Here is a 60948-nt window from a genome sequence, read left to right as displayed (position 1 = left end):
ACTTTGGAGACCAAATACTGTATATACTGCACACAGCCAAAACAAGGGTATTTGGATATTTCAAGGTTGCTACAAAGAAACAGATTTATTTAATTGTACTTCATGAAATAGATACCCAAGTCTGTAAGGATAAAAGAAATGAGTTGTTTTTTTTCCTTGGTTTTCTAAAAACGGGTAAAGATTTCTTTTGTAAGCATTCCTCATTAAAATGCTTGTGATTGAATTCGTGTGAAAAATGACACTTTTCTTTAGCAGAAGAAGCGTGAAATTCACAAGTACAGCACTAGAGTTTATACAAGCTGTACACTAGTTTGGACAGTTAATTTAGAACACTTTACATTTGACATTGATATATAGGAATATCATCATATCTAATGAGGTACTACTTAAGTAGAACACTAGAATTTGATACATATATTGAAATGTATCTCCTGACTTGACCCTGAAAGTGTATTTTGGAATTCTGTTGTGATGTATGGCACTTTATTTGAACAATTCATAAGATCAATCAGAAAACTACCAGTATAATGACCAAGACACGTTTTTCCTATATTATATGAAGTTATGATTTTTTTCTCTCCAAACTCCCTGCTATCTCCTTAAAACAGGAGATTATAACCTGACTTTATTTTCAGGTTCAAAGAAGAGATCCATACAAGCGGTGCCTTTTGTCATGCAGTACCAGATGATGCCTGTGGTTTGAAGCCAAAATTCACCAAGCTATGCGTTTCATTCCTGTTTTAATTTTCTTTAAAACTACAGTATATAGTCCCCTATACACAATAACGAGACATAATTAAAAGATTTTCTAATGTTAACATCAAACCTTGTGTTGTAACAGCACATGATCAGAAGAAGCACTCATCTTTTCAAACTGCTGGCACGATGTATGTATAGTCATGCAAACTAATTGCTGAATAAAGAATAACCATCACAGTGGTAACCCACTACTTGCATTTCAAAGGACAATGAAAAACCTCATTCCGTAATGGCCCACCTAGGCCTTCATGCTGAATGAAAATAGCTATGTTTCCTTATGGTGCCAGTCCTTACACCAGCATTTGGTTTTTCAATTACAATGGTGAGTCATCCCATCCGTCATTTCCAGTTTCCCCAAGACTGATTGAGACTGTACCATAATTGCCTCATGGCTTCCTAAAATAGTTTTTATTTTAAATGCTCGCCTTTAATCAAGTCACTTCAGTTAAATGGCACTGCTTAATTACTAGTTTGGATCAATGATAGACACTCCTTTTATTTTATTTTTTTAACATTTCTTAAATGTGCTCCCTCCCCCGCTCTTTTGTCCATTTAAATATAGATAAAAAAGGACTGAAGCTCTCGGAAGGAATGCGAAATGGCTGACAGAAAAGCAGACCGACCGTACCGTTACCAAAGTCACTCCCCTTTAGTAGAATTACTAATATTTTATTTTCAGACTGTGGTATCATTGCTGGACCCTGAATGGCATCATCTAATAAGTTCTGGATTATACTATAAACCTTAACCTGCAGTTATTTTCCTCAGTTCACTCAGTTCACTCCACATCTGTCTGGTAGAAAAAAACACTGAACACTTAAATTCCGGGTGGTACATGTTTTGGTGGTTGGAAGCATTTAATTATGACAAACCAAAAATCTTTAACACTTTTTTTTTTGTCGAACCTATGTTTCAGTAAATGACGTAATGAGCGTGAGGCAATTAAGGACATTAGCTATCGTGTTTGCACCAGTAACTCTAACTGAGATAAAAAGCTTCTAGGTAAAAAGCAAAGATGGGCCTGCTGCAACAGTTCTGATATTCTGCTGCATTTGTGGCAACCCCAGTCGGGATTCCATCACCATCTGTCAGACATACTCCTTGCCCCGAGTTACTCTGCACCTACTACAAATATGGTAAATATCTCTACCCCAAACAAGCGACTCTCTTCAATGCAGAATTCAATGCTATTTGATGTCATCTACAGTAGGATTATGCCATTGTAATTGGCTCCCACTTGCTCCAAGTTGCTCCAAAGTCCAAGGTGGAATTTTACAGGACATTTTAAAAGTTTTGAAAGGCTCAGACTGCAGAACTGAAATCGCACAGAATCCTATTCTTGACTGATCTTTCATCAGCTCTCTTTTATATGCTAGTGCTATTAAAAAATGGCTGAGTTTGATTACCACACATAATCTGTATGCGTATTGGTTCCAAGAAATAAATTAAAAAAGCTATATTTGTAGATGGTTTCCTTATCATATAGTTAACACATTTTCAAAGAGAAGGCAAGGATACTGTATGTACAGGGCTCCCACTTTCTTACACAAACACATACAATATATTGTATGTATAAAGAATTCCTGTCTATCATATAGTATATACAAACTATGTGTCACATGGGCTTATAGCTCACCCTGTTTATACAAATAGCATAGCACTCAGCTGAGCAATATGAAGTAGAACTTCTCTTGAGTACTTCAAATGTACTGTAATTCAGCAAGCAGATCTAATAGTTTAACTATTAGATCGTTCACCTTGTGTAGATGTAGTAAAAAAAATTGCTCTGTTTGGTGCATCTAGCCCCAAGGAGGTTGAAATAGGCTCCTTTGTTTTCTTTAGACATTTGTTGTGTTGTTTTCACAGATTGTGCACCCTCATTCAGTCCCACTGTTTTTTTTAACCCTGGCTTTACACAGATGTCTGTTGTAAAACCTTTGTTTAACAAGACTGTGCTTCACATGCAGATACAGGAAATTTCCAGATACACTGACATTTTAACAGCAATGTTAACAACAATACACTCACAAATTAACAAATTACTTTTCTGTTTTCTTCTCTGTTACACTGTTAGACACATGTGGTACATGTTCTGATAAGTCTTTATCAGCTGTGATAGAAAAGGAAATAGTGTTTTATGGGAAAGATTTTCTTTTTTAGTTTAATTCCAGGGCAAGCATAGCAGATATAATATGATCTATATACTGTAGCTTCAATCAATATACAGTATGAATCAATTAGATATTATTTACTGAAGAAGCCAAGTGGTCTAAATACCTTTCTCTTGTTTGTAACCTACTTATGTTCTTATTTTTATGTCGAATTTTAATTTTATCTTTAGTATAAATAGAAAGCTCTAACCATCTGTTTGGAATTAAGAATGTTAGTAAGTAGCACATTTTCAATTGCATAGGAGAACAATTATACATTAATTTTGCAATTAAATTCAAGTAAGATCAAGATGAGTTTTAGAGTGAAATTCATTTTAATTTAACATTCATAAAAATTATGTTAATCAATTTTTTTAGAGTCGACCATGCATAATATTTTGTAGACATGGCAGATATTGAGTTTTACCACCAAAAATGTGATAGAGAATGTAATAAATCAATTTACAATGTATTTATAAAAGAACTTAAGAATAGTGCACATTTATGGAAAATACTTTGCTTCCTTCACCTAAAAATATCTTTGCAAACCAAATAACTAAACTTTTCACAGTAAGATCCTTGTTATTTGTCAGTCTCTACCCAGCAGTTACCCTTTTGAGCTTGGAACAAAGAAAAAGTTGGACAGGAATGCTTTTGTTTGTTTAGCCCCACTATAAGAAAAGCTTTAGATTTCTCCTTGTAATTATCCTTAAAAATACTTGTATGGAAGTGTTTTCATTCTCAATATTTCCAAATGACTTTGCGTGTGCAGACTCAATGAGGTGGGCATAGTAACACGTTGTCACATTTTTCTATAACATAAAATTGAAGACTCACGTAATTGCTCCTGTGGCATCTCAGTGAAACTAAAAATAGGAAACTGCAGAAGATGGAATGAACTGCACCATTCAAGACAGGAATCAAGAGTTATGCACAAAATAAAGCCTTGTTTTATCATTTAGGGGATGAACACGTACAGTAAAATTATTTTTTACAAAGTTGCAGTGCAAACATACCTAAGTATTGGCCTTCTATGAGTTTAGTTAATGAAAACATTAAATACAACTTGCAAGGATGAAGGAGGAATCAATTAACCTACATTTGAAAATGTTGTACTCTTAACAATAAGACTTAATAAATTAGTGAATAATTTTGTTTCAGATGTAGAATCCAGAAATGTATGTTTGCAAAAGTATTTGGAAGTACTGTACTTTTTATCTATACCATAACCTTATTTAAGAGTAACTCTCTAGAAATCAAATTAATCTAGGTTTTAATCTTTGTTTTTCCTATACATGCTGTATATACGTTTAGGACAAACTTAATTGTCTTCTTTTTTGGAATGCTTCTACAATCATAAGAGAAAAAAGGATGATTGTATCTAGAGCTGAGGATGCACTACTAGCCTCTCTGGACTGAAACAAACAACTCCAACAAACTGTTACATCACAACAAATATTGTTAAATGTTTTGTCAACATATTTGCAACCCAGATTATTCATTTTAAACAAGGAGATCAGAACAAAAATATTTACAGAAAGAAAGATTTCTTCTCTATATGAAAAAAGGTCTTATGATGTTTAAATTCTAACAATAATTATTTTGCTGCTGATGCTACAGAACATTCCACATGGGAATATGGCTTTTTAAAACCATGTCACAAGCATAAACTATTGGATGTCAAGGAGCCTGAAATAATTTTGAAAACACGTTCTGTGGGCACTTCAATTTTTCCACCTTGTTGTGAAGTACTTACAGTACATTTTTGTAAGCCATGAATCTTATATGGTGTTTGTGCCCAAATACACTTGACAACTGTTTTATGTTTTATATAACTTTTCTGAGGCAAACAATCATGTGACGTTTATGCACGTGAGAAATGTTTGTGGACCTACTTTCTGAGTAACATCTTCCTTAAACTGCAGACGACAGTAATGTAAGTAAATTATACCCTGCAAACCTCAAGAGTTTCCTGAAAATCAGGGCTTTTTAGTGAAAAAATGTTGGCCTTTACAAAACTGGTTTTCCTCAACTTCTGCACACTTTTGGGGAAACCCCAACAGAAACAGAATAAATCGCAATAGTTTACATAAGACCTTTTAACTGTGATGGACTCTTGTCATCCAGGGCATTTCCTGCCTTATGCACCTTGCTTGCTGGCATAGGCTCTGACTTCCCCGGGACCATGTACTAGATAAAGCAGTTGGAAAATGTGAGGATAAATGAATGACCTATTAATCATATATGAGGCCACATAAGTAATATAGGTCTTAGATATAGTGAATATACAAGGCTGTGCTGTCTAACCCAGAGACACAGATACTTTCAATACATTTACCCGTAATAAGGAAGTGAAAACAAAATCTTACTTAAGATTTTGACTTTTAAATCAGACAGAAGGTGGAATTCATAATAGGCTTTTGATATTTATCGTTAGAGTTTTACTTAATATTTCTTTACTCGATAAAATATATCCCATGAAAGCAATATATGAGAACTACTCACATTCAGTATTCAATAAAGTTCTGAAGTGACAGGATATACCTTATTTGTATAAATGAATCTGTTCATATTTATAATATTTACATAAAACATTTAAATGCAGCTCCACCAGTTTTTCTCTCTCTCTTTTCCCCACGTTTGTTTCTGTTCCATTATAGTATTGAATGCAACATTTTTTTTTCGTAAAACCCAGCCCTTCTCACAGCTATCCCTTTCCTGGTTAAAACAATGACATCACTGTGCTGTCTCTCTGCATCTCTTCATTAGTCACAGAGCTTCACAGCTAGTGAGAGAAACGCACAATAAACTATCTAGGAAACCAAGAGTGGAAACTAAACAAGTAACTTTGGGCAGATTTGGTGTTTACATGTTCCCTCCACAAAATAATATTGGGCTCTACACAGTCATTGTATAATTTATACAAACTGAGCCAAGTCTGTAAAGCACATTAACACATCTTGCTATGATCTCTGCAGTACTGTGGGCTAAAGTGGTCTGAACTATGAAATTATGAAGAGAAAACAATGCAGGGAATGATTGAGGAAAATAAAAAGCATCTGTCTGAAATGGTCAAATAAAAACATTTTGCCAGTGCCCACAGTGGTCAAGTTCAAGTGTGATTGGCTGTTCGGGTCATCAGAAGTATAGGCCCAATCTAATTAGCACATACTGTAAACGTCAACATGCCTGCATGGAATTTTCTTGGAGTTTTTCCTGCTCAGATTTTAACATCGTCAATGGATACAGTATGCTGTGTTCTAGCCAATATGTATTGAATGAATATCTAATGAACTCAAAATGAGAGAGCAGAAAGATCACATTTGAATTGATCACATCATATATACAGTACTGTAACTATACAAAAGAAAATTGTGACCTTAAAGAGTTAAAAATACATGAAAGTAAGTTTTCCAATATCATATTCAATGTATTTGTTATTCAATATGTGTTCATTTGTATCTGTTCAGTGTGTCTATAAGAATATTATCCAATGTAATACTACCCAATAAGCCCCTAAAGCTTCTTTATAATTCTAAACTTTTTAGTCCCTAAAATTAAACCCTAGCCCAGTTCTGCTTAATGTTAATGCTTCATTCTGATTGAGTATATAACTCTGGCACCACCAAGTGTTAGTTTTAGGGAACATCAGTAAAATCAAGTATGACATCATGGTAAATATTTCCTGAAATTAAAAATTAGCTTCCAACTTTCTTATTGCTTTTAATACATATAATACCTATTTATATACCTATAGATTACCCATATCTTTATTTTTTCCTCTCAGTCACTGAAGTTGAACCTAATCATAATTTCACTGATTATTTTGATCAAATCGCATTTAGCTATATGACAGTACCTCTCTTTCTATCACACTTTGGAAAGAAATTGGCCAGTGCATGTGCTTTTGCTTAGAACCATTGATCGTGAATATCACAATCACACTCTGGCAAGTACTAGCAGTTTTAAATAAATGCTCTTGATCTTTTTCCCCACTTTTTATTTCAAAATCCCAAATAATGTGTCAGCTTTTCCATATACGAGTACAATACGAGTACGCAAGGATATTGTTACAAATGAAAACTTGAGAAATGTCATTATGAAATGTTACAAAAACATGAGAAATATCAGGAACTGACCAAGCAGATAAATCAATAAGTAAGATTATCACCCAACTTCTAAAGATTTCTGCCATGTTTTTACCATTCAGGTTGGTATATTTAGAGGCACATGTGTTCTGTGGCACAGCTTTGGTGAAAACAGTAATAATTCAGGCACACTAGGTTAAAAAAAATATTTAAAATGTCAATACAAAACATAAACTGCACACATCATAAACACACAACATGCAAGTTATGCTATGTACAAGTTTTAAAAAAGCATCCCAAAGGCCTACATTCTAAACACATAGAAAAAAAAACAATTCTTAAAAGTCACAGTTCTACAAAGAACAAAAGAAGAGATGAACTGCTTTCTAAACTAAATAGAATACAACTTGCAGTTACTGTAAATCTCTTTCTGCAAACCTAGATTCCACCCAATTTTAACACAACATCTATAGACATTTACAATGCAAATACATCATAGGACATACAACATACAGTACAACACATAGAACATTATTGAGAAACAAGCTCACTGTTCCTCAGGCTGTGAGAGGAGGTCACAAACTGGGCTGCCAGTTCAATTGAGTTCCCTTTGCCCTCTCCCAGTAGACTTGGGAGCTATTGTGATCCTGGCAGGTGTGGGGATTCGGGGATTTGATTTGGTATTTTAGGGAAGAGTGTTTGTCTAATCCCGTAGTATTTCTCACAGTGCAACAGAAAGTACATCTCTGTCTCTCGTTCTCCCTGCTGGCGGTGGGAGCATTGTCTGTCTTTCCTAGCCTGTTAATCCGGATCACGGTCACCGAGGGGCACTCCTGTCTCCCCAGATGACACTTTTTATTTTTAAGATAAACGCGAGATAAACAACTGTAACGCTTACGGCCAACAGGTACTGTGTAAGAGCCGGCTTACCAGAGCAGGTGACGTCACCGCCCTTCCCAGTAATAGCAGGACCACAGCCCCTGGGCTGTGGAGAGATCTCTCTTTGGCTCACCGGGCTGGGTCCCTGTTGAGTGATGCAGGAGTCCTGGGTTCGAGCCCCTGACAGTGCATGGCCAACCTAATGCGGCAAGGGCGCCCACCTGAACCCCCGTCGCATTACACAACATTTGTTTGAAACCACTCCACAAATTTTCTCACATGCACGTATTCTCCAATATCACCACAACAAAACCATAAAGTTTGTTTCCACAGACATGACACTATTATGCAATAAACCAATAAATTAATGAACTAGCAGAATCCCAATAAAAAAAACCCGGCAACCCGGCAAGCACAGCATGTCAATATCATACATTTTTGCCAACAAAACCGCAAAAGCAAAAACCAGCAAATATATATATATACCAAGTTTTTACCTTATTCTGGAGCATGATATATATCCAAAATAACCCAGACTAGTTTATCTCAAGAGCTAGAGACTAGTAAACGTTATTGATTACGTAGTAAATGTTTGAAGAACGACCGCCAGAAATAAGGCAATTTGATTGGTATAAACCGCTGTCATTCATTGTATTTTCAGCCATTCAGAGCCCTAAGGGGGTGAGACTTCCTCTAGAAGCTTCAGGCTGCATTTTTAGCTGTCAATCATTGACTCAGAAGGGGTAATCAATCAGTATTTTATCAGTTTCTCATCAGTGCTCCTTTTTTTCCACACCAGAAGGCAAATCTGAGGTTTTTTTCATTGCATAACAGCAGATAAAGGCTCTCTAATAAGTGGCTAGGCAGCCAGGTGTGTCCCAGTTTCTATGGCCAGACAGTGGTCACTGAGCCTATACTTCATCAGGGTCTGTTCCTTTTGCTGTTTCTTGGTCAAATATTATAAGACAGCATGTACTGTCTGTTTATGGTTCATGTTTCAGGAGCTTTCCAGTTTGTGTTGTTTTTGTGTTCTGATGTGTGTGGTGATTTGGTTGACTCTGATTTGGGGTGCTCTACAAGTGCTTTCCTGAGGCTGGCTAGTGTCAGTGTGGTTCAGGGCAGTGTGCTTCAGGACCAGCTGGCTCAGATGGCTCTTCTTTGGGCTCAGATCTCGGCTCAGCAGGGTCTTGTGGTAGAAGGAGTTTTGGTCACTGCTTTTTAGATGTAGCCAATACTTTATTGCTCTCCTCTGTATGATGATTAGTAATGGATAACAAGTGTATATCATATACTGTACTCTGCAAAACATCATCACTTATAAATCATACACTTTGGTTCTCTGTACCAAAATGATGATGATGTCTTGGCTCAAACCAGTGTGGAAACAAGAGGCAGGGTACAAAAATGAAACATCTGCATTTTGAGCTTTTACTAAAAAAATCTGTATTTGACATTTGAACATGGAGGACTAGATTCTCCAATTGGTCCAGCTCCCCTTCACTGTCGTTTTGTAAAACCAATAAAAGCTGTTGAAACTGAACAACACAAAGGTGTACTAACAGCTTAATCTAATACGTGGTCATGGGTGAGCTGGAGCCTATCCCAGCAAGCAACAGGCACAAGGTAGGATACACCTTAGACAAGATGTCAGTCCACGGCAGGGCACATACAGACATAAATAAAGACATCCTCACTCCAGTTTTTTTAGAAGCCAATTAACCTACTGTTTTCTCAGAAGCCAATTAACCTACCAGTATGTCTTTGGGCTGTGGGACGAAACCAGAGGGCCCAGGGGAAATCCACATCAACACATGGAGAATGTACAAACTTGATAACATACAGTAGCACCCCAGGTCCAGAATTCAACCCAGGGTTGTCCAGTACTGCGAGGCAACAATACTAACCACTGTACCCCCATGGCATCCCAATGGCAATCATAAACCAAATATTAAAAATCATTACTGTTATGAGCAAATAAATATCATGGAGATACTATCCAAATAAAAAGCAATATAAAAAAACAGAGCTGACTGGATGCACACAATATAATCCAAAATATATTTATTATTTCACAAACTGTCAACATTTCAACACAAATGCTTTCATTAGGACAAACATATTTGGTTCTCTAGGAATCCACTCTATAGATATTTCCCCAGCCCTTCATGTTTTTCTGAGCCACAGCTGTTAATGTGTTAGGTTTATGCTTTGTCAACTCTTTTAGATCCTGACTTTCTAGTGTTAAACTAAGCACTTGAGTATGACACATGCAGGAAACATGCATCTCAGGAAACACTTGTCAGAGGGTAATAAACTGCTGTAAACTGTAGGTATCCTTCCTGTACTTGACTGTTTCCAAAGCATTGAACATATGAACCCAAGATTAAATTAACTGTAATTCCTGCTAAACCTCTGGGTATGTTTATGTAACTTTCCACTCCAAACCAAAGTTACTATTTAGCAGATTAATACAAAATTTAAAGTTTTATTTTAAAATTAAACAATTGAATCCAAGTTCCTTTCTTACAAAGACATTAATAAAAAACCTCTTAAAATGAATTAGTTGAAAGGTATGAGCTCATATTTAAAGCTGTGTTTATTATTGTTCAGCATGTCATAATTTGCATACAAGTGTTGAACAGGTAATAGTTATGAAACTGGCTCACTTTTGCTTTTAAGTAAGGGATTACAGTTTACAATGTTTTAAATACCTGTAACATCTTTAAACCAATACAAACACAACAAAAATACATATTTTCATCCTTATTTTTAAATATAAAACAAAACGGAAACTCATGAATATAATAAAACAAAACATTCAAAGCGATAAATACAGGAACGTAACATCTGGTGAAAACAGCTTTTAGATAAAGATAAAGAGAAACAGTAATTTTTGCACAAAATACAGGCTAGTAACAGAATGCAGTAAAATAAAACATCCTTCTATAACTCACATCTCTCTACTGCATGCTTTTGAGTGTATCCAATTCTCAGAGCTTATATTTGGTATCCCAAACATCATGAAACTACACATATTCCACTTAAATATATTCTTTCAAGTTGTATAAATATAAGCAACTTTGTAAAGTACATTTTTTAAGGTAAATTGTATTTTGAAGCTGCAGTTTTATATGATCTATAGGTTTTCTCAAATCAGCCTTTGGGTTTATTTAAATAAGCTTCTTTTTAGTATATTAATGTTTTGTGAATGTCTAGCTTGGACTGAGTATCAAGCCATCAAGATGAAATGGGGTAATTTAGAGACAGGTAAAGGATGGTATTTATTGTGGTATTTACAGGTTTAGTACATAAAGATGCTTTTGAATTTTCAGATATTAAAGTCAATCAGTTCTTCACATTATTTTCTTGTCTTTTAAAACGAATGGTTTACTAACCCTTTAATGGTATTCTCTTGACTCTATAAACCAGGGGGTGTCCAGTACTGGTCCTAGATGGCCCATCTGTCTACAGCTTTTCAAGGTCTCTTCAAAGCAGCAGCTGTGAGGAGCTGGGAGAACCTCATTAAGGTAATAATGAGCCGATTGAGCTCAAGGAGAACAGCTGAGCTCAAACAACTGAACTGAGCTGGAATGAAAACCTGCAGACGCACAGACTCTCCTGAGCCAGGATTCCTCAACGATGTTATAGGCAGATCTCAGTAGTTGCCATTAAAAGCTATTTGTACTCTTTGTAGTTTTTGTTGCCAGTTATGTAAATTCCACTAACTATTAACATTGCATATTCCCACCTCAAATTGACAGACAGTTACGTTCATAGTTACAATATCCAAAGCCACTCTAATATATCTTTTACACCCAAAATGTAAGTCTCAAACTGTTCTTGAGTTTTTGGGAAGCTCTTCCCATTAGATTTCACACAATTTCTTGGACTTTGCAAACATAAATTAAAACAAAATTAATCCAGGTGCAGTAAAACAGCATTACGTGGGTGTAACCAAAATGTCCTTCTAAAGTGCCCTCTTCATGACTTTCCATTACTGGTTGCTTTCAAAGAACATGAAGTCCTAAAGACAAAAAAAAGACAGTATGTTCACACAAAAGATAAAAAATGCACATCTTCACTTAACATACTGTGATGTGCAGTGTCCCTCAGGATCCAGCACAAGCAAAAACATAATTGGATAAAATATGGATTGCTAATTGGTTAAGCATGCACTCAAGACTAGTCAATCTATGTCACAGTTTATTGCCAAAATAATTAATTTTATTCTGATGTACTTACAATCAGAAAACAGGCACCAATCAGTACTGCTTTCATTCTGACGTCAAGATCTAAAGGAAACTGAACTCCAAAGTTATCTGCGTCTGTGAAAGCTTCTCGAAGGAGCCCAGTCCACTGCTTACTGATCCTGCCAATTTTAGCTGTTTCATCTAAAGTCAAAACCTGCACCATAAAAGACAGTTAGGACAATGACACTCCATTCTAATTTTTAATTCGATGAGTGTGATTTACATGTTTACTAATGTACATTTACACATACAGATCCAAGTAGAAAACACCTTTCTTATTATACTGGCTTAATAGAATTATAAAGGTTCTAATAGAAATTCGGAAGGAAGGTTAAGTCCTAATCTCTCACTTCTGCTTGCCTGTGTACATAGGTTTCACACCCGGAACTTCCCTTAGCATGTAAACCTCCCGCTAGCCCTCCTACACCCCTGCGAAAACTCACCAGCTCAATACTCAGAGTATGGTATGGGTGGTCTCATTTTACAGCAAGGCTGCCAAAATGTTCCTCCTCCAGGAAAGCTACTCCAAATTTTCTTGCAAATCTAGTCTTTCTCGTCTATTACAATCTAGCCAAATTACTGAATCAAAATGTTAAGAACCTGGTGTCAAGATAATAGACTGTCTCAGTGGTTGGCAATGAGTGGCTTATTAATTCCACACTTTTAGTTCCAACACTTTTCAATGTATTTTAAATATATACAATGTATAAACAGATTTCACTGTTCAGGATGGGATGCTAATTATTATTGAATACATCATATTGAATATATTATTTCGGAAAACAATACCTCAAAGTCAATGTCTGGCAAGCAGTTCCAACCACAGAAAGGACCCGAAAGTTTCAGAACTGGCTCCTTTCTCTCATTCTGAATGGTGAATTTGGGAAAGAAAGGGTGCCAAGTTTGAACAACATATCCAACAGTATTTCCAGGAGGTGATTGAATTTCTAACTGTGGAGGGAAAAAAAGGCAGCAAATGAACAACTCTGATCTAATAAACAGTTAATCCTACTGAACAATATAATTAGAAAGAAGAAAAAAACGGCTGTCATAGTTCATTAAAACTTATTACAATATGTTAACATAAACTGACTTGATTAATTAGGCAAAGCAACTTTGTCATTATAGCCAGACCCATTTTTTTTACGATTTTGGCATTTTTACTATAATCACATCTTTCCTTGGCTGTTTTATATTTCTAACTTGGCAAGCACATGGGAAAGCTTTTGTTCTGATGAGACACATGGCATATAAATGAAATGCATACTGTACATTTAATTTGTTCTTCTCAATTTTCTACATACTGAAAAGACAAAAATCCTGCCATACAGAAAGAAATGACGAGATTTTAAGGATTCTTGTACCTCTTGAAGACAGCATGGACAACAGCAACGATCGCAGTTCAATGGTCTGGTCACACTTATTACTTCTTGTCCAAAGTTATCCAAAACATGTATAGTAAAAGACCGCAAGGGTCCACAGCACTGGCGAGTTAGGCAGTCATTTTCCTCCACTGCATAGAAGACATTCTGTCCCAACACATTTTTAATTTCATATTTGTTGTTGCTCTCAAAGCCTACAAGAGCTGAAACAAAAAGAGCACAAGGGGTTCTGTTTTCCCGGAATCCATTCATCCAGCAATTATTTTTGCTAAAAGGTTGCTGAAACCTTGAACCTGTTCCAGAAGCAAAGAGCGATGGTTGAGACCACATCCTAGATGGGACACCATGTTACAGAGCACATACACACAAGTACACAGAGACAAACTTAAAGACCTCAAGTATCCTAGTTAATAAGAACATTCAGATTCCAGACAGAATGTGTCCAGGTCTATGACCAAACCCAGGGACCTACTGTAGAACTGAGAGTAAGGGGTGCTAACTGGCACCATTGTCACCCATTTTCTAAATCAGAGTTTATAATTATTTCAATCTAAGCAATTTAGCTCAAAAACACTTTCAAGTACAGCCTTACTTCAACAGGCAATTTCTTAGTCTTTTCTTAGTCCAAATAACTATTAGGCGATGAAAGAAGACTGATTTAAACGTGTCTAAAAATTAATGTGCATGCAATGTGTAGACAAAAAAACAATGAACTCAGATGTTACAGACTCTATCATAAGCAGCATTGAATTTTCTAGCACAACCTCAGAAGTTAAGTACATGGAAAAAGAAACCAGGGTGTTGCTGTAAACCATGTTGGTGGACCAGCAGGCGAAACCCACCACTGAAAACCAGTGCCCCACTCTGGTGACTGGGGACACTGTGCTGTAGCAGGTGCAGCAGTATTAAACGTCTTAAAATGTCTTAAGCCCAGGGTCCTGAATAATGTCTGCTATGGGCTTGCACACACTGGCCTACCTAAAGTTTTCCTTTAATTCACTTTGTGAAACAATTTTGTTCTCTTCCGCCCTTGTAGTAGGGATGCTGGTGCACTCCTGCCAGGTGAGTGCTGCACTTCAGTGATGAAGTGATTCTCTGCCCACCTTGATATACAGTATGCATAACGTCTTTGAGATCCTTTGCAATGACAAGTGCTATATTGTATCCAATTAAGCCATACATCTCAAAAAGCTGGTTATTTCTGGCAATGGTCACAATAACCCAGAGCCTATCCCAGTTGGAGGGCAAACACAATGAATATAACAGTTGCATATTTTTATTTTATTTTTTGGCTTTAATTTAGACTGCTGAAAAGAGTGTAAATAGCACAGAAATTGCATTGTGCCATCATTCTCCCAATACAGACACACACATAGTTTTAGTGTCAATATATTCTGGTCACAATACCTTCCACAAGCTCCACTTTTTGCTGAACAAGCAACTGGTCAATCTGCGAGGAAAATGGAAAATCATTTTCAAAGACAGAGGTTTCATTCAGTACCTTTTGTTCAGATTTACCATTAGGTTCAAAGCTCAAATTTCAATACAGGATCACCATATAATTGTGTTTCTGCATAAAGGAGCTAAAACACTGGGTGAAAAGTAGACCTATATAACAGTAGAATAATATATCTATTACTTTTGCACAACAGCATACAGCATACAGTATATGAGCAAATCAATAAGTGATGATAAACATCACCTGAGTCAGGTATTCCAGTCCAGGGGGACAGCCTGGCATAGCTGGGGGTGCTGGCAACATTACGTATGCAGTCGTGGTAACGAATCCTGAGGGACAGAGAGAGGGGAATGCTGCAGATGCTTTTTGCTTTTGCCTTTGTAGTTGGCTGAAAGCATGAAATAGTTTGTGTTAGCTTACATGTCAGTATAACAGATGTCAACTTTATAACAACTATAACAGAACCATGTAATACGGGTTTCACACAATACAGCATATTTCAGCTCTTCGACTCAGTAGAGGCCAAACAATAGATTATTAAAATGCAAACATAACTGGAAATGTTCCAGGATGCCAGGGTTCACACTTGCAAAATCACATACGAACTCAAACACAAAGATTGCATGAAACTACACAGCAGGTAATTGAACCCACAGTGTAAATAATTTAGAGCTGAAATAAAATTTACTTTTGTAAAATAATATTGTCCATTTTCCACACATTTAGAAAGAACAATAAGTGTTTGTGGACTTCATGTTACAGTATATGCTTGCACTACTCAATTAGTGCTTATAAGCGACACCTTACCATGCTGTAATGGTGAATATCACATTTTTCCTCTACTTGATGCTCTTAGAGTAGCTGAGTAGTAATTGGTGTACTCTTTGAAGGGAGTATAGCATGGAATTTACATATAATCTTGTTTAAAACTCATTCTACTCTTTATATATTACAGGTCTGCCCACTGACTTGTTAATAGAAATTCCTTAATTAAAGAAATACAAATTAGTTATCACTTACTTGATAAAATGCAATACTTTTACTGCAAACTATTACAGCTAATAACAATTCAATTAAAAAGAGTAAATTTGTATTTTGTATTTGTTCAATATTTAATATTCACTATTTTTCATATATTCTCCTCTGAAAAGGACAACTAGCACCATCTGGTGTTGACATTTAGTTCTGCTAGCACTCACTCACCTAGCTGGTATCTGACACCTATTTACCTCAGCTTACTTATACATGAGCACATGTCAAAGCAATATTTAAATAACAATATTAGTTATAAATAACTCCGGCTGTTACATGTTACACACAGGTATAAAGTCTTCCAGCGACTGTGCATCGGGAATGGAGACTTAAATAACCACTGTACGAGTTCCAAACTAAAATCATATACTGTATGGTGAATGGCCAAGCTGTCAGGATTTCAGTTTGACATCACATCTAAATTCCCAGTGCCCATGCTAGGGCCTTGTTTTCTTTCATACATTCTGGTACAGATGGAAGAGCGCCTCCTACTGCTCTTCGAGAAAGGCTTGCAGCAGCATGCTGGTTTTCCTTGCAGATCTTTCATCACAAAAAGCCTTAGTCTTTCTTAGCTTGTCAGATCTGATGAGGTCAGGTAACAAGGGGGGAACACTGTATATGTAGTATCTTTGCTGAAAATCTTACCCTTTAGCTCCGACAGCTGTGTCTCATGTGTTTCTTTTTTTCATTTATTTGCAGTACCTGTAGTAATGTCCAGCATTGGTTAAAGAATTATGTGCATTGTTCCAGTATTTTCTACATAGTCCACATCTAGCCAGATTTGTTGCTATTTGTAATGCTCCATCCCAATGCTCAATTGCATTATTTCCTAGCAAAATCAACAACTATTTTCCAAGAGTCATTTAAGAAATTAATGAATTTGCTCTTTGTGGCAGAAACAACATACAGTACATAAAATAATCTGCTCCACCACCATGCAACACACTAGCAGCAATGATGTCATTACTGCCAGCCTAGCTACACCAGGTCAAACGCAAATCATCATTGGTCAGATGATTAAAAAACTTTGCAGCTGTACAGTTCAAACATAATGGTTCATAGCAACATAGGCACGTTGCCATATTATCTAAAAAACAGTCACTACTGATTTGGGGATAATCAATTGGAAACAATATTTTTTTAATGAAGGCAACGTGCCTATCGCGCTAACGAAGGGCTTTGGCCCCTGTGTAAAGTAACATTGAGAGCTATTATCATGACGAATCTAATTACCCCCAAATAGCATTGTTTTGTATCTTTATCTAAAAGAACAGTCTCAACAGGTGGTATTCCTTTCACATTTGATGGACATACTGTAACATTTCGTCATCTCGTCGCTAACCATCGTGTGCTCAGTGTGGCCTTTCCATATATTTTTATTTAACTACAGTACATGCTGTAAAAACATCACAACAATAAGGCTCAAACATTCAATATAACAACATTGAGTCATGAAAGTTTGTTTTAATATCGTGTTACAAAAATTGAAAATTTGCCTTGTCATTGTTCTTAATTGTAACATGATGTACTGTGTTACTGCTGCTACTACTACTAATAATAATAAACTTACTGTCTCGATCACATCAGTTATATTAATATGCTAGTTGGATTAATTTAAACCGTTAGTTTCACACGTTTATTGCGCACTAGAATTGCAGTCGAGATATTACATTTTACGGTTTTTTATATTTTCCACCGCGCACGATTGGTCATATAATGTCCAATGACTACGAGGTTATTTCATCGAATTTCCCGTTAGCCAATCCCTTAGATGCACCTGCGTGAATTCCTGTCACAGTGAAAGAAGCACATACAGTAAACGCGCTGGCCCACTTAAAGCACATTTCTCAGACATTTATTTCACTCTTTGGATTACATTTCTATACAATGCGTGAAATACAGCAATCTCCACCAAGAACTGTTCATGTACTGTATCATATTGGGAAAAGACGTGTTTAGCACCACCTACTTATATACTGTATATCTTCATGGTTTTAGTCATACATGAGAGCTTGAAAGGGTATGCATCAGATGCATCAATTTTTTAAATACTACAATATAGTAAACTACCCACTGAAATTTAGACAGTACATAAAAAACAAGCATACTCACCAATAAACACAAGGTAGTGGTGCAAAATTAAATCACAATGTCTTTTATTTTCTTTTAGCTGTTCATTCCAAAGAAAAACGCCACTACCTTGCAACAGTGTAACGGATCGACACCAGAGCCTTGAAGCCTCATTCTAAGGTCTAATAATAAGACATACAGGAAATGCAATCAATAACTGAAACATCGAGCACAAACCGCTAGAATAATCCAGATATTCCCCCCGTTTAAACCGCAATATAATTTGGTTTGATGCTCTGAGTATCTGTAGTAAGAAAATATAGCTATTTTCCTGCAGAAAAAATGAAAAGAACTTACATGAGCAATTCTAAAGATCGCTGTGGAATACACTGCTGTTGTTTTTTTTGTCAGAAACGTTTAATCCTCAAGTAATCCTCAATTCTTATCCTGAGGGATCACTAGTTTCTAATACGCAGGTCCTTTGATCTTCGATATTTATAAGTGTTTTTAACTTATATGCTTATTTGGTTAAGGGTTATTTATTCTGATTTGACTTTAAAAATCGTTAGCTAAAGTACAATTCTTGATTTCCTAATGCCTCAACAAGCAAACCTATAATCTCCTCAATTTGTTAAGAATGTTCACAGGCATTTTTGACAAAAATGCGGTCAAAAGGAACCCGTATTATAATGAAAACACACAGATGCCAATAACAATGCACCAGACAATCCCACAGTGTTTTTTTTCTTAAATCTGGTTGGTCACATTTGATTTCACATTCCTGAATGAAGTCAGTACTGAAACACACGTATTAGTACAGTGTTGGTACCAAATTACAAATTCCAGTGAACTTTTGCTGAAAGCAAATATGAAAATAAGGATAGAAATATTTAAATAAATTAGCACGTGATTAAGAACTCAGTTGGAGCAAAATTCAGGAGACAGGGGACCAGGATACAGAACCATTAAATTGAATAGAAACATCTTTTAAAATAAAGAAAACAGAAATGGATGCATGTCATTAAAACCACATAAAGCATTAATTCAATGGCTCATGAGAAATACATAATAACAGATATATGAAGCATTCAGAGAAATACACCTAATTTTCTAGGTAGTAAAACCATGGCAGCAACTGATTATCATTTCCCCAACAAAAAGAAATGTTAATTCCATGCTGAAAAGAGAAGAAAAGAAACACAACTTTTCAGCTGTATAGGCTTCTTCAGAAAAAGGCTCCACAGCTGAAACATTTTTTCTTTTCTTCTCTTTTCAGCATGGAATAAACCTTCACCTGTTCCTTTGCAACCCACACACACTGACATACCTACTTAAACTACTAAAAGAGAAATGTTAAATGTATTTTATTTAAAAGATAATTTGGCAGTTTCTTCTTTTTTTCTAGGCTATAACATTATAAATCTTTCAACTTCAAGATGTCACATAACATGATTAAAAAATCAATTGTCAATTGTAAAATCCACACAACGATATAATTTAGTGAATAGTGCATTGTATCCATTATTATTCATTAGCAGAAGTTTAGGTAGTATGTAGCCTTATTGATGGTGATACTATTGAGATGAAACCTCTTTTGTGTGCTTGGGGGGTGACCTGACACTAGGGAAGAAAGAGCTTCCTGCTAGGAGAGAGACTCCCATTCCCTGAAGATCCATTGGCCCACTGGGGGTCTGTTCTTCCATATCTTCTCTTGTATCCATGGGTGCTAAGTGAACATTGCACAATCACAGCTTCTGGGCAACAGCAGAAACATCCAGCTGCACCAACACTGTCTCGCACAAACATACACGTTTACACTCACACACATGACCAAGGCCACCAGGGACATGTGAACACAAGGGGACTCATGACAAAAGTCCTCTTGAGGTCTTCAAGTCCAGGACATGATGGTCACATTATGATGAAGTAAAAGAAATCTGGATATCCTGTGTGGATCTGTAAAACAGGGAGAAAATAGAATGAATATACTAATTTTTATTGAAATGCTTAAGAAATCAAAAGGTACTCATATTAAAACTAAAAATCACATCAAAAACTAAGATCACATCAAATACAATGCTAATATTATGATCATCCCAACTCCCCCCATGAATTCGGGAAGCATGCTATTCAGTTGTATGGGAACATCACTCATCTACCACAAATTCTGTAGAATGAAGTCCTTTAGACCTGATTTGGTCAAGAGTGTTAGTGTTAAACGCAGCTGTAATGCCATAAAGTGATATGTTGACAAAAAGTGGTACTGTACACATACCAATCTGTGACAAATGTAACATCACAGTTTTAGGGTAGAAAATATTAGTAGATCTGTATTAAAGCAGTAAACACCAACAGTAAACACAAGTTTCATGTTTGAATAAAATGTTAAATTACTTTTTGTCATACTGAAAAGACTTTATGGCATGAAAATTATAGCTGTTGTGTGCTCAGGCCTTGACATTTGGGACAGTGATCTGGAAGTGTTGTATGAGGTTTAAAATTTACAGAAGGGAGTGTGCAGAAACACTGGCTCTGTCACACCTGCTGGAAGAGAGCCCTCATGTCATCACATCATGACTTGGTACTGTAGGTGGTGAAGTCTGATAAGAGCAACCTTTGTCACTGCAGCCCTGTTCAAGCACAAACTGGAAAGCAATAAAAGGTACATGGATTGCTTGGGTGTATGGGGAAAAAGTACTAAATTGAAATCCAAGGAAGCTAGGTTTTAGAATTCATCAGTAAGACCTTGGAATATTGTGTTCACTTCTGATCAGCATATCAGAAAAAAAAAATATTTAAGCCTTAGAAAGCTGGTGAAAGAAGAAAAAGAAGGATAATTCCCGGTCCTGGGAAAGTGTCTTACTCAAGCTCTGGTATCTTTTAACCAACTGCTGGGAATAAATTCAGATTTGCTTAGCTCCTGAACTTTGAAATGATTTCCTCTGTGGCATTACGCGGGGGCGTGTCCAGTGTGGAGTGCCTCGCTTTTGACGTCAGAGCTGTTCTGGCTTTTTGAGGATGAGCCGCAGGTGTGAGGGCTCTATGAAGGCACACTGGACCCCCCCTCCCCCTCCCTCAAGGAACGAACAGAGCAGCCCCCGGAAGGGGAGCATCTTTTCACCAGCAGTCCCGGAGGGGACTGTACCCGCGTAAAGCCGGTGATCTTTTTCTTTTCGTTTCCTTTTGGCCTGTCCCGTCACGTATTTTCACCGGGGCAGGCAGACACTTTCTCACGCACTGAGTTTTTTTATTTTGTTGTTGGCCTTACGCACCCTGGTCTACCAGACGGGCCCCGTTGAAGTCCAGTCTGGTCACTGCTGTGCTAAGCGGCTTCTTTTCCCCAGACTGGACCCCATTCCATAGCCCAAGCCCAGCCTGGATATCGCGAGGCACAGCGGCACATATTTCTTTGCTTTTTGCTGGATTTTTTCTCACCCTTTTAGTGTTGTTTTCGGTTCCTGCTAACCTGCTGTTTCTCAAATAGTGGTGCAGAACATGAAATCCTAAAAAAATAAAAATGACAATTGATAAACATACAAAAGCATTGTTTTAATACATTTCACGAATATATTTAGTTATTTTTGGTCTTTGTGCAAATACCATGATATTTAGGCTTTTTTTTAGTGAACACTTTGGATTAATCTAATGTTTTAATTAAAATTTAACCAAGATTTTGGTGAGCAGTTTGGCATTTTGGTGGAACCAGTAAATAGTTTGTAAAGGTATACTTACTAGAAGAGAACAGGCAGCAGTCATTACAGCTTTTATTTTGATATCAGGGTCTCTTGGAAATTCCACTTTATAGTTACATGCAGTGGTGAACATTTATTGAATACAGCCTGCCAATCCTGCCAACTGTTCAAGATCATTTCACAGATCTCACCTGCAGTGCAATAAAAAATGAGTACTGTTGATATATCGTTCTTACATCAACATGAACTCTGTCTCTTGAAGACAGCAGGGATACCAGCAGCTCTTAAATCTTAAAGGGCGGCTCACAGTTATAATATTAATAATTAATAATAATTGCTTACACTCATATAGCGCTTTTCTGGACATTCCACTCAAAGCGCTTTACAGGTAATTGGGACTCCCCTCCACCACCACCAATGTGCAGCATCCACCTGGATGTAGTTATAACCAGTTATAACCTCCTGACCAATATAATTATGAATCTTTATGGTAAAGGAACTGAAGGTCCCAAAGAAGTACAGTACTTGTTCAAACAGTTGTTCTCTTCAATTGCATAAAGAAAAGTGGTTGGTCAAGGCCATTCTTAATCTCATATTGGTTGTTAGGGTTGCAGCCAGAAAGAACTAAGAAATGTAAAAAAAATAACTTAAAAACACCTTTTAAGAATTTGCATTACAAATATAAATATATGAATGTATTGTTAACCATTTATCAACATAATGATCCTTTACAGCTCTCTGTAGACCTGTAACATGAATAAATCCTTCAAAAGCCAAATTTTGTGCATTGTGTAGGTTAAACCTTCTTACAGTATCTCTTTGCAATCGTAAAACACTGCTCTAGTGTATAATACCCCCCACAGTATTGTTTCAAGTTTCAAGGTGTCAGCAATGACACATGAGGAGTCTAAGTGTTTCTCACTGTCAATGGAATGGTTGTGCCTGGAGTTCCGCATATTCAGTTCAACTGTTTCAATGGCATCCCCTTTCAACCAAAAACCATTTGTCCATGTATCCTGTTATCTATTATCTAATGCAAATGTTTAGAATTCTTGTTGCTACTTTACAAACATCTTTGTAATGTGGAAGGAATATTTTTACTGTATTATACCAGTATGCCACCATGGAGCAGTGGCTCTGTGGCTAAGGATCTGTGACTGGAAGGTTGCCAGTTCAAATCCTGCAGCTGGCAGAGGAATCCTACTCTGTTGGGCCCCTGAGCAGGGCACTTAACCCCAACTGCTCCAGGGGTAATGCACAATGGCTGACCCTGTGCTCTGACCCCAAGCTTCTCTACCTGTCTGTGTCTCATGGAGAGCAAGCTGGGGTATGTGAAAAAAACAAATTCCTAATGCAAGAAATTGTATAGGGCTAATAAAGTAACATTATTATTATGCTGTGATCATGTTGGTTAGGAAAGTGAGTTTGTTTAGAAATTATAAGTGTAAATAGAAGTTTTAAAATAAACAGGATGCAAATGTAGAACATGTTTAATTTAACATGTCCTGCAGCAGGTTAAAAAAGGTTATGTTGCTATTCTTACTTAACTGGACACACTTAAATCCTGCTTTACTAAACTGAAAATCAACATGGTCAAAACAGGTATTCGGTTAACTTAGTAATATTGCTTTGTGAAACAGTCCCCTGGACATCTTACTTTGAGAAGACCAGAATCTTGTTAATAGTGATGCTTACAACATAATTTTAACTTTTACCTTCAAGAAGCTCCACTTTCTGAAAAATGTGCAATTGGTCAAGCCAGTTGTTTTAAGAACAAACACCCATGCTGGTTAATATATTAGGCAGGAAAATGCAGACATTTTTCTTCTCAAATTAAAAGAACACAACACAAATAATAACACATAAGAACAAGTAAATTTAACATGCACAACCAAGAAGTCGTTGGGCAATGAAAAGGACACCATGCACTGGGTTGGTAATTTGACACTAATGGAGAGATCAAAGTTATTTATTTTTTTTAAATCTGGATATGTGTACAAAGCTTTTTCCAATCCTATCAAAAGAAATATTTGACTAACTGTATGTCAAAAGGAGAGTCCCTGGACAGATAAAAGTGCAGGAAATTGTACTTTTAAATGAATATAAATTAGAATCACTAGTTCGGTGTAGAGAAGATTGAAATTGCAGTTTTGGGTTACTGAGAAATACACTGGGAAGTGATTTTGTAACATACAAGAGGAGAAAAAAAGCAATGACAAAGACAAATAAAAACAACAATAACGTAGGAATGCAGTATTGTGGTTACCTGATACAAGCACTCCAGGCCAGGAGGACAGCCCTCAAGCCTGGGGGGAGCTGGCATTACCAGTGCAGCGGGCTTGGTTATGTGTCCTTGGGCTGGAGAGTTAATGAAAACAGAAGGAAAACAAAAATAAGTCTTTAATACAATTTCAAGTTACCAATACTTTGCTGCTTATTATAAAGACACACTGCCATAGAACGTAAGAAAAAGACACAAGACAGATAGGCCACTGAATAAGGTTATTGCAACTCTCCCATTTTTATACTACTCACTCAGTAACCTGCGTCAAAGTGTAGCTGTCAAGTTTACCAACATTGTTTTTCTTTAAGGTTTTGGATTACTTTCAGCCCTAGAGATTCACCGTCATAAAACGTCAAATTAAAAGCACAATGTTTTACACATCTAACACCAAACTCATTCAAGGCCCCTCAGGACAATTCACTCGGACGACAACCTTATTTGCTGTATCTCTTGCGGTAAACACCCAGCCATCTACATTGGGGAAACAGGAAGGAGACTCAGAGACCACTTCAGAGAACATGTAAGGGCTGTGAAGATTAAGGATTTCTCCAAGCCCATAGTTTCTCATTTCAACTCTGACGGCCATGATCACACTGATCTCTCTGTTTCGGTTTCTTAACTCTTATAGCAGAAAGACATCAGAAACTAAAATTATCCTGAAACTTGGCTCATACCTTCCCCCTTCTCTCAACAACAGACTTGTTTTCTTCTAATTCTCTCTATTCATTTGTAGGTTTCGTTTCACACCTCTCCTCACCTCTTTTAACCTCGCACCACTTGATTGGCCACTCTGCCTCTCCCCTGCTCCCGCCTCCTCCTCTCCCCTGGCTTTTGTTTTCCCACACTATATTATCTTTGCTGACTGTCCTCTCTTTCTTACATCTGAAGGAGGCTCCACAGCCAAAACATTGTGTTTTCTTTCTTCTCTTTCCAGCATGGAATAAACCTATTATTTGTTCCATTTTATGTATGACTTCATTCTCAGGGCTTAAATTGAATCTTTCCAGTCACTTTGATATGAGATGGGGTTACAGAGATTCTCGTATTACAGAGATTCCTGTATAGAATGCAGCCTAGGACAACATTTTTTTCTCTAATGAAATATTAAGCACACAACCTAAACGATTGTAAACTGGCATACAGAATGGAATTATGTACTGTAATATCATGCCAGTGGTTCAGCATGCCTTGTCCATTGCAAACTGCTCTGCAATCAGTCTCCATTGATTGGCACCTGCAGTATGTATACTTCTGGTGTATACGGTTGTGATTGTGCTAAAGAGCATCAGACTGCTCCTCATCTATGATGTTCTTTTGGTGTTCGGTTTTCTCAGGTCCTGGTTTCTGTGTTCCCTGCTCTACCTGACCCCTGTTTCCCTGGACTCTTGGTTCCTATTTGTTATGAGTCTTTCTCGTGTGGTTTGTTTCCCTGATCTCCCAGGTTTATTTTTGTTGTGTGTGCTTTTTTATGTGTTTAGTCTGTTTTTTTGTCTCGCTCCCCTGGAGCCCTGCCAGGCCCCCCCTTTCTCTACTCAAAGGTTTTTACACTGGAGGAGGGGGTAGCTCTCAGCCATGGACTCCCAGAGGTTTCCTTTTAGTTAAATTAGGTTTTTCCCCCAGTGAAGGGGGCTAGAGGGCACTCCTACTCTGTCCGGTTCCGTTTTCCCTGTGCTTTGCTTGTCCTTCTGGTGTGTCTTTTTGTGGGGCTATATATTTCTTGGTCACCCTTTCCTCCTCGCTCAGCATTGAGGGAACGGATGTCTTGAGACACTTCTAGCACCAGGTCATGTCCTCTGCGTCCTGAGGGCATAGGTTTCTACCCGACATCGTCTGACCTCCGGAGCCCAGGCTAACCCCCATTTTGCCACTACGCATAGGGTCTTTTCTTGCTCTCCTGGCCAATCCATGGCATGATCTTTCGGACATCCGTGACAGTTACTGTTAATATTCAGGGATGCCTGGGTGTCTGAGATACTTTCAAATCAAATTTACAGTATTTGCTTTCATTTTCAAAACATTATATGAGAGTATAAAGCAAAACTGCACTTTCCCGGCTGGAAAGATGCATTTTCTTCTTTAAAGCACTTTCAAACATAGCTCCTTTTTCCTTTTCCTTCTTTTTTATGAGCTCCACATTTGGGTATTGTTCTTTATTTCACTTTTGTTATGCTTTGAAAACTAATAAAAACAAGACGTCATTGCCAGCAATAGGCAGAACTGATCTTTATGTAAAAATGTTGCACTTGCCTGGCATTAGTGAGAGCTCCTGTAATGGTATTTGTTGTGGTGAGCCTGTAATGATAGCTGTATTCATTTTAATAGTATTCAAAATGGGAATTCTTACTCAAACTTTTAATGTATAAGAAAGAACTGATAAACCTTGTAAAATACAATAATAATTGAGTCACTGTTTTTGAAGACCAGAAAAATACCTCTAAAATAAATAAAACAGTTGTAAAAATAAAATAATTTCTACCATTTCTGTTCAAACTCTTCTAAGAGACTATAGAGACTTATCTACAAAGATAAAGATCAAAATTAGCTATGTAGAGAAGAACCGGTTCCTCTGGTACAAGGAGACTGTCAATAAGGTTATATTTTTGGTTTTCTTCCAAAACTAAGTCTAAGAATTCTTGTAAAGACCTTGGTGCAACACGGGTGATTAAATTTCCTGAAACCCTACAGTATAAAAGGGCTCTTCATGCCATCACAATAAAGTCATCACATAGAGTGTCATACAGGAAAATGCCCAAGAATCTGAACACAATTTTTGCTATACTTTAAAACCACAATTATGATGATTTTGAGTATTGAGTTACTCTCTATAATTTCAAGATAGTTCTTGAATTTTTCCAGTTTAATTTTTGTTTTGTTTTTTTACTTGGGGAAAGAGTTAGTAGCTCTAAGCCAAACGCAAATGTGAAATTAATAACTTCAAACCTCTGTTTTTCAATGTTGTGCTAGCAAATTTATGCAAATCATTAGAAATTTCCTGAAATTTAAGAATTTCCTGTATTCTTTTTTATTTTTCTTATCAGAATCAGCCATTGGACAGCTCAAATAATTCTCCTGGAAACAAAACCTTGGAAATTACACCTGTACATATTAAATCTTGGGTGTCATCCCTCTGTTTCTATCTGTATACTGGAATATTATATATGTTCACTAGAATGAGCATTATAATAGTCATATATTAGTTTTTACAAAATATATATATCAGACTTTCAATTAATTAATTTTATTCATATTGTTATCCAAAATATTTTAGATTTAGTTCAGGTGGGTAGCTGCATCAGCATGCGTAGGCTGCAAAGGAACAAGTAATAGGTTTATTCCATGCTGAACACCCTCACACCTGAAGAAGGCTCTACAGTTGAAACATTGTGTTTTCTTTCTTCTCTTTCCAGCATGGAATAAACCTATTACTTGTTCCATTTTTAGATTTAGATTAAAATAATATTTCTTTAATTGACTTATGTTTCACTGGGACAAAAATAGCTTTACAGGATTAGGTGAAGGGCTGTCAGAACATTTCTCAAATAGCTTTTTTTCATAAAGCAATAACCCTAAAGTAATGTAGCATACATGAAACAATATGCATGGTATTAAAGAAACAAAAACATGCTTTACTCTTAATAATCACATAATATGGATTACAGCTATTAGGAAATCACTCAATGTGATGATATACAAAATTGTCTTTTTTAGTGTACAGGATCAGAGATGAAATGGAGACTTTTAAAATATGAATTTAGACAAATATTTTGCAAAAGAAGGCCATCCTTTAGTTTCAACTTGACAACTAGGCATAAGGTAGAATAAGTATTTAAAATTGAGCTAATAAGCTAATTCAGCTAATAGCTATTTCAGCTAATACACATCTAAAGATGCTTTCTGCTTGAACCTGTTCCTAGAGCACATTTAAAGAATTTTTATGTGCTCCACACTTTAATAAAAGTGATGTGCACTCAATTTTATACAAAACTTATTTAAAACTAAAGTATAAAACTTTATCCTAGTTTTAGTATAAAGATTATACAATAAATTACAATCAATTCCCACATTGATTTGTGCTGTAAAAACACATGGGTAGATAAGTAGTGTAGATCATTTTTATAAATCTGCTTATGTCTGATTATTATCGGATAAATTACTTTGCTTTCATAAAGAACGAATAGTCTTCCAAGAATTCAATGACACCTTTGTAGGGCCACAGCATCACCATCCCTCTGGAGGGCTGTTTCTCTACAGTATTACGTCGTATTGAGCACATGGAAAAAGAAAATCTCAAAATACCAGTCTTTTAATCCTCTCCAAGCATAAGGAATAATTGAGAGTGAAAATAGATTTAAATAAGAATGTGTCTGACGGAATAAATCTCACAATAAATTTAAGACAAGAAAGCTTTCAATTTGGAGACAAGACACACAGCTCATTTTCATATGGAAACTGACAATACATATGGAGAGGTATGCAAACTCAATTATCAGAACAAAAAAAATTAATAGTACATCTATGTAGCTTAAATTAATCATAACATGAAAGCAATTTAGATAACATAAAAACTTAATAGTATGGAAATAGTATGGAAATTCTAACTAGAGACTAAGCAGATTTACTAGATTTCCCTTTGACCTCTGCAGACACACGTTAATTCTTCAAACAATATTATCTTTTCTTTTTGCTGAAATTGGATATTAGTTTTCCAAATCCTACAATCAACCCTTCTTCCCATCTCTCTACATCGGCTTCCGGTTCATGTCCTACCTCAGATTCAAAACCCTGGTATTAGCCTTCCAAAGGGACTACACCAGCACACCTCCAGTACACTGTTCCTGCAAGGGCACTGTGATCCAGTGTCTCAGTGTTACTGACAATGCCATTTGTGAGGGGCCACAAGTCCCAGGTCCATTTGTTCTCTATGCTGGCCCTCAGATGGCACAATGACTTACCACCTACAGTCAGAACCATAGATTCAAACCTCATTTCTTTAGGATGTGGCCCAGAGCCCAGTGACTAACCCTCAATTACTGTCCTTTTTCGTATCTTACTACTTAATTTCTGTCAAAGAGCGCTGAAATACCTTAACAGCACTTAATTAATACAGTGCTTGCACCCTTGTAATTTGTTCACCCCAGTTTTGTCCTGTTTGCAGTACTGCTTCCATTCTCTCCTTATTTCTCTGCTGAATCAGTCTGCCTTTCAAGCCTTCACTTTACCCTGAACAGTATCTTCAGCTTCAAGCCTTCTTTACACCCTGTGCAGTAGTTTCACCTTCAAGCCTTCACTTCATCCAGAGCAGCACCTTCAGCATCAAGCCTTGGCGTTTCCCAGCACAGCAGCCTCGACTTCAAGCCTACGCCTTGCCCTGCACAGCAGTTACTGTCTCAGTCTGCACTCCGCTCTGCACTCCAGTTTGCACGCCAGCTCTTGGCCTTCATCTTAGAACCCTGGATTCTTCCTTCTGGCCTCCCTGTCTTGTGGTTTCATCCCCTGTCAGGAGGCAGTCTTCCTTGTCCAGGACCCCAGGGCTTCCTCCGTGCAGTCATTTTCCCTCATTCCAGCAGCCCTGTTTCAGTTCTATTGAGATTCCTGCCCTTGCCGTTTGGCTTTTTCTCCAGCTGTCCTCTTTCCTGCTGCCTTTCTGGCTTCCCTGTGGGGCCGCATTTTCTCCTCGCCTTTGGGGCATTTTCCTCTCTCTCACCTTTTATTTTTCTGGCTGTCTGGATCACTTACTGTATACTTTTCACTGTTTTCTTCTTTTTTTTCCTTTTTCACCTTCCAGTGTCTAAGCTAGAGGCTACTCTCTTTTCTTCCTAGGGAGCCAGGTGTCCAGTTCCTTCCAATATCACTCTGTAAGCCTGAACTCCAGAGGATTCCTTGCTCACGGGCTCTGACTGGGATCATTCCCTGGAGCTGTGCTGAACCAGGGTTCCCAGTACTGTGAGGGGCCTAAAGACAGGGTTCCTTTTACACCTGTTCCTAGCAGACGTCTCCCAGGGTATATCCAAAGGGAGCTGCCTGGGTTCCTGACTCCATTCACACCTGGGCGCTTCCCATTGACGTGAGATTCCTGGGAGGCCAAGCTGACAGTTCTTGCCTGGCCTGGCTTCAGAGGAGACCCTCACTAAGGTGTTCACCCTGTATAACCAGCTCCTGGATCACTGAGTGGGAGTTTCCTGCATCACCATTAGTCAGTGAGACATGTCCTTTCAGGGAAGGCTTTGGGGAATAGCACAGCTGTGCTTCCTGGGGACTCTTACACAAGGTTGGATTCTCCAGTGCTTTAGACAGAGAATCCACAGTGTCTATTCAGCTATACATTTTGCATGTTCTGACTGTGGCTTTGGAAAATACCTGTCTACTCATCATTGTTTTGCCTGGTTTCCTTGCCTGCTTTTGGGTTCACCTCATGACCCATGGACTGCTGCTTACTTTGGATTGAAGAGCGACATACTGTATTACACAAACGCCTGAACTACAATTTCATAGTTGGAATTGCCATGCTGACGCCTGCTCAACCTCACTGAGCTCACTGTGTCAGGTCTGGGTCTACACTTTTGAACCTTCTTCACCTCATGTGGCTATGAACCATCCTCCTCCTTATCTCCTTATCTGTGCTGTTGGCCTCCAACAATCGTGCTGATGTTTTTTTGCAGCTCAGTTTGCATTGTACAGTATGTGGACTCCGCCCAACAATCCCAGCTGGAGTCCAAGTTGGTATGGTGTTGGCACCCATACCCCCCCCTTCACATCTTCACCTTTCCTCTTGCTCTCTGCTCTCTCGTCCTGTGTTCTGGATACCTGCCAGTGGGAGAAATGTCTGGCAGCCTCTTTGCTTCAACCTTCATGCTCATAATTCTGCATTGATCTTTACACTTCAGGTTATAAACTGCTTTGTTGTGTAATGTGCATTGGCAGTACTAATTTTACTACTGCATAGTTTAAAGTTAGGAAATTTATGATAAAATTATATAGTGTGTTAGCTAGAATATTATTTTAAATTTTGGTCACCATGTTCCAAAAATACATTTACAGTCCTGAGGAGTGTTCAAGGATGAGATTAATTTATACTTTAAAAATTGTTAAATACATGCGGGTTAAAAGCACTTAATCTGTTTAGTCTCAGCTACAGTATAGAATATTAAGAGATACTTTTCAAATCTCAAAAGATATTGATGAAGTTACATCAGGATGCTATAACTAATTTGGAAAAACCTGCAAAATGAAACACAGCTGATCTGAATGAGTAAATACTACTCAGAGGGAGTGGAATTTCATAGGAGAGAACGAAGTTATCAGGGTGGACTACGCTATGAGCTTGTCTACTGAGAAGTAGCCACTCCTCCGGGCTAATTAAGAGGCTTACAAGACTAGAGGTGAAGGTAAGGATGTCAGAATGTGTGCAGATTGCAGGCTGTAAGGAAAGGAAGAATGATAGAGGTGGATTGATCTGGTTTACAGGCCTCTTCAGAGACAAATGGATTTCATCAGACCTTTCAGGATATGGCTGAATCACTGTTGGATTATCTATTTGTAGCCAAGCATATGCGATAGATCAAATGGTCTCTTCTGTTATGCATTGACTAAAGTATTATGTGAATTTCTGGTCACTGTATTAAAACGAACATCTTTTTATCCCTGGGACAAGTATCAAGAGTAGTAGTTCAAATTTTGCATTTAAAAGAGATTCCTCAGACTGAGAGTTCAAAGAAACTGAATTTTTTTAGACTTTGTAAAAGACAATGTTGAACCATAGGGGTTAATTTTACCCAAAATCAAAGTTTTAACTTTAAGCTAGGTGCCTCACTTAAATTGAACTAATAAATAATCTGTTGTATAAATGGGTCATGGTGTTACTGTATACAAATTTTTAATTGTTGTACCTGATAAACTAAAAAGTATTTTAAATATTTAAAACTCTTAAGAGAATTGACAAACAGAACCCATTTTGTTTGTTTTCTTAATGTTCAAGAATTAATCAAAAACCCATAAATTATGATGAATTGTGCTTAGGTGTAAACAAATAGCATTTTTTTCCACAAGCAGGCATTTGTTAAAGTATTGTTGGTGTCTGGAAGAAGATACCCAGTGGCACTGTAGTTGATGATTTCCTGAGGTCCTTCCAAAAAATGGGTGAATGAGATCCTTAAAATATGCAAGGCAATTTGTTCATATATAAACTGCAATGAAAAGGAAATTGGAACTATTACTGAACAAAACAGATAACAAAATAGTACTGGTGACCAGGAATAAATGTAATTGTCCTCACTCAGTGACAGTGGTACAGATTATGATGCCTGTTGCAGCAAAACAGCTCAGTTCAATGTGTGTTTAAATTAAAACGTGTTTTTATATTTATGTACCCAAAGATGAGGCATTCTAAGAAAGAATAATTCAAAGCAATTACACCTTTTATTTTAAAAATATTTTTAAACATAGTCACTTAAGCATGTGTTTTTACTTTAGAAAATTACAAAACAATTACATGTACTGTATATTGTTATATACAGTATCAAGTGTATATAAAAATAACTTCCTTTTTCACATCACACATGGTAAGAAAAGAAAATATATTCTAATATATTTTATAAAATCAAAGCAAATTTTTTATTAGATTTTTAGCACACATTAAAAATTAGATCAAAAGAAAATATAATTAAAAGATGTACATTAAAGTTATAGAAACATCTGTAAAAGCATATGTAATAACAACACTTACAAACTCCACGTTCTTAATGGAAAGGACAAAGTATTCCAAGTGTACCCTTTAAAATCATATAAACCTGATCAGATTTTGTGAGGACACTAGCAAGACTGTTTTACACAAGCTGGAGAATTTTAATAGTGTAATAGTAGTTTTAAAAGAAACAAAGAAATAAACAAGCTTCTTGGGAACAGACAGATAAGCAGCATCAGATTTGAGCAAAACTACATAAATTGAAATGTTCTAATAGTATTCAAATTCAGTCACAATACCTGATCTTTTCTAACTAGAACATCTGGAGTAAATTTGAGGATCAGATGGTAAACTCAGTCTTGTATTAGTAAGAAAGAACTGAAAGCTAACTTACTAATGGTAATTGTAAATGTATATTAAACCTTAGAACAGATATTTGTTATGCATGTATTAGGAATTTATTAGACAAACTGCCAGAATTACAGATAAACCTTTGTACGTTTGCTCTCCATGACACGTTAAGTTCTAGTACTGTATGTTAGTCAAGGACAGTTAATACAGTATGTGTCTAAATCTGACAGTTTTATTATAGGTGTATGTTGTAAGGAATGTTTTATAGTTGGTTCAAAATGAATGGTAGAAATTGTTTAGGAAAGCTCTGTCATACTGATTATTGATTATTTTACACACCGGTAGTAATTTTCCCATTTACAGAAAGTGAGTAAAACTCCATGTGTGATTCCTAGAGAGAGACAAGATCAGTGATGTTTTACATTCTTTATGCACTTTACCTTTACTTTACAATTATATATTTAATGGAAAATACAACATTCAAATCCAGGGCACACTGGGAAAGTCCATGAAACCGTGTATACATCTCATCTACTGTTGGAATACAAAATAAGCTGATTCAGTAACAAATCATCACAAAGCAGTCATGATTTTTTAGTTGATTTATATGGTATGATAAAAAGCTTTGAAAATGAAATCAAGCCTATACTCTAGTACATGTTAAAGAAACATTTTACAGCAATTACAAAAATGTGCAATTTAAATAAAATACTTGATTAAATACATTTTGGAAAGTATATTAAAATGGCCAAAAATATTTTTGTGTCACTTCATTAATAGGTTATTCTTAACTTGAAACTCTACTATGATTATTGAAGAATATCTGCTTTTTAAAATATTTTATAGGGATTTTCTCAACCTGGCAACAATGAAGTGAAATGCAGCATTAACTGAAATGTTGTCCTGGTCATGCATTTTATTTAGTTGTTTTTAAATAATCATTTTTCTGTTATAAATTGCTTTCAAGTAATAAGTAGCCAACTTACTAAACTAGATCACACTGAAACGACTACAAAGAATACATATAAAATACTGGAAATTGAGCAATGAAAAGTTAAGAGGTAACAATAATTTTTGAGAGGGATAAGCTTCACAATTTACTGATTTACTGTCTTACCTTACTGATTGTGTTCAAAGAACATGAAATCCTAGAAAAGCAAAGATATTAAATTAACAAAGGGCAATACTGACTATATATAATAATTTACAACTTAATTTAAATACAGTACAATGGTTTCATCAGACACTTCAGGTCTGATATGCTTTCCAGGTTGAATTAAAGCTGCACTAAGTTCTAAGCATTAACTACTATAATAATTAATAATAATAATTGCTTACACTTATATAGCGCTTTTCTGGACACTCCACTCAAAGCCCTTTACAGGTAATGGGGACTCCCCCCCACCACCACCAATGTGCAGCATCCACCTGGATGATGCGACGGCAGCCATAGTGCGCCAGAACGGTCACCACACATCAGCTATCAGTGGGGAGGAGAGCAGAGCAATGTAGCCAATTCATAGAGGGGGATTATTAGGAGGCCATGATTGGTAAGGGTCAATTGGAAATTTGGCCAGGGTTACACCCCTACTCTTTTCGAGAAGCGCCCTGGGATTTTTAATGACCACAGAGAGTCAGGACCTCGGTTTTACGTCTCATCCGAAGCAGGGGACAGGACTATAACTTAGTAGTAACAGTAACTACAATAATATAATGACATTATTATATGCTATACTGTATAATAAGTACACTTACGATAAGGAAACAGGCACCGATCATTACAGCTTTAATTTTGACATCAAGGTCCTTAGGAAACTGGATTCCAAAGTTATCTGCATCAGAAAAAGCTTCTCGAAAAAAACCTGTCCATTGCTTGGATATCCTGCCAACTGTAGAACTTTCATCCAAAGATTTCACCTACAAAGATAAAACAGCAGGTGTAATGGAAATGCTGAAATTAACAGATTTATATTTCTGCTCAACTGTGCACCTAAAATGCTTTCATATAGGATATCCTTCTCTTCATTCAGCTTTTGTTCTATAAAGGAAGTAATTGAATCCTGAACTTTTTTTAATAATAATAATAATAATAATAATAATAATAAAAAAAAAAATTATTTTATATAGCGCCTTTAAAGGTGGCTTCTCAAAGCGCTTTACAGGATGACAATAACAATAAATAAGAAGACTACAACAATAAATAAGAAGATTTCACAAGATAAGACACAATTATAATTACAACAATACAACAATAACAATAGAGGAGACCGTGGAAGGTGGTATCAAGAAGAGCAGAGGGGTGAAGAATGGAACCAGTTAAGTAAAAGCTTTTCTGAAGAAGAAGGTTTTGAGTCTGGATTTGAAGGAGTTTAGAGAATGTGACTCTCTAATATCATTGGGCAAAGAGTTCCAGAGCTTGGGGGCATAGCAGGAGAAGGCCCTGTCGCCCATACAATGTAGACGGGCTTGGGGGACAGTAAGGAGGGCAGAATTTGAAGAGCGGAGGTTGCGAGGTGGGGAGTAGGGCGATAAAAGTTCAGACAGGTATTGAGGTGCCAAGCCATGTAAAGCCTTATAGGTGAGCATGAGGATTTTAAAGTCTACGCGGAATTTGACTGGAAGCCAGTGCAAGGACTAATGTGAACACTTGCACTAGACCTGGTCAGGATTCTGGCTGCTGAATTTTGGACATACTGCAGCTTGTTCAGAGTAGATTTAGATACCCCAGGGAGTAGAGCATTGCAGTAGTCAATTCGAGAGAATACAAATATGTTGATCAGCTTCTCAGCCACAGTTAATGATAGCATAGGGCGTAGTCTTGGTGAAAAAAAGGTGTTTTGACAGTATGCTGTACATGTGGGTCGAATGTTAAGCCAGAATCGAATATCCCAAGGTTTTTCAATTTTGATTGAAGCTCAAGTACAGAGCCATCTACAGACAGGGTTACAGGACTGGCTTTACAAAGTTGATGGGGGGTACCAATAAGCATGACTTCAGTCTTGTCACAGTTAAGATGAAGGAAGTTTTGAGTCATCCAAATTTTTATGTCAGAGATGCAATTAGATAGAATAGAGACAGCCACATCAGGGTCGGGTTTGGTATGGATGTATATTTGAGTATCGTCAGCGTACAAATGAAAGCTGAGGCCATGTGATCTTAAAAGCTGACCAAGTGGGAACACGTAAACGCTGAAGAGCAAGGGGCCCAGTATTGAGCCCTGGGGGACACCAGACTTGACAAGACCAATTTCAGACCTGTACCCATTGAAAGAGACAAAGTGACAGCAATCAGTGAGGTAAGATTTAAACCATTTGAGGGCAGTGTCACAGACTCCAAACACAGTCTCAAGACGAGAAAGTAAGATGTTATGGTTAACAGTGTCAAAGACAGCAGAGATCAAGAAGGATGAGTATGGAAAGAGAACCAGAATCAGAAGCTATTAGGAGATCGTTGGTGACTTTGACTAGGGCGGTTTCTGTGCTGTGAAGTTGACGGAAGCCAGATTGGAGGGGTTCGAAAAGGTTGTTTGTCATGAGGTGGTTATGTAACTGAAGTGTGACAGCACGTTCTAGAATTTTAGAGAGAAAGGGTAAGTGGAGATGGGGCGAAAGTTGTTAAGATTGTCGAGAGCCATGTTGGGCTTCTTTGGCATGGGGGTAATAGCAGCAGTTTTGGGACCATTGGTACAAGGATTCATGTATTATATTGAGGACAATGGGACAGAGAGAAGAGAAACAGGACTGGAATAAAGTGGCGGGAATGGGATCTAAAATAGATGTGGTAGATTCTCAGCTCCCCTAACGTGTATTCCCTTGTTCCTGATTGACCTGAATTTTTTTTGTTGTTGTCCTTGCCAGTGGCTTTGACTAGAAGAAGCAGTTACATGCAGTACTTAGTTAAATGCATTTTTAGGCACGTTTGCACTTTGTAAATCTTTTTAAAATGTGATAACAAGAAGTAAAACTGAAGATAAGCAATTAGTGCTTTCAGTATACTGTATCTCTATTATAGATATACCTCAAAGTTAACATCTGAGCAGCACTTGCAGTCACAGAAAGGGCCCACAATTTTCAGCACTGGCTCTTTTCTTTCATTTAGAATGGTGAATTTAGGCAGGAATGGGTGCCAGTTTTGAACAACATAACCAATTGGAGTGCCTGGTGGGGCTTGGACTTCTAACTGCAAAACAAGAAATGAATGTATCAGACACCGATTTGGTTAGTTAAACACAAAAAATAAAGGAAAAATATTTTTGAGGACAACTTAAAATAATCTAATCAGATCAAAAACCAATAAAGAAAAACACAAACACAAATGTGACCCAATATTTGTTTTTAGCATACTGAAAAGCAGATCGTTTATATCAACTTAAGCTTTAACTGCCCTTTCCATAATGTAAAATAAACCTGGTTTAGGAAAAAATCTTGGTTTGTTTATTACTGTACCTCCTGAAGACAGCACGGACAGCAGCAGTTACCACATTTTAGAGGCCGAGTCATAGTTAGTATTTCTTGACCAAAGTTGTCCAGAATCCTTATGGTAAAGGAACGCAGCGGTCCACAGAAATTCCGGTTGCAGCAGTCGTTCTCCTCAGCTGCATAAAACACTTGTTGTCCAAGGCTGTTTTTGATGTCATATTTGTTGTTGCTCTCCCATCCTAGAAGAACTAAAGGCAAAAGTGGGTATTTCATTACGTTTTCAGAACTGAAATTGCTTATGTTTAATTAATTGCTCCTTGAAAAGAATCATAGAGTGCTACCCTGCAGATTCTGCAAGCTTTCTTTATTTTTCAATTCTTTAATTTTAATAATAGTGCATGAGTTTTTAACGTGAGCCAACAAGGCCCAAACCCTGGAATCTTTCACTCACTCTAAACACTGCAAATTAATGTTTATATCCTTAGTATTTTACAGATCGTTGTGGAGGTGTGCTTAGTACACTTAGCACCCTAATATCATCACTTTCATCATGGGTTTAAGAAATGTTATTCATTACATTTGTAATGGTAATAACAATACTAAAGATAATTTTCCAAAAAAATACTCCATTATCTTGATTGCAGACCTACAGTGTATGTCTCTTTGAAACACGTTACAAAGCTACAATGAATTTCATTAAAGAACTCCAGTTTTTATTTGTCTTTTATATGTCTGTAGCCCCAGAAGTGAGAGAGGCTCCCGCAACAAAACAGTGCTTCCCTGTGTGACAGTGTTTCCTTGGGCTGCGTTACTATCAGACAGAATTGTCAGTTATGATTCTGCCTGTCTCATAACTGTGCCATTAGAGTCATTCAGTTATGCATCAGAGAGAACAAAATTCAAACTGTCATGATGGATGAAGCAAAGAAATGATGCACATAAAATATACACAGTATACCTTAATTTAGGTATCACCTATGAATTGTTTATTATGATACTGTTATAAAGTATTACCTATGAAAGTATACTAATACATGAAAAACATTGTACTGATCCTTTTTCTCTCATTTGGCTCATTTTGTCCACTTATTTTCTGTTCTGCCTACTCCACTCACAGTGAGAGCATTGTGAAAAGTTCTGAACTGGCTTCTTATCAAGACCTCTGCCCCCTTCTTTTTTCCTGCACACTTGCTCTCACTTCTGCTAAAAAATTGCACTTCAAATCTTTCTTTTGCCCCTCATCCTGTTGAGATAAGAAATATAAAGGGAACCCAGCACCTTATACAGTACCTTCAACAACCTCCAATTTCTGATGAATGAGCAACTGGTCAATCTGTCAAATTTAACAAACAAACCAACAAACAAACACACAAACATAAAATATATTAGACTGTTTAATTTATGTAGAGTATTTTGGTTTTGTGAATATGGTTTTCAATTTTAAAAATGGATCAGGCAAAAGTACATAAACATATTTAAATTTAATTTAAATAAATATTCCTTACAGGACATATGCTTCAGATGATTAGTGAGAAAAACAGGAACAATACCATTGAATATACTGCAGACAGCAAAAGCAGTATCAAGCTAGAGAAAAATCACCATTTATTTCCACTGTTGGATGAATGAACAGCAATTATTTTTTGGCATAAACAAAATCAAGGGAAATAGTATCCAAATTATTTTTATTAGGTGGTATTTTTATTAATAGACATTGTGCATTATGCAACAGTTGCCAAACAAATGCCACAAAATGCTAGGTATTTTGTAAAACAGAAAAAGACCTGGTTTACAAAATGGAAGCAAGAATTGCTGTTCAATGTGCTGTACAACCCTGTTCACTATTCCCTTGCAATAAGAGGAAAAAAACCCACGTGGAACTCTGTCGCCCCTTTTTTCCTTTGAATTAATGATGCGTTCATATTCAAAGCAGAGTGAAAATCACTATGATGAGTTTTCATATTCATACGCTATTCACTACAGTAATATGTCCTAACTGAACATAAAAAGCACAAATATATACCAACTACTGAACCTAAGGAGGAACAGGAGAGGAGAAGAAACAGCTGCAGTGCTTCAATACAGTCCTTAAATAGTCCTAGGATTATTGCAGATTATTGTACAATGTACAGTAGCTGTCAGCAGTGTCTTCCCAGGAGGCATATAATGTATGTGTATTCATCTCTGTAATATTTAAAAACTACCACTGGATTCAGGGTAACATAATTATGCAGACTACATACACCCAAAATTAACTGAAATACAAGAGTAAATAGACAAATAACACAAATTTGTGAATTATTGAGAAAATATATTTCACATTTAGGATTTTTTATTTTCAACTTTAGTCCCCTGCATACTGAATCGGCACACTTTCATTTCTACTTTACAAGGATTGTAACACATGACCTGTTGGACCTCCCTGACACTGGAGTTGAAGAAAGACAAAATACATCATCCACGGGTTTGCATGTCCATTAAACTGAAATCACATCAAATGCAAGCGAAGAGTTTAAGTGTACTACCATTTTCATGAAACAAAAATAAATGTTTCATTATTGTAAAATGTACAATCCTAGGGCAGACTCCAGTAACTGATTAACATTGTTCTCATTCCAGAACATTAATATGTTAGCAAAGCACCTTAACATAAGTAATCAGAAGAATTTCAGAAGTATCCAGGCATGAACAACAATTAGCCAGTACTTAGGAACAACTGTTGTTCCTATTGGGATGCATTCCAGCAGTGTTTGCCAAATGGATAATAAGAATTTAGAGATTTGTTACTTTTCCTTAATTGCCACACTTATTACATGGCTGATTCTAGAAATACTGGGTATGAGGGATCCCTGTTTATCAGGAGCAATTCAAATTGCCACCATTTGTAAACTGAGTTCCTAAAGCGTTTGTGTAGCATCTCTGAGGACTGATCCGATGTCACCTGAGCAAGATACTCCAGTCCCGGGGGACAGCCAGGAAGCCGTGGGGGTGCAGGCATTACCACAGCAGTTGGCATGGTACCAAATCCTGAGGGCAAACAGTGAGGGTTGAAGAATTGAGGTGGAGAATAAAATCGATAAGACAAAATTGTACACTCAAGCCTTTCCCAAAGACTTTCAAATTTCAAATATTCCCTAGATAAAACTCATTTTAGCTCAGGTTGGGGAAGGTAATCATACCAATAATCCATAATCTTACCACAAGCATACTTTTGTGCATAATACTCCCGATATGAATACTCTAATGAGTTACTATATTATAAACTGAAATAAACGGCGATCAAAAACTTGCACATTCAATTTTATATATCTACAGATTACATTTCTTCAGTGTGGAGTGTCCAATATATTTTATCTATTCTGAAGTTGTACTTAGTGCAATACAGGCCATAAAACATTCATTCATCACAGGAACAAGTAGACATACAGATTGTCATTTCCAACCAAATAAATAGATGCTCAAGGAAGAACCACATTAATCCTGAACTAATCTGAGCCTTTGAAAATGACAAAAATATAAAGGTGATGGGCAATTCTATTAACTGTTCCTCTTCAATAAGTGTTAGGGGTAATAAAAAGTCCAATGTTTTAAGCTGAGGTTTCTTAAAATAACTCATACTGTACATGCCAACATTATCTTCCCAGTGGCAAAATCAAGGATATGTGTTGAAGTGCTCAAGGTCTCTAACTTGTATAGAGCTATTGTAGGATGCACTCAGTCACAGAAAGGACTTCCAGTGATGTGCACTAGCAGTGGTTCAATTAAATTATATTTAAAAAGATATTTAACAGAATAATTTTATGTAAACAGCATCCCAACCTAAAATTCTGGATGAGAAATGGTAATAACCTAATTGGCAGTCTTTTTTCTCTCAAACCTACCTTGTGCTTAAAATTAGCATTAAAGGTGATTTATGACTGAGGTGGATATTTTTTACGCCTGCACTCAGTGCTCTGCCTGAAATTTGGTGACTTCATGAGAACCGTTCTTTTCACCGTTCAAGCAACAAAGACCAAGGACAATGTACCAATTATATTCCCTTTGAACAGTCATGACCATTTGTGTGTGAGAGCTCAGACCACAGAGTGATCACTTTGTATAGTATGTCCACATATGTCTCTGCTTTTTAAACACACAGAAGTAGAAGCATGTGCACTAAAAGAACTGCCTCAGTTTAAAAGGTTTAGGACTTAAGAGTTGTATTGTTGTCTGTTCATGCACTGAGACATTACACTGAAAAACAACCATTATTTTAACTATACAGTAACACTGCTGAACATCAGTGGAAAACATTGTTAGCAGGACTAATTTAAAGGGTACCCTCCCACACACCATATGCACTTAACCAGTAGTCTATGAAACATCACTGAAATGCCAGAAAATATATTTAGTTTTATTGCTCTTGAAAGGGAGGAAAGGACATATAAAGGGAAGCAAACAAATATGGTTAAACTAACTTTCTTTTATTTTACTAATTTGCAGTGATGGAGACTTTAACATATAAGGACATTTACTAGAGGTTTATACCTCAAGGGTACCACCCTGGATTTGGGCTCATGATCCTACAGACTGGGGTTTAGAGGCCTAATGTCTACTGTTGTGACAAGTGATTTTTGCCGCTATTACTAGAGCTTAATAAAATGTCAATATGGACAATAATATTTAATTTCCTTATTGCTTTATTACTTATTGTAACAAATGTAAAGCAGATTCTGCGTTTCACTGCAGCCCGTGCAGTTTTAAGCAAAAGTTCAAATACATACCAGGTGGCTGTGTAACGGGTTGTACCTGATTTGAAACAGGCTGTTTGTTACCTGTAATATAGAATTCATCATTTGTAAATGAAAAATAAAAATCAGAAGCCTTTAATAATGTAAAATTGTTTTAAAACAATTGGTAACACAAGGAGGCTCTCAGTTTCCAGTGTGGTTTTCAGGCAAACCCAACATGAAATTCAAATGCAAAGATAAAGATGGAACAAGGCCTCAAACACGGTTGTAAACAACTGCTGCAATTAACACAAGATTACTTAGTAGGTATAAATTAAGATTGTTCAGAGCAGACAATGCAGGTCTTTATGCTTTTTATGTTGCATATCTATGAAGCATTGCAAGAAGACTAAATGTTATACAAAGGTCAGATGATTATAGCACAATCTTTTACAAAGTGTAATGCGGCTTGTGAAAGTTTTTGTATTGGCAAGGGAGGCAGAAAATGATAACATCAAATTGAAAAGATATCCCCATGAGCATACAAATATGACTGTGAGGGGAACCCAGCCTTCCTTAGACTCCTTACCCCACAACCCTCAGCCCCACGCATCTGTAATTACATCAGCCCTGCTAATTTACTAGGTTTAAAATGCTTATACTGTATGTCCCTTGAAAATAAAAGCATCACATTTTGTTTCTAAATATACATAGAGCACTTCCTGGTCTAGTTTGAGGACTTAAGCATTGTGCTTTCTGTGGTTTCATGAGTTAAAGCCACCCTTTTTCTCTACCAGCATCATAGAGGCTTTTACCTTGAAAGAAAGATGAAATTACAATAGTCTAAGGGTTTATACCCCCACATTAACTTGTCTTTTATTTTCTTACCTGAATAATCCATGAGATCGCTTAAATTCTGCTGGAAGAAAAAACAGAGCAAATCTAACCAGAAACGTTTAATTCCCTTTGTCTTCAGTGGGATCAAATCTGCAAGGAAAAATCCATATATCATTAATTCTGTCTGAAATATTTTATTAAGATAAAAAAGCAGTGGTTATGCCCATAGGACCTTGGCCAAGGATTAGTTTATTCACACACAGCCATTACACTGAGAGTAAACACTTTAGATTTACAATCCACACACATATGTACTTTATATTGCTTTTAACAGCAATCTGGGAGGTGGTTACATTTTAATCTTGTGCTTCCACTCCCCTACAGTATGTACAGTATAATTACTCATTGGCTGCCCATGTACATCGTTTCCAGCATTCTGCACTTCAGTCTTGCCAGAGACAGACATTTCTCATACTCTGTATTACCTTAGAACTTAGAACTTATCTTTACCACATTAATCTCCTACAAATCAGGACTGTAGCTGATTTTTTTACCTCTTCCCGAACAAGCAGCTCTTCCATCTCAAATTCTCCACAGAAAACAACTGGCTCTGCTTCTGTCATGCTCTCTACTCTTTTCTTTCAGGACAGCTTAAGTCTTTTTACACCCTTCTTCTCTCTTCCCCTAAGTATTACTTGTTCTGCTCCCCCTTCATTTCCTCAGTCAGATGAGTTACTGTAACATCAAAGTACTATGTATGCTATCCATTTATTTTCATCCTCTTGTTTCGTAGGGAGCTGTGGTAACTCTAGACAGCAAGGGCATCTAGTTCCTGACTTGAAAGACCCAGGTTCAATCCTAGGTAGGGGCAAGTGAGGTAGCTTGCTCTATTTCCTTCCAGAGGGCTCCTAGGTCCACTCAGCCTGCTTTCCAAGTGAATACCAGGGGTTAATCCTTCTGGGGGTAGTAGGTTGGCTGGAGTGTGAGGCTGACCACATCACCTCCACCTACAGTGTTGGATGGTCATGAAAAATGGTGGCCCTTGCCTTCCATTCCCCATGGGCCTTTATGGGCTGAAAAGGGACCTACCTACCTATCTTGTTTCATAATTAGAGTCTGACATGGTGCTAATTAACAGACACAAGGAGGTCTACATTTAACCTCTCTTTTTCAGCCTCCTACGTATAAATACTCTCTGGGTGCACACAACTGTGTGTCCATCATTTCTAGCCCCGTTCCCTCCAAAACAACTACAAATGCTATCATGTTGGATCATGTTGGTCATTCTTTTATTTTATTTTTGTACAGCATTTGTACTGCACTGTCTACCTACATTGGTATTATCTTTCTTACATTTATTTGCATTTTACTGTTCTATGTCTTGTAATCATTTCTTTTGTTTCCTTTTGCTCTTTATTGTGAAACTTTATCAACACGGCAAGTCTTGGATATCCCTGATAAGCGCATTTCCTTTGCAAACAACAAATAAGTGAAATTGTAATAAAATGGCATTAGCCTTTTTAAATTTTACATTGTGGATACTACAAAACACCTCAAAGGGATGTAGGATACCATTCAAACTGCCATCAATAACAAACAACACCTTTTTCTCTGCCACACCATAGGGCAGCCATGACCCTGCCGTGTGTAGCTGTACATTACAAACAAGATTTCTGGAAATTAGAATTTAGCCTGGAGATCAATCAGAATACAAAAGAGAATAACACAGCCTTCCAGGATAGTGACAGAATTCAGTAGCCCAGGAAATTCATTGGTTTACATTTGCAGGAGTCAACAAACAACAGACTTTATCCTAACTACATACTTTTGTTAGTCAAGCTTATGTAGTGAACAGTACAACAAATCTCCCTACTGCTTCTTACAGACTAAATAAGCTAAGAATCTTTTGCTTTATCTGTGATCAAAGTGTATATCTTGAGGAGTGGCCAGTGTATTTCCTGGCAGCTGTAATGCTATATTTAAATTGGGTGATTTAAAAGGACACTTTGTCAATATGTAACATAACCTCTTTTAATTAAAAAAGGGTGAAATATCATGAACATACAGTAATTTATGTAGTCACAGAAGTTTCTACAACTGTACAAACATTACAACCATTAATGGTCTCTATACAGATTTCTGGAAAGCGTTTGACAAGGGTTAATTTTTTTAACTCAGGGAAGGTATAGTACAACTGAGTGGTGTGACCGCTCAGTGATCTGGAAACCCAAGATACACAAACCCATCTTGAATGCTTCCACTGACTCAGAATCCACAACAGAACTTTACAACTTCTTGTATGAAACTTAAATCCTTTGTGTAAAGAAGTTGTCAGGCCTGACTTTAATTTTGGTTAATTTTATGACATTTGCCAACATTTGTCTTAAAATTGATCTATCATACCCACCCCTAAAATACACGAATGTTACCCTGGATTCCTTCATGACTGGGGTGTCAATAAAATCTCTCTCTTTCCCATAGATGCAACTTACTTTTGCTTACGTTTTATTTCTTGTGCTTCAGAATACTCTTGTGTCCTGTCTAAGGCCTATGTGGTTTTTCAGATACTTATAATTATCAATCATCTGACAGTCTATTCTGTTCATATTGATTACAAGGGGGTGCATGCCTGAGCAAAGATGGTGCTTCTCTTATACTGTAAGTACCTTTTGTTTTCTATACAAAACTAATCTTAACAACATCAAATTATCAAATTGAATTAGTCTACCCCAGCTTGCTCTCCATGAGACACAGACAGGGAGAGAAGCTTGGGGTCAGAGCGCAGGGTCAGCCATTGTACAGCACCCCTGGAGTAGTTGGGGTTAAGGGCCTTGCTCAGGGGCAAAATAGAGTAGGATTCCTCTGTCACTGCAAGATTTGAACCAGCAACCTTCCAGCCACAGGCGTAAATCCTCAGCCACAGTGGAACCACTCCACCCTTCCACTGCTGCGCCAGTGAAAAACAGAACAATAACCACAATATTGGTAATCCTATTATTGGAAAATGTGAATGTAAGACCAGTATAATAATTCACAAATAACAGATAGTTCTATTTCTAAAATCGTTTTTCTAAAATCACTAAATTGGAACGCAACAAGTAATTTGAAAAAAATGTATTAAATTATCATCAGTATTAATAAAAGTGTGAATTAAAAACAGAAATATATGATTTTCGTAAAGCAAAGTCTAGAACTGCATATTAGAACGTGAACTCTATTCCATATCACGCGCTGGTACAGTTAGGTGATAAGACTCTACTCTTAAGAGTTGATAAAAAGCTCGGTTACAGTAGTTATACAGATTTGTCTGTGCGAAACTCGCTCACAAAGGCAATGATAGTTGAAACGGTTAATGAAATGACAAACCCAACTGTATTGATCCTTTGTAGATCAAATTAGAGTGGTTCCTAAAGATGAAAAACGCTTACCTGGTGAAGAGAAAAGCGTATGAAAAGAGCAAGGCAAGGTAACTCAGCGGCAAGTGGCAACTGTAGGTTTCACAATATCACATCCTGGATACCTCCTCGCTCCGAACAGGGGAGATCCCATACAGCGTGTTTTCCTGGAAACGAAACCTAACACGGAACCGTTGCTCGTATTACAAAAAGACGTTTAGTTCAATTCATCATTGTATTCTAGAGCCAGCATCTTGCACATAAGTTTATGGGTTTTTTTAACTATATTATGTTCACTAAATGCATGGAAACTGCAGTGAGACGTGAATATTTTTTCGAGTTCGTTTCAGTCATGAACAGAGCGGTCTCAACCGTTGTCACGTTATGAGAATGTATTTTTTGTGTATACACCTACTACCCGCATTTATTTTAAAGTCACTTACTGTACATGTTGTAGGATCACGCAAGGGTTACTTTAAAAAGAACACGACTTCCTCGTTTAATTTGAAGCTGGACATAGTCCTTGTCCTGAGTACACATGCACTTCATGAGGACCAAGAAAAAACTGGGGTATCTTTTATTTTCACTCGTTCCACCATTTTTGGAACTCTCTACCTAAAAAACATACAAGCGAAGCATGTATCACCTCTATGTGACTTACGGGTGTAGAGATGAAAGTCACAGCCCAGCTCTGATAAGCTTTGAAATGAATATTAATCTTTTGTAAAAAGTCCTCTTGATTGAGAATAACAGAAAGTCATAGATATGTATCTTCTCCTGCTAATATCTAAACATATGTTTTGCATTTTCAAGCAGTTCTTATACCTCAGAACATCCTTTTATGTTACCATAAATGTCATATTTAGGAGAGAGTGACTCTAGAGTGTCTACTGTACTTGGGACAAAAAAGAATTACCATACTTTGTAGTTAATACAGCAGTATTTTAGACACAGGTTATTCTTGTCTTCCAGTTGCTCTGAAATACTAGAGTATCTCTGTTAATTTTCCAAATAATAATTGTCTGTGCCTTCTTCAGCATACACAGCACTTAACCAAATTTAGAGTAAACCCTTTCGCACGCACAGACCAAACTCTCCACAAAAAAACTTTTATGTTCTGTATCACATCTGCTAAAGGACAAACCACATTAAGAATACTCTAGGAAATACCGTTGCACAATAATAATAGGAGCTGCTCTTGTTAAAATATAAATGTATCATTATTTTGTGACTGAATTCTGATCTTAAATGTAACTGTCATAATCATGAAACCAGAAGGCTGGACCTTTCGTAAGTCTTCCTTATTTTCATTCCACTGATACCGCACCCTTAATAATAATAATAATAATAATAATAATAATAATAATAATAATAATAATAATAATAATAATAATAATAATTGCTTACACTTATATAGCGCTTTTCTGGACACTCCACTCAAAGCGCTTTTACAAGTAATGGGGACTCCCCTCCACCACCACCAATGTGCAGCCCCACCTGGATGATGCGACGGCAGCCATAGTGCGCCAGTATACTCACCACACACCAGCTATCAATGGGGAGGAGAGCAGAGTAATGAAGCCAATTCATAGATTATTAGGGGATTATTAGGAGGCCATGATTGGTAAGGGCCAATGGAAAATTTGGCCAGGACACCGGGGTAACACCCCTACTCTTTTCGAGAAACGCCCTGGGATTTTTAATGACCACAGAGAGTCAGGACCTTGGTTTTTTGTCTCATCCAAAGGACAGCGCCTGTTTACAGTACAGTGTCCCCGTCGCTATACTGGGGCATTAGGACCCACATAGACTGCAGGGTGAGCGCCCCCTGCTGGCCCCACTAACACCTCTTCCAACAACAACCTTAGTTGTGAGTTGCAGGGGGATATGGCTGCTGGTTGGTTGAATGTTGGAAGCCAGCTGGGACTGTTGTGTAGGAGCAGGTGTCAATCTATTTCTGTCATGAGAAGAATATATATGTTCTCCCTCCAAGATCAAGGTCACTTGGGCATTAATGCTCTGACTCATTGGCCTGCAGGATTTCTGTGAGCCCTGAGAAGATCAGTACAGAGTACATGATGGTCCTCCAAGTGGTCCTCAGGTGACAATGGAGACTGTGGTTCAAATGGGACATACCATGCTCTTCCTGGATCTCCTCTCCCAGGCCCAGGGCACAGTTTGATTCGAGTTGTTTGAACACCGTGCCTCAAAGATCCTGGGTCAGTATTTTCCTCACTGGATTTAGGTAGCTCTGGTACAAACCCAGCCTACCTGCACCCTGGCAATAACAGCAATTTTTTTCTTTAAGGAAATCAGTGTTGCATCTTCAACTGCAAATTTGTTTGCAAAGCGTGTGCTTTTAAATAGCACGTTTTAAATTTCACACTGCAATAATGGTAAATTCAATTGTCTATTACAACCCCTGCAATAGTTTTTCAAGTGTTTCAAGTTGTGCATAAAATATAATAAAATAAAATAAAATGTAACACACTTTAATTGTTTTTAAAGCCCATCTTTAGCATACCAGTGGCTCCTGTGGTTTTACTTGCAATGTGCATGCACCATGTCATTTGCACTTACCAGTGCAATACACAGCTAAGCTTGTGCCCACGATAAGTGTACTTTTAAAATTCACCAGCACCTGCATTTAACTTAACAGTAATTTAGTCAAAATGGTAATACAGTACTGATAATACTCCAGTTAAATAAATAAATTAAAAATAAGTCAAATACTGTAAGTAAATGCTAGCAAACAGTTTGCATGAGAGCAAATACGCCAAAGCCACTGTTACATTAAAGAATTATCCCAGCCAAAGTAAATGTCAAACGTGTCATTTGATTGTGGGTTTTCTGTTTAATTTGCTTGTGATCGCCTCCAGGCTGTTGTCGTCATGTGGTGGCTTTACTATTTACATTGGGCTGTAGGTTAAATTTAAACTTGAGACCACACCACATAAGAATCCCTTTTTTCACAGTCCTGAGAAAATGTCGATATAAGTAGCTGAACAGTGTACAATACACCAGTACCTTGTTATTTTTTGTCTTGTAAGCTGAACATTTAAGACCAATTTAAGTACAATTTCATTTTTTTGGTTCACATGACCATTTCATCTTCGTTTTCCTTACTGTAATGTATTAATTTGCCTCCTTGACTAGGGCTGTACATTGGCAGAGTTGTTAGAATTGTTGCCTCACTGCAGTGGGGCTCTGGGTTCATTTTCAGACTGGGGGTGCTATGTGTATGGAGTTTGTATGTTCTCCCCTTATTCTCTTGGGCTTCTCCGAGTGCTCCCACAGTCCAAAGACATAATGATAGCCTAATTGGTGTTAGAGAATACTGCCCTTGGTGTAGGTGTGTGCGTGTTGTTGTCTGTGTGTGCCATGTGATGAAGTCTGCACGGGCGTGAAATTGAAGCCACGACCAGACCGAGGCCGAATGGTACTGCCAAATTTGAAACCCCAAACCGAAATCGGCCACTCTCTTTTCCTCTCAGAGCGAGTAGACACACAAGCATACACGGAGACGGATTCTCACAGACGCGGTTTTACAATGCTTTGCTCGGCTGCTACAGTATGCGCTTGAGAGTTGATAGAAAATGCCGTGCGCTGAGAAAAAGTGGTATAATTTCGTAATACTTTTGAAAGTGCTGATAACCGTTAGCTGCAGTAGGTAGGCTCTGTTACACAAATGAGAGAGAGAGCGCGCAAATGAGTTACGAATTTCTTTTAATCAAAATAAATTTAAAACATAATAATGCATTTTCACTTATTAGAAAACAAACCCGAACCCGAACTGGTACGTGAAAAACCGAGCCGAATCCAGCCCGAAACCCGATACTTTTTCGGGCGCAGTCGGGCTCGGGTCGGGTAGCTGACCTCTCCTGTGATGGCCTGGCATTTTGTCTAGGATGTACCCCACTCTGCGCCTATTCCTTGCTGAGACCCCCTGTGATCCATTATTGAATAAAGCAGTTAGGAAATTAATGAATGGATGGTTGGATGTTCTTAGACTTCATTTAAAATGTGCATTCATTGTAACTCACACTGGATACGGGTGTTTTCTAAACAAATAATAGTAAAATATCAATGAATGTGCAGCAAAAACCAAAGACATTCCGAAAAAAGTTTCAAAACTGGAATTTAAAAGGCAAAACCTTATTGTTTGCTTTTAAGATTACATTATGTCCAATGAAAGCTTTAGTAAAATTGTAGTTAAAAAAATGGAGAATACTGGCCTATGTGTAGGTGTGTGCCTACACCTACACATATTTACAGTACGTTCTGGGGTAGAACGTAAATAATTGCAGTTTTTTTTTTAAATAGCACCATCTAGTGAAAAAAAGCAACTAAGGCTATTGGACGGATATGGTACTGAGCCATATTAGGAAAATAAAGTTTTGTTCAGAGAGTCAAATATGATCAAACTAATTTCCACAATAGAGGCCATATACAGCTGAAATATGTGTTTGCCTTAAGAAAGATTGAGCCGTTAATTCCAAGATGTAAAACAGAAAGAGTAAAACACAGGCGGTTTTTACTGTGAAGCTTTATTTACTGTGAGTCCACACAAGCAATGCTCTGCGGCTAGTTGTATATGTTGCTCCCCTTTTTTTTTAGTGTACAGTATTTATGCAGAACAAGAACATACGCTCAAAAATGGTTTGTGGTGTGTATTGTAAAAACAGCTTTGTTTTGTAATTTAATCTGTGAAAATTACACAAATGACAAGTTAAAGAACTGAGCAAGTAGCTCCGAGTCTAACAAAGCCTGTAAATGCTTTGTTAAAAGAAGCATTTTTTTTCTTTGTAAAGACACTTGGTTTTTAATACTAGTATGAAGAGACCGAACTCAGATGTCCGTGTACAACTATAAATATTAAAAAGCTGAAAGAAAATTGGATGAGATTACTGCGTGTCATTTTTATTTTCTGAACATAAATATTAAATAAGTCTAATTGTCATTATAGCACACACAGGGAGTAATGTTGTTTAAACAATGTCTTCAACACGAAACTTATAGGATTGTTTTATCACAAATGGTGGTTGTACTGTAACTTGTATTTTTATTTTTAAAAAAAGAACACAAACAAGACACAGATCCAAATATGTGCAAAAGTATGTACAGTAACTCGACAAAAGAAATTCTATCCCAAAATGACCCAAATGACTGATCTTGGTATCACTTTGGATGGTAAAACTAGACCAGTACAGTACAGTACACAGTATGTAACCAGCTGTGTATACAATTCATTTGTGAATACTGTAACAGGTGATATATAACAAGTATTCATTCAAGACTTGTGTTTAACACATTAAAAAGCACAGTAATACATATTGTATAATGTAAGTGTTTATTGCTTATATATTAACTAGGCATTCCTTTTTTGAGTGGACATGTCTTTTCAGTAAAAGGTCTAAGTCTTATAGAGCTTCATTAATTTTTCTTTGTTTTTTATTAATGTATTTGTCCTTATGTATCTCAGTGTTTTTTTTCATTTTTCATAAAATATGTAATTCAGTTTGTACTGAAAGTGTGGGCAGCACAAGGACAATGCTTTAGCAATGCAGCCTCACAGCTCAAGAATGCTGGGCTCAATTTTTTGCTGCAATAGATTGTTCCTGTGGACTCTGGGTCTGTAATGACAATAAGGCAACCACCAGAGGGAGCCATTTACAAATTCTCAAACTAGTTCACCTGATGTCAATGGCTTACTGCTTGTACAAATATTAATTGTATGGAATGCAGGATATTCACATAGTGCTTGCTTGTACAAAAGGGAGTGTGTTCTTCATTTATGTTTGGTAGACTGGGAAGAAAACTGTTGACCCAATGCTGTTAAAAAGCATGGGTAGGTCTTGGAAAGCCGCTATTGTTTTACATGTGAGTCAGGGAAACCAGGCAGTTCTTCCAGAAAAGAGGGTGCTGTTTCCAATGTTGATAAGGTTATGATTAAATAAGACATTCTGATTGTTTTCTGTCTTTGCTTTGAACCTGAATAAAGCAGGGAACTGCTCTTGGACCCTGTGTTTACCATCTGTGTGTGAAGTGATTAATGTGTGAAGGTCTCCACAGTCATGCTACTCCAAGCAGGTATCTCCCACAGTGGGCTCCCTGCTTCATTACTTGCCCATGAGCAGAGTTGCTTTGCTATGATTCTTCCCACAATCAGTTCTGGGACTATGCAGAACGTACTGTTCGCATTACCTCAATCGCAAATCATGTACTGAACAAAGGAAAAATAAAAGAGTACGCACAGTTTATTCTGAAACACTTTAATCAAGAATAAAATTGTCATAACCTTTAAAATATACCAGAAAAATCAAAGAAAAAAATGGACAATTAAGTTAAATGAGAAGAATAAGAATGTGAAGTGTATCTCTAGAAAAATGATCCACGCTATAAAACAATTGCTGACAGTGACTGTGTCAAGCTTATTACACAAATTTTAAATAATAAATTATTCCCCTGAATGCAATTATTGATTTCTGCAGAATTCTCTAATGAGAACAAATGAAGGGTCTGGTGTCGACAAGCTGACACTTAAGCTTGAAACGACTAAGGAGGCATCTTTAATTAATAAATGACTAATAACATTATTCACCCTTCCTATGCATAATTTAAAATAGATTTGCTAGTGTTTTGGTTTTTTCTATGGAATTATTTATCAAGCTGTGTGAAATATTTTGTGCTAGGGCATCACATCCTGGAAAGCCAATCAAATCAGTGCAATACATTAACGTTCAGAGTTCTGTGAAGCTAGACTATAAGGGCAGATCATTTTAGTTTCAGGACAAATCTGTTTAATTCCATGATGGATTCAAGTAATGCTTTTTAGGAGTTTGTGAGACTTTGTAGCTTTTGTTATTTGTTCTTCAGAATTTTGTAAATGCTTAAGGTGATTTCAGTCTATAATACAATACAATCAAAGTAAGATACAGTAATTTGGACTAGATTGTATAGGAATAATATAATGACCATTAGTACGTTCATATTCAGTGTGCTGAAAAAAGGTAATTTGGAGTTAAATTTTTCCTTTTTCTTTTTTTAACGTCCTTGTGTGGTACATGTGCAAGAGAGAGCAGTTAGTGTAACAAAGCTGAAAGGGAACAACCTGCTAATTCCCATGTAACTGGGTGTTAGACAAATTTGCTTGACTAATTTATATGAATTTAGGTAATTGTTTAATAATGAAGTAGAATTGAGACCAACCAATTATAAATAAAGATATTTAAATCTGTAACGCCCTGTTAAATGTTTAATTTGAAACAATAATGACCTAGAGTAAAAGAGACATCCACCCCCATTGCTCTCTCATTTTAAAGATCAAAGAAAATGGTTCAAGATCTTACAATTAATGCCTTTACAAAACAACAACTGTATAAACACACCAAAAAAGCATCCACCGAAAAACATCTGCATGCTGTACAAAAAAGGCCACAATGACACTTTCTCACAAAAATAGGTGTCTTGGCCACATTAATCTGGATAAACCTGTGAACAGTTGGCATTTATTTTCTTGCTGTGCAAATCTACGGTCTAAATAATAACAGCTCCCTTTTTGTCATGAAAACATTACCAGAAATGGAAGTGTTTTACAGACTCTGATTCAAACTTCAAGTTTGTTTGCTTGAAATGTGTCAGTAAACAGATACAAAAGACCAGGGTTGTAGGGCTGAAATCACTACGCAAGAGTAGAAAGAGTTAGATATTTCTAAAGTAAAACTGAGTTCTTTCAAGGTAAGCACATAATACAGTATATACCAATTAATAAGTTCTAAAAGTAAAACAAACAACAAACGCTATGATACAACTATGAATTTCTCTGCTCTTCTCACAGACCATAACATGAGTTTTTCAACATAAGGCAGCTGCTTTCATAGGTTAACACTCAATTTTGACAAAGGTAGTCATTCAAGCCTGTGAACTGTACAGTATATGCAGTTTCCAGGTATGTAAGATTTTTACCATAAAAATGATCAATGCTAACATGCCAATAATTACAAAAGAAGAATACAATTATACAGGCAGACATATTCTTACTAGAAGCTATAAAGGCAATTTCTAGAGAAAAAAAATCACTTTTCTTTTTTCAAAGTAGATATAATACCATCAAAGTTCTTAGCTTATGATATCTTTCTGTTAGACACTCTCTGATATGTCTTTTTGTATGCAGTCTTGCCCTTTATTTCTGATGAATGTGTATGCAGTACTGTTATCTGGGAGTAAGCAATGAGCTTCACACTGCTACACAGCATTAGTTACCAGGGTGACTCTATAATTGTTTTGGAAATGATCCAAACTCCACTTTCACTTGCTTCTATGGATGTACTAATGTCTGCATAAACATGTGCCCTAGTTTGCTACAGAAAACAGTATATAACCAGATATGTACAACATTACAAAAGCTGAAAACATTGTTATTATTAAGATATTGTACCAGGTGGAGTGATGGCAGAGGGCTGACAGAGCACAGTAGACAAATTGGTTTGTATATAAAATTAAACTATATTGTGTGCAGAATGAAGCTTTGAGTAGAAAATGCTTGTGTGCATGTACTTTGTTGTATTCTGCTGGACTAATGAAACAGCATTATAGAATTATTATGGAGGGAACCAACACGATTCGTTTCGCCCCCTTTTTCGAAAAACCTCTCCAGCAATCTGTGAATAAAACCAACTTCTCTATATTGTCCCTCTCTTTATCTCATGCAAAGACAGGAAAACGTTTACATATTTTATAGACCAAAAGAGAAATCCTGGTTAGGGGACGTGCAGCCCATTGAGTCACAGCGTTTGTGTTTTTTTTTTTGAGTGCTCATAATAGGGTTTGTTCAGACATGATCAGTCAGTGATGGACAGCCCGTGTGCAATGGCAGCTGACCCGGCAGGCAGTGGGAGAGCTGTATGATGTGCCTTGTTCTCTGTCCCACTGTTCCACTGGTGGCATGTGATTGGATGCTCCACTTTGACAGTTTGTGAAGACAGTGAATGAGCTCTCCAAGCTGCTCATCGAAACAAAAGAAGATGAACTTCTCTGTACAATAACTGTTCATTAACTTGATAATTTGATTGTGTTAATACCCTTTATCCGAATAAAAAACGCACTTTCAGGGACACTCCTTAACAGTAAAGAAATTTTCATGGCACCAAAAATGAAATATCTAACGTATTAAAATCTGCTCACGTATTTGATTTGCATAGAAAAACAAGTTTTTCTGACCATCCAAAGAAGCACAAGGTGTACAGAATAGATCCACTGTCATACTTGCAGAATTTACATGACAAATAGGCATGGGGTAGCTAAGCATTCACAGCTGTGACAGGAGAACTCGATGAGCCTGTGTAAAATATCATTACACATGTCAAATTTGTTGTGTGATTATCCTCAATCCAACAAGCCAAAGAGCAGCGGATGTATTAACCACTGAGCTAGCAACACTCATTAAAATAACATATTATTTCAAGAGTAGTGTGCCCCCTATGGTTTTAAAAATAGTTGGTTTGCACATATTTTTCAGAATGGAAATATTCTTGCAATACAAAAATAAATGCAATACAAGTTTTAACATACAGAGTTCCGTGTTTATTTTTTATTTTTGTGTCTGAAAATGTTTACTAGCTGCATAATAACATCCCTTCTAATGAGATCTTTCCCCTCAGCCCTGAGTCTTATCCTGAGTGTTTAATTTATGACCTGTTAAGCCTCCTCGATGTGAGAAGTGAGTGCTATCAATTTTAATTGCCTAAACAGGCCTGGATTTAAATAATACTGATGATAAACTGATCCTTTATTAGAATTGTAGAAGAAATATTCTCCTGATGGGCGCTTCAAGAGCACTGCCCAAGCTAACATTTTGGGCTTAGCAAATTGTTTCTTGACTTTCTAAGGATGTATATACTGTATATTAAACAAATAAAGATAACTGATTACTAGTGTGGCCCCTATAAAATTGCCTGTTAATGTAAATATTTACATGTCATCATGTAACTTCAAGGCGACTGGCTCTGGAATTGAATGGAATATACTATTATTTTTAAAAATATTATCATTATTATTATTATTATTATTATTATTATTATTATTATTATTATTATTATTATATATTTTATATATTATTATTATTTAAAATGTAAATCAAGTTCCAAAGAGGGCTCATTATAAAATACATAACCCAATTTTTATTCCAATTTGTGGTTAAATACTTTTAACATTGTATACCCAGTCAACAAGATTCTTTGAAACTTTTTTAGCACAATTTGTTGAATGAATCATTTTCTGTCCTGGTCACAACATAGTGCACAATATTTGGACACTTTTGCAAATGTCAGTGTTCTCTAAATACATTTCAATACTCCTATTGTAATAAAATAGTCATTTACAGTACATTTCCTTAATCACTGTACAAATATTCCCTGTAGCATGGGCTAAAGCAGAGGGTTGGGCCTGTTGTTGTAATTCTGGAAGAGAAGTGCAAGACATTGAGTAAGGGAGCTGCCAAAGTCAGATTTTTAAAGCTGTCTGCTCTTGGCCAAAATGATTCAGAATTCCACACTATCACAAGTTCAACATGCTGTTTTCTTCCTGGTTTGGGAAAAACAGCTGTCACCAAGACTTGGACAGGAGTGATTTATGCTTTCTAATACTAACTCCAAAGTTTTCTAGTGTGTTATGGCTCCTGGTTTCTGTCAATATACAGTATGTGTTTTATTGTAGACCTGTAAACCTGTAGATAAAGGTTTATGATGTTAGCATCAGAGAATGTCTAGGATAAACTGGAGTATAAGTTATCCTAGTATATCATACCTCTGGTATGTTTTGTACTGTGGTGACTACAAAAAGCACCAGCAAGAATGAGACAAATCATCAAAGGCATTTTACTATAGTGTATGATAAAAAATATATATGTGTGATATTAATGTCAAGCATTTGAAATCCCAAGCAAATTTAAATTTCTCAATATTACAAATACAAATTGCATCTGTAAGTCCATTTTTTTGAATTGTTGTTCAAGACTAATGATTGTCATGAAGCTGACATGCTTGCATCTTGATAAATTAAGGAAATTAAATGAAAACTATTTGCAAAAAACAAAAATTGCTTTTCAAAAGACCAAGTGACATAGTATATTGTTTCTGAAACAATTAAACATTAAAGCCTTTCATATGAAGAAAGTTTCACCTTCACTTCACTTCACAGGGTATTGTGTGGTATATGCAAAGAGGATTGCATAAGCTTTACATGCAATAATAATAATTATATTTACAAACAATTAATGAATTAAAGTAAGCACAGATGTGTTTCAAATAGTATACAGACAGCATGACACAATGTTAAACAGCCAAAATATCATGAATTCCTCTGGAATATCCACAGGCTCTTGCTAAAAGGTGGGTTATGTCCACTGCTTTATAAATTTATAAGTACATCTGTCTACTAATGTAAAAAAAAACAATGTGCTGTCATCACCTGACCATAAAATTGCAGGAGGTTTGAAGCCACCGGTGGCTGCCTCTTTGCGAGCCATTGTGGAAGATTTTCTGTGCAGTTCAAAGAAACTTGTTTCCATCTGTGTTTGGTGAAGGGTGCAAAAACCTCAGGGCCATCTGCAAATTCTGCTTCATCTCTAACACTTGGAATAACAAAGGTGTTATTTTTCAAAGCTTTCTTTCTTCCCTCCTGGGGTGGCACTGCAGATATGGTTCAGGGAAGGTGGGAAACTTCTGAGCAGATATTCTCCTTCTAGACATACCCTCCTTCAGGGGAGTTCTTTGAGGATGTCATAACTGTGCCCTGTATAACATGGGTTACTGCCAACTGAGGCCAGTCACAGTTGATGAAACCTTTAAAGAACTTCCCTTTATGGTTTCTGTTAAAATTCTGTAGCAGCAGGCACACAGACAATTACAGCGAAAAGACATGCAGTATACAAACATGCACATAGAGGGTGCTATGAGTCCAAGTTCCTTAATTTAATCCAAAAAATACCCTCTCCATTTTAGTTTGTGCTGAATGCTAGTGCTTCTCCCGTCCTTACAAAATGAGTGCTTTACGCCTTACAAACTGAAGCAAGCAATTCTGTACATTTTGATCTGTTTAAAATTGAGCAAGTGGACATGGCAGTAAAGTGATCTACTCTGAGCGTCGCCATCTTAAGTATTATTTTATAGTTTCTTGCAAACTATGTATGAATTATTGCCCTCTTATAGGAACTATACAGACTGGATGGTTTTATAGTTATATTGTAACAGGAGAGGGTACAGGAAAGGAAAATCTGTGTTTCACATCTCAGCTGAAGCAACGCCTGTTGGCATACAAGCATGCTTGAATATTATCAAGCTTTTTATGAAAAACAAGAATTTTAAAAAGACAGCAAAGCCCCAACAAACAATCAATTACCATATTTCCAAGTGTTAGGCATGTTTTTACAAAGCTTTATAAAAAAAAACTTCAAAAATAAAAATAAATAATTTTCACTTTGTTTTGAGTTTATTGAATACATTTCTGCCGACGCCAATACAAATCCATTTTTCTCTTAACGCCTCATCCTGGTTTGTTAAAAAAAAGATAAAATGTAATGTGTATTATTATTAAATATGAAATACAGGTATGACGAAACATGAAAGCATGTTGTCTGTCAAAGATAGATTTTATGGATAGGATTATGTCCAATTTATTTGAGTAGATTTAAATACAACATCATTAAGACAAATAATGCAAAATGTGGAAAGTGTCTAAAGTCAATGATTTACACTTAGATGTATTTTACAAATGAGATTTCAGGAGATACGTTATACGCCCATGTGAATTTAGAAGTTTATCTACTGACATAATAAAGAACGAAAATGGCAGCATGATCAGTATTAAACTCACAGAAATGAAATTCCTGCATAGAACAATTATGTTCAATGCAAAGGACAACTAAAGTTTTTCTAACAATAATTAAACAAAATGTTTTTTTAAATGTATGACTTGTTTAAGTTAAAAGCTAAAATGTTAATAGAGTTATTTAGATGTTCAATTTGTTGAATGATTGTGAGATTTAAATACAATTAATATCCGTTATTTCATGTAAGTGATTCTATTATAGATTTCATACTTATTAAATTCTTTATTTTTTAAATGTCATTTTGGAAGCTTAATTAGAAGTCATAATGATGCTTGGCCTAATAAATACCTGCAAATAAATATTTACTGGGTAGAAGTCAGTTTTCTTCTGAGCATTGCAAAGCTCTCTGAAACTGACAATTTAAAATAAGACATTTTAGGAAAGGATTTATTTTCCTTTTTCAGTAATATATTAACTATGCAGTAAATATAACAGTCAATTTTTTTTTTCTGAACAATATTTAAATACATTGATGATCCAATAAGTGAACATGCATTTCCTCTTTAAACTATACAAGCATTTAAAAATTGTATGTGTAAAATAAAAAATATATATAACAATAACCTATTTTTCACCAGAGTGAACAAAACCCAATTTAGCTTTTTGGCTACATTTGTTAACATTTTATAGTGCACTGACAATAAGCCAAAATTAGTGCTTGTTTAAATATAGTAATTTTTTACTTCTAAACTACAGTATATCAACAGACATTTAAAAAGGTTATTTATCAACCCAATAAACCAGAAGGTATATTCTGGAATATCCACAGGCTCTTGCTAAAAGGTGTGTTATGTCCACTGCTTTATAAATTTATAAGTACATCTGTCTACTAATGTAAAAAAAACAATGTGCTGTCATCACCTGACCATAAAATTGCAAAATTACAAAATTGACAAAATTAGTGCTTGTTTAAAGATAGTAATTTTTTACTTCTAAACTACAGTATATCAACAGACATTTAAAAAGGTTATTTATCAACCCAGTAAACCAGAAGGTATATTCATGATGGTATTTAATGATGTAGTAATGATGAAAATGTTATATTCTGGGTACATTTCAATCTACTCTCATATTATTTTAATGAACTCATTTTATAAGTTACATTGAATTGTTTTAAATCAAGGTATGTTTGGATTCTTAAATATTTACTTCTTAAAAATACTTTACCAAATTGAATTTAGATATATTATTAAATTTCATAATATATTATTGTTTATTATTTGTGGGGGTCACAGAAATTCGATATTCCCCTTAATATTGTAGAGTACACAACATAAAGTTTTACATTTAATATTTGTCATTTGTCCAGCAACAACGGAGCAGAAATGTAGCAGACGTTCTTACATAGAACAATTTTCTAGCTGTATGCATGAAACACAGTTTTGTCTGAAGCAAATTCTATAGTCTTTTTAAGCAGGCTGTACAGATCAAATAAATATAATCAACTATATGGAAGGCAGTGAAAGCGAGAGTGTGCATCTTGTTCTGTACCAGTGGCTGTGTTCAAGGTTGCAAGGTGAATTAGTTTGAACTTTTTCCATTTTTGTGATGTAAAACTCAGTCAAGTGGAAAATTTAAGGAAGACTTAAATATATAGATAGCTTTAGATTACAAATGCAATCACTGA

The 60948-nt window shown here is 36.5% G+C and overlaps 2 protein-coding genes and 1 long non-coding RNA gene across 7 annotated transcripts; all 3 read right to left on the bottom strand.

The window, feature by feature from the left end:
- Window positions 1-9920: 9920 nt before the first annotated feature.
- Window positions 9921-18891, bottom strand: LOC102692230 (phospholipid scramblase 1-like). 5 transcript variants are annotated; one of them, XM_015361060.2, is made up of 9 exons: window positions 18427-18891; window positions 18112-18251; window positions 16645-16701; window positions 15211-15296; window positions 14916-14958; window positions 13491-13711; window positions 12916-13077; window positions 12119-12280; window positions 9921-11900 (listed from the first exon to the last, which is right to left on the bottom strand). In XM_015361060.2, the coding sequence occupies exons 4-9, from the start codon at window positions 15268-15270 to the stop codon at window positions 11871-11873; spliced, it is 678 nt and encodes a 225-aa protein (XP_015216546.1). In that variant the 5' UTR covers window positions 15271-15296; window positions 16645-16701; window positions 18112-18251; window positions 18427-18891; the 3' UTR covers window positions 9921-11870. The 5 variants fall into 5 exon arrangements, with proteins under 5 accessions (XP_015216546.1, XP_015216545.1, XP_006637767.1 ...); XM_015361059.2 differs by having other exon boundaries at window positions 15211-15355; window positions 18427-18888; XM_006637704.3 differs by lacking the exon at window positions 16645-16701 and having other exon boundaries at window positions 18427-18890.
- Window positions 18892-19359: 468 nt separating this feature from the next.
- Window positions 19360-24088, bottom strand: LOC107079140 (uncharacterized). Its single transcript, XR_001480100.2, has 4 exons — window positions 24028-24088; window positions 21802-21952; window positions 21505-21572; window positions 19360-20025 (listed from the first exon to the last, which is right to left on the bottom strand). It is a non-coding gene; the product is annotated as an uncharacterized lncRNA (long non-coding RNA).
- Window positions 24089-32476: 8388 nt separating this feature from the next.
- Window positions 32477-46657, bottom strand: LOC102692030 (phospholipid scramblase 1-like). Its single transcript, XM_006637703.3, has 10 exons — window positions 46469-46657; window positions 43092-43190; window positions 42258-42308; window positions 40436-40521; window positions 38785-38827; window positions 37522-37742; window positions 37094-37255; window positions 34832-34993; window positions 34194-34224; window positions 32477-33610 (listed from the first exon to the last, which is right to left on the bottom strand). The coding sequence occupies exons 2-9, from the start codon at window positions 43102-43104 to the stop codon at window positions 34195-34197; spliced, it is 768 nt and encodes a 255-aa protein (XP_006637766.2). The 5' UTR covers window positions 43105-43190; window positions 46469-46657; the 3' UTR covers window positions 32477-33610; window position 34194.
- Window positions 46658-60948: the final 14291 nt, after the last annotated feature.

This window comes from Lepisosteus oculatus, chromosome 13 (genome assembly GCF_040954835.1).
Source record: "Lepisosteus oculatus isolate fLepOcu1 chromosome 13, fLepOcu1.hap2, whole genome shotgun sequence".
Taxonomy (NCBI): Eukaryota; Metazoa; Chordata; class Actinopteri; order Semionotiformes; family Lepisosteidae; genus Lepisosteus; species Lepisosteus oculatus.
This window is presented reverse-complemented; position numbering and strand designations above follow the sequence as displayed.

Bases quoted from the DNA above. Each gene is read 5' to 3' on its own strand.
- LOC102692230 (XM_015361060.2), bottom strand. From the start codon at position 15,270: ATGTTGCCAGCACCCCCAGCTATGCCAGGCTGTCCCCCTGGACTGGAA. The intron at 12,281-12,915 runs GTATTGTTTTCC...TTTATGGTGCAG, and splicing joins TGCCAGACATTGACTTTGAG to GTTTTGACTTTAGATGAAAC. The intron at 11,901-12,118 runs GTAAGTACATCA...TTTTGTCTTTAG, and splicing joins TTGGTGCCTGTTTTCTGATT to GACTTCATGTTCTTTGAAAG.
- LOC102692030 (XM_006637703.3), bottom strand. The intron at 38,828-40,435 runs GTGACATCGGAT...TAAATTTGACAG, and splicing joins GACTGGAGTATCTTGCTCAG to ATTGACCAGTTGCTCATTCA. The intron at 34,225-34,831 runs GTAAGTGTACTT...TTGCTTTTCTAG, and splicing joins TCGGTGCCTGTTTCCTTATC to GATTTCATGTTCTTTGAACA.